The sequence below is a fragment of the Rana temporaria genome, chromosome 9, assembly GCF_905171775.1.
Source record: "Rana temporaria chromosome 9, aRanTem1.1, whole genome shotgun sequence".
In the NCBI taxonomy this organism is placed as follows: Eukaryota; Metazoa; Chordata; class Amphibia; order Anura; family Ranidae; genus Rana; species Rana temporaria.
The window spans coordinates 126,166,525-126,238,613 of record NC_053497.1 but is presented as its reverse complement, the minus strand read 5'-3'; the positions used below and the strand labels follow the sequence as shown (position 1 = coordinate 126,238,613).

The 72,089-nt window shown below is 45.5% G+C and overlaps 1 pseudogene; it reads right to left on the bottom strand.

Annotated features, from left to right (window-relative positions):
* Nucleotides 1–31,869: 31,869 nt before the first annotated feature.
* On the bottom strand, nt 31,870–65,768 carry LOC120914021 (annotated as a pseudogene).
* Nucleotides 65,769–72,089: the final 6,321 nt, after the last annotated feature.

The window sequence follows — 72,089 nt, the reverse complement described above, 5'->3', positions numbered from 1 at the left end:
AATACGTAGAAGAATATACATCGGCCTAAACTGAGGAAAAAACATTTTTTTGGGGGTTATGTATTAAAGCAAAAAGTAAAAAATATTGCTTTTTTTTTCAAAATTGTCACTTTTTTTTGTTTATAGTGCAAAAAAAACGCAGAGGTGATAAAATACCAACAAAAGAAAGCTCTATTTGTGGGGAAAAAAGGACATTGATTTTGTTTGGGTGCAACGTCGCACGCAATTGTCAGTTAAAGCGACACAGTGCCGAATCGCAAAAAATGCCCCGGTCATTGGACAGCCAAATCCTCCGGGGCTGAAGTGGTTAAGGAAAAAAAAATTGTGAGGGGTTTCAACCACTTTAGGTCACTATATGGGATACAGAATTTAGAGTCTCTTTCCCACCCAAAGTCTCTCAGATTCTCTGAATTCCAGATCCCATGTAAGGACTTACCAATTGTGGAAAATTGTAAATCTGTTTATCTTAATAGCCGGAATCCCTCACCCTTCATGGGTGCCAACTCCTGAGTACTCCAAACTGCACCTAAATTATCCCCCTTAAAAGGAGCCATAACCCAAACAGCGAGGACACATATCTCCCATCCAGGACCCATACCCAGGCATTCTGTACAGTGGAAAACTAGACTGCAGCTATACAACAGACCATAACCTATCAACAGCCAAGAAGAACAATGGTGTTAAAACCGTTGGCATAAAACAAACTACTTACATAGCACAAGTATATGATGCACAATAATACAAAAAATACAGGGATGGCAATCCAATCAGTCCAGTTGGTTGGCGGTTGACTTTCTATAACGATAAGAAGCATATATAGGATAATGGTCAGGGCAGCAGTAAAACACTATTCCGTTTTGAAAATCACAGTGATAAAACAGAGCAAAATATCTCTAAGGATTACCACAGGGATACAAGGCAGAGTTATGTGATCTCTATATATGAGATGATGTACTTTCCAAAATTGCAACTTTAATTTTTGAAATGTAATACCTCCCATAGACATGAGATGACAGTTGCACGTGTAGTACTACCCCCGAAGGAGCTGCTGGTTTATTTTGGGTGGTAGAGTTGAAAAGAGAAGGAGAGAAGCAAATTTAGGTGTAGCAATAGGGAAACAGTCCTACTCCCATGTGTAACACTTCTTGTGCCACTCCTGCTGGAACCTTTTTGGAAGAAGTCTCTGCCACAGACCCTCCTGGAATGGATTCAGAGAGAAACCTCTGCCACAGGCCCTCCTGATTGTGGTTACGGAGATGGACCTCCTTAGTAGAATTACACCTGGATCTCCTTCAAGTTACTTTCAAGTACCGACTGACAGGTGACCAGCCTCTCAGTGTCCGGATACCTCGATCCCCGGTGGTTTGTCGAGACCCTATGGGATCGCCAGCCTCTCATTGGCTCTCCTCAGATGGACTCCCCACCGAACAGCTATACCGCTTGGGATCTTCATGATTGGGAACCCAGTCGACCACTGGGTCCCTGCCACAGCTCAATTGTTCCGGACCAACATGGTCCCGGAACCAGGAACTCCGCGTGGCACGCACGCGCCGGCTTGGTAGGCCATAACGCCGGGGCGCCGTGGTGCAGACACCCTAAAGGTGGATGCCGCACTCCAAGAAGAAGGACTCAGAACTAATGGCGTCTGATTGGCTGCTGGGGAAGAGCACCCAAACCTTGACTCCACTGCTGCCACCTACTGTCCTGGGGTGGGAAGAGCACCCCAGCAACAACAGAATGAGCCCACAGCACAGCCAAGCTGAGACAGAGACCCAAGTTTGAACACATTAACAAGATCAGAGTTTAACCACTTAAGGACCGCTGCACGACGGCATATGTACGTTGCCCTTTAAGCCCAGCCGTGGGGTCGCAGGCGCGCCCACGGCGTGTGCCCACGACCCGGTCCGAAGCTTCGTTTTCGTGACCGCGGGACCTGCGGACCCGATCGCCACTGGAGTCCCGCGATCGGTCCCCGGAGCTGAAGAACGGGGAGAGCTGTATGTAAACACAGCTTCCCCGTTCTTCACTGTGGCGGCGTCATCGATCGTGTGATCCCTTTTATAGGGGGACACAATGATGTCACACCTACAGCCACACCCCCCTACAGTTGTAAACAGACTTCAGGTCACACATAACCCATCAGCGCCCCCTGTGGTTAACTCCCAAACTGCAACTGTCATTTCCACAGTAAACAATGCATTTTAAATGCATTTTTTGCTGTGAAAATGACAATGGTCCCAAAAATGTGTCAAAATTGTCCGAAGTGTCCGCCATAATGTCGCAGTCATGAAAAAAATCGCTGATCGCCACCATTAGTAGTAAAATAAATAAATAATAAAAATGCAATAATGCAATAAAACTATCCCCTATTTTGTAAACGCTATAAATTTTGCGCAAACCAATCGATAAACGCTTATTGCAATTTTTTTACCAAAAATAGGTAGAAGAATACGTATCGGCCTAAACTGAGGAAAAAAATGTTTTTTTTTTATATATATATTTTTGGGGGATATTTATTATAGCAAAAAGTTAAAAATATAGATTTTTTTTTTAAAATTGTCGCTCTATTTTTGTTTATAGCGCAAAAAAAAAAAAACGCAGAGGTGATCAAATACCTCCAAAAAAAGCTCTATTTGTGGGAAAAAAAGGACGCCAATTTTGTCTGGGAGCCACGTCGCACGACCGCGCAATTGTCAATAAAGTGACGCAGTCCCGATTTTCAAAAAGGGGCCTGGTCCTTTAGCTGCATTTTGCTGACATATAATGCTCATACATCTTGGGGGGGGGGGGCAATTAGGCATGTTCGCCTTGGGCTCTAGATGACCTTGTCCATGCACTGGGTTTGGATGATTTTTTTATTTTGGGAGAACCTTCTGACTTTATTATTTAGGTTCACGTGATCTTTTCCTTGCCCTGACATGCTCCCCCCCCCCTTTTTTTATCATTGTGGGGTGTGATATGCCTTGTGCCAATGCAGTCTTAGCTAATGGTGGATATGGTCAGGACCAGGTCCAGGTCTCTGTCTGTCTCTCTCTCTGTCTGTTTCTCTGTCTGTCTGTCTGTCTCTGTCTGTCTATCTCACTCTCTCTGTCTGTGTGTGTCTCTCTCTCTCTGTCTGTGTGTGTCTCTCTCTCTCTCTGTCCCTCTCTCTCTCTCTGTGTCCCTCTCTTTTCTCTATCTGTCTCTCTGTCTGTCTGTTTCTGTTTCTCTCTCTCTCTCTCTATCTCTCTCTCTCTATTTCTCTGTCTCTTTCTCTGTGTGTGTGTGTGTGTGTGTGTATCTCTCTCTTTTTCTCTCTCTGTGTCTCTCTCTCTCTGTCTCTCTCTCTGTCTCTCTCTGTCTCTGGCTATGTCTCTCTCTGGCTGTGTCTCTCTCTATCTGTCTCTCTCTATCTGTCTCTCTTTCTGTCTCTCTATGTCTGTCTGTCTGTCTCTCTCACTGTGCGTGTGTCTCTCTCAGCAGTTTAGTCATATCTCCCAACCGTCCTGGATTCCGCGGGATCCTCCCGCAATTTAAAGTGTGTCCCGGGGTCCCGCGGACTAGACTAGAGTCCCGGAAAACAGGGCCCCCGGGCGCGACATTCGGTGGTGCGACATCCCGTGCCTCCATGTTTGTTTTCAATTCCCGCCGCCATGTTTGAGTCCGGTGCCCTGTGATTGGGCGTATGGTGGTCATGTGCGGCGTGGGGCTGGCCTGTCAGCGATCATCTAGAAGTCCCGCCTCTGCACATGACCGCTACACGCCCAATCACAGTGCGCCGGTACAGTGCAGTCATACACCATGGAGCGGGACGCAGCAGGCGGATGGAGCAGACGGGGAGTCTGCTCCCCCCGCTCAACAACTTTGTTCCTCGACCCCCCCCCCCTCAACAACTTTGACCTTTGACCCCCCTGCTCAACAACTTTAACCTCTAAATGACTATAAATGACTGAGTGTACACATAGGATAACATAGAGGGGCTGCTAAAAAAAAAAAAACACCCAATTGCTCCTAAACGTCTGTTTATCAGCTGCAGTTACACGAAGACTTAGGCTGGGTACTAACGAGCAAACATGTACGGTGAAACCGGTCCGTCGGACCGTTTTCACCATACATGCCTGCCAGAGGGCTTCTGTACGATGGTTGTACTAACCATCGTACAGAAGTCCGCGCGTAAACATTACGCGGGGGGTGTCCGCGTCGTCACCGCGATGATGACGCGGCGATGACGCGGCGACGTGGGCGGGCCTGCCATTTAAAGGCTTCCACGCATGCGTTGAAGTCATTCGACGCATGCGAGGGACGGCGGGCGCTCGGACATGTACGGTAGGTCTGTACTGACGACCGTACATGTCCGAGCGGGCAGGATTCCAGCGGACTGTTTTAAAACACGTCCAGGAATATTTGTCTGCTGGGAAAAGGCCCGGCGGGCAAATGTTTGCTGGAATTCGGCCCGCTCGCGCCTACACACGACCGAACATGTATGCTGAAACTGGCCCGCGGACCAGTTTCAGCATACATGTTTGGTCGTGTGTACGGGGCCTTAGACGCTTAGATTGAGACTTCCGGTAATTATCATGTTTATAGGACAACGTGGTCTATTACAGGAAAGGTAATAGGTGATGACCCATCTTTTACAATTGGGACAAACAAACATCAGTGTGTTAATGCTAATAACAGATTGAATTATACATTCATTTTTTTTATATGTTGCCTGTATCCTCCACTTTAGCCAGAACATAAGCAATATATTACTGTAATAGGCAAAGCTTTGAGGACATCTAGTGGCAGACTAGAGAAATGTCACAAAAGTATAAAGTTTCCTGCAATTGACTGGATGCATTTGATCTAATCTTATGAGAAACATCACAGGCTGCAGGACCAATCACAAAGCGCAGAGCAGCTCCTACATGTGCAGTGCGAAGCTATCTGTGAAGCTGCAAGGATTCACAGCTGTCTTCCCAAAGTAAACATGAAGGATCCAGGGACCTGAAGACCAGCAAAGAACCGGCCTGGGTGAGGACAGCGCTGGATCCCTGGATAGGTAATTGTCCTTTTATTAAAAGTCAGCAGCTGCAGGATTTGGAGCTCCCGACTTAAAGTGAAACTTTAGGCTATACAATTAAAATTGTCAGACAGAGAGGATCTTTAATGCAGAAGAGACATGCTTTGTCTCTTCTGCATTAAAGCTACTTATCTGCCTGTCCGTCGCTGTACAGTCAGCCGCGCTCATGCATCATACAAGGACTGTGCGGTCTACATCTCCAAGCATGTCACATCATACAGGGACTGTGCTGTCACTGCAGGACTACATCTCCCAGCATGTCACATCATACAGGGACTGTGCTGTCACTGCAGGACTACATCTCCCAGCATGTCACATCATACAAGGACTGTGCAGTCACTGCAGGACTACATCTCCCAGCATGTCACATCATATAGGGACTGTGTGCTCACTGCAGGACTACATCTCCCAGCATGTCACATCATACAGGGACTGCGCGCTCACTGCAGGACTACATCTCCCAGCATGTCACATCATGCTGGGACTGTGCTGTCACTGCAGGACTACAACTCCCAGCATGTCACATCATACAGGGACTGCGCGCTCACTGCAGGACTACATTTCCCAGCATGTCATATCATACAGGGACTGTGCTGTCCCTGCAGGACTACATCTCCCAGCATGTCACATCATACAGGGACTGCGCGCTCACTGCAGGACTACATCTCCCAGCATGTCACATCATGCTGGGACTGTGCTGTCACTGCAGGACTACATCTCCCAGCATGTCACATCATACAGGGACTGTGCTGTCACTGCAGGACTACATCTCCCAGCATGTCACATCATACAGGGACTGTGCTGTCACTGCAGGACTACATCTCCCAGCATGTCACATCATACAGGGACTGTGCGCTCACTGCAGGACTACATCTCCCAGCATGTCACATCATATAGGGACTGTGCGCTCACTGCAGGACTACATCTTCCAGCATGTCACATCATACAGGGACTGCGCGCTTACTGCAGGACTACATCTCCCAGCATGTCACATCATACAGGGCAATAGGACAGAACACTGACACATTACCGGCCATGACCCCGCACACCAGCACTCCTTGCAGCACACACATCACCAGTAACGCCATGGTAGTAGTTTCAGGTTCCCGGAATCCTGACGTCACAAAGCTCCGCCCCCCACAGTATGGGAATCTCAGCAACTGGTGAAGTACACAGAACACAGCTGATCCCTCAATGTTTATTTTTACAGCCAGGGAAACATATAGGGGCCTTCTCTGTATGCAATTCTCAGTCTGATTGTATGGAAACTCCAACAAAACTTTCCTCTTATTTGCTCTCTTATGGTCAAATATATCATTGACAGTGTTTTATTATATCTGTTCAACAAGTGCAAATATTATGTCGCTGTTCCTCCAGCCAGAAATCTTGTGAGCTGATAAATTTCTGATAGCTCTGTAGCTCACTCCCTTAGGAGCCGCTAATTTAATGTTTTTATTGGAACTCAAATATTTTAAACACTCTGTCGTACCCTTAAGACAAATAAACCACACAAATTTAAATTGTCATTAAATATATTGAACAATATTTTAGACAATACAGTGCCTTGAAAAAGTATTCACACCCCTTGAAATTTTCCACATTTTGTCATGTTACAAACAAAAACGTAAATGTATTTTATTGAGATTTTATGTGATAGACCAAGACTAAGTGGCACATAATTGTGAAGTGGAAGGAAAACGATAAATGGTTTTCAACGTTTACAAATAAATATGTGAAAAGTGTGGGGTACATTCGTATTCAGCCCACTTTACTCGGATACCACTAACTAAAATTAAGTGGAACCAATTGCCTTCAAAATTCACCTAATTAGTAAATAGAGTCTACCTGTGTGTAAATTAAAGCAGGAGTTCACCCGAAAAGTTAATTTTTAACATTAGATTGAGGCTCATTTTGTCTAGGGGAATCGGCTAGTTTTTTTTAAATCGAAGCAGTACTTACCGTTTTAGAGATGCATCTTCTCCGCCGCTTCCGGGTATGGGCTGCGGGACTGGGCGCTCCTACTTGATTGACAGTCTTCCGACAGACTTCCGACGGTCGCATCCATCGCGTCACGATTTTCCAAAAGTAGCCGAACGTCGATGCGCAGGCGCCGTATAGAGCCGCACCGACGTTCGGCTTCTTTCGGCTACTCGTGATGCGATGTATGCGACCGTCGGAAGCCTGTCAATCAAATAGGAATGCCCAGTCCCGAAGACCATACCCGGAAGCGGCGGAGAAGATCGATCTCTAAAATGGTAAGTACTGCTTCGATTTAAAAAAAACTACCCGATTCCCCTTCACAAAATGAGCATGAATCTAATGTTAAACAAAAAATTTGGGTGAACTCCCGCTTTAACCTCCCTGGCGGTATGATTCTTTCTGAAAAAAGGTGCTGAAAGCGGTACCATTATTTTGCATGGAAATTTGGCGTTTTAGATTGCAGGCCTGCAATTCTTAGGAATAACTCACCTAAATCTGTCCAAACCAGAGTCTCTAATAGACTATGACAAAGTTTGAAACACAAAATCATAAATTATAATATAATAAATAATAACAAATAATAATTTAATAATAACAATAGTTTTTATTCAATAAATTTTAACAAATAATATATTCAGATACTCTGATTTTTTGGGGGGTCAAACAGGGGTGCAAAATGATAATTCAATAAATGTCTCGGGTGTGGAAATCCTTAAAGCACGGTATGGCGCAAAGTCCAACATCACAGTCGAGACAACAGTAGCGCGTTTCTTTGCGAATTTTCCTTCCGCTGGCGTCGCGCTTGGAGCAGCAAACCACACACATCCGTGTGGGTGCTGCTTTTTTTGGAGTGGGTGGTGCATATTCCAAAAAATGTCGACCAGTTAGTCGCTCTGGATTTACAACCCCAGAAGCCCGTCGTCCAGAACGGTTTACCACCGTTGGTTTTTGGTTTTTGAGGAAAATTTGTTCAGCCACCTTCCACATAAAGTCCGCATGGACGATAGACCTGACATTTTTTTTTTTGAGCAGGATGAAAGAGTTCCAAAGACATTGCTCCAAAAGATGTCGGAAAATCTTTTTATAATATTTTTTTTGCTGCTTTCTCATTGCAGGGTAAAAAGTCATGGCCTGGTCAGCCCTGTCCACACCTCCCATCGTGTGGTTGTAGTCCAACACCACCTGTGGCTTTAGAACGTCTTTCCCACCTTTGGTATGGACCATGGCGGTCGAGGTGTTGTGGACCGTGCTCAAAAGGGAAACGTCCTTTTTGTCCCGCCACTTCAGAGCCAACATTTTCCCCTTTTGCCATGCAGCTACTTGTCCTTTCCCGAGCTTTTTGTTTGGAAATCCTGACGGCATGTCACGCCGGTTAGGCCTCACAGTCCCATAAGCGTCTGTCCTATTCAGAAGTAGGAACTCGTATAGTTCTGGGGACGTATAGAAATTGTCCGTAGTGATACAGTAGCCCTGGTTGAGCAAGGGCTCTATCAATGAAAGCACTGACGCGGTTGCCATCCCAAAATCACTGAATCTCGGGGAGAATTTGGTCCCTTTGCCAGTATAAAGTACTGAGTTCCAAATATATCCCGAGCTGGACTCACATAACATAAAGGATTTTATCCCAAAGCGAGCGCGCTTAGACGCAATGAATTGAATCCAGCTTAGGCGACCTTTGTAGGCCATGAGACTTTCGTCTATTGAAATGTCCCTCTCCGGTATGTAGGTCCGCTGGAAATTCTGCAGGACCATTTGGTAAATATCCCAAATTTTTTTAAGCTTTGGAGCTGGATGAGACCGTTCGTCAAATTCCTCATTATTTGCAAAGTGCAAATATTTCATTATTAGTGAAAACCGATATTCGGACATTACTGTTCCAAAAAAAGGTGTGGCCAATAATTTATTTGTGGTCCAGTACCACTTTTGGAGTGGTTTTCCCACCACTCCCTGCAAAATTAGGAGGCCAAGGAATTTCCATATATCCTCGCTGGTCACAGGCTCCCATTTTCTGCGTCTTGAAAATAACTGCTGGGTAGCAGATTGCTGTTCTTCATACCGATTGGTCTCCAAAACAATTTTGTCGATCACCTCATCGGTCAAAAATAGTTGGAGGTATTCTAAGGGATTGTCATCCTCTATGTCCACTTTTATTCCAGGTGATCCTGTAAACGGAAACCTAGGGGGCGCTACGTGCTCCGTAGCGCAATCAATTGCGCACCAGGTCCGCACGTCGCTGGGCACAGGTGCAGGATCGTCAACCACATCACTTTCTGCATCCGACGATGAACTTTCCCACGCGTCGCTGTCGCTCAGCTCCTCCGCAATGGATTCGGCATCGCTGTCGCTGTTTGGCAGCAAGTCGCATAATAAGTTTGATGCAGAGGCGCGCTTTGCCATTATTGCTGTGCAATATACAGACACTGATACAGTAATTCTGCAGACAGGGCACTGGAAAGCACTGGGGGGGGGCAATCAAAGGTCACTGTATTTTTTTAAAATTTAATCCAATGATATCAGTGTGTTTTTACTGTGTTTTACTTTGTTTTACTTTTTATACGTTTGAATTTCCCGCCGCCCCCCCCCTCCTTCCGCCCCCTGCGTCGCGACGCTCGCAGGGAAGGGAATCAGGGGAACACACAGCATCGAGCGGACATCCGCCCGCCGTGCACTGCGAGGATTCAACGCTGGATCGCGGAGAAAATGTAAGAAAACCTTTTTTCTGCATCGAGCGAGGCAAGCCCGTGTGTGACTCGGGGTGACCATTCGCAGCCTGAAAATCTCACCCCGAGTCACACACGGGAAGACCGCCAGGCAGGTTAAAGTGATTGTAAAGACTTGTTTTAAAAATAAAATAAAAATAACAAACATGTTATACTTACCTGCTCTGTGCAGTGGACAGCGCAGCCTGGATCCTCCTCTTCTCAGGTCACTCTTTGCTGCTCCTGGACCCTCCCGTCTGTCAAGTGCCCCCACAGCAAGCAGCTTGCTATGGGGGCACCCCATTCAGACACAGAGCCTCGACCCGGCCCCTCTCTGCCCTGATTGGCTAACTGACTTTGATTGACCACCACTGCAGTGTCTCAGCCAATCAAGAGGAGAGTCCTGGATGGCTAAGACATTTGTGGACATCGCTGAAGAGAGATGGGGCTCAGGTAAGTATTACGTGGTGCTGGGGAGGCTGCTACACACAGAAGGTTTTTTATCTTAATGCATTAAAGTGGTTGTAAACCTAGTTACACTACTTTTACCAACAGGTAAGCCTATAATAAAGCGTACCTATAGGTACTGGAAATATCTCCTAAACCTGCACGGTTTAGGAGATATTTACCAAATACGCTTGCGCCAACGTCTTTGGCGCATGCAGACTCAAGAAAGGGCACAAACCTACCATTTCTGGGCTCGTGGGGTGACTGGCGGCTCCCATGCGCATGAGTGGGAGTGACGTTACGTGATTCCGGACAGTCACAGAGCCGGAGTCCACAGCCCCAGAAGGAAGAGGGGTGAAGATGGATGCGGCCACCAGCGGGGACATCGGGGGCTTCATTTGCAACAAACAGGATCATGAAGGCCAAGGAATACACCGGTCAGGGATGAAGTTGTAGAGAAGTTTAAAGCAGGGTTAGGTTATAAAAAAAATATCCCAAGCTTTGAACATCTCACGGAGCACTGTTCAATCCATCATCCAAAAATGGAAAGAGTATGGCACAACTGAAAACCTACCAAGACATGGACATCCACCTAAACTGACAGGCCGGGCAAGGAGAGCATTAAACAGAGAAGCAGCCAAGAGGCCCATGGTAACTCTGGAGGAGCTGCAGAGATCCACAGCTCAGGTGGGAGAATCTGTCCACAGGACAACTATAAGTTGTGCACTCCACAAATCTGCCCTTTATAGAAGAGTGGCAAGAAGAAAGCCTTTGTTGAAAGAAAGCCATTGCAGTTTGCGAGAAGCCATGGGGCGGACACAGCAAACATGTGAAAGAAGGTGCTCTGGTCAGTCAGATGAGACCAAAATTAAACTTTTGGCCTAAAACGCAAAACGCTTGTGTGGCAGAAAAACGAACACTGCACATCACCCTGAAAACACCATCCCCACCGTGAAACATGGTGGTGACAGCATCATGTTGTGGGGATTCTTTTCTTATGCAGGGACATGGAAGCTGGTCAGAGTTGATGGGAAGATGAATGAAGCCAAATACAGGGCAATCTTAGAAGAAAACCTGTTAAGCCCTGTACACACGATCAGTCAATCCGATGAGAACGGACTGAAGGACCGTTTCATCGGTTAACCGATGAAGCTGACTGATGGTCTGATGTGCCTACACACCATTGGTTCATTAACCGAACGTGTCAGAACGCGGACACGTAAACCACATACGTCATCACTATAAAGGGGAAGACCAAAGCCTTTGGCGCCACCCTTGCCTCTGCTTTTGCTAATTCCGTGTAACCGTGTGTTAGTGAAAGTTTGGTTAGAGCCGATTCGCGCTTTTCAGTCTCCGTGCTTTGCAGATCGTATTCTCAGGTTCAGTTTGTTCTTGTGGGTTCGTATTTGGCATTCAGTGCTTGCGGTCGGATCGTTTCTGTTTTGCAGAGCCTTCCTGTCCGCTCGTATCTGTTTTTCAAGTGCGTTCTTTACAGGTCTTGCTGGATTTGGTGTGCTTTCTGTTTCAAGTGCGTTCTGACCAACCGACCGGTTTGAAGCCATGTTTGAGGTGCGTTCTCATGCTCGAATTCGTGCTGCGTATGGGCTGTCTTCTGGAGTTCATATTGTTGCTCGATCTTTGGCTGGGAACAGGAGGAGGAGGAGATTATGGGCCAAGAATTAGTTGCGCCAGCGTGACCAATTATCTCATATGCCTCTGCTTAGGGAAATCCAGGAGAATAATCCTGATGACTTCAGGAACTTTCTCCGTATGACGAACCCCGTTTTCCACCATCTATTGGATCTTCTGTCCCCCTTTATAACGAGGCAGGACACTGTGATGCGCCAAGCAATCATGGCCGAGCAAAGGCTTATTGCCACGTTGCGGTACCTGGCGACTGGGAGGAGCCTGCAGGACCTCAAGTTCTCGACAGGCATCTCTCCCCAGGCGCTTGGGATCATCATACCGGAGACGTGTTCATCATACAAGTCATGCAGGAGGAGTATATTACAGTAAGGTAAGTTTCCTCCTTTAACATCACAATCTATGTCTTTAATGTATGCTAATGTCTTGTATTTTTAGCATTTTTCCCTAAATACCATGATTGTAATATGCTGTGAATGTCCCATTTGTCCCCATGCATGTTGTCAGCTTTCAATGCTCCTTTTTTGGCCTACATGCATCTTTCCCTTCACTATCCTGTCCAGCATGCTATCCTAGGCCCAAACACACCTAGCCTAGTCTGTTTACAACCTAATTTTTGTCTGCTCCATTGTAGTTCTCCCCCCCCCCCCCCCTTTAAAATGTGCCCCAATTTTTTTTTCTCCTTCAATTTAGGCAGACTACTACCTGTTTTTATTTTCAGGGCCTAAACTCAGCTAGAACCCCCCCCCCCCACCCCCCTAAAAAAGGTTTAATGGCCCATCAGAGGGGCGAGGAGTCTGATAAGTGGGCTTTTTTATTTTTGCCATGAAATACTCACTGCAATAATAAATGATGTTATACTGATGTTGCACAAGGAAGTTTTTTGTATTGTGATTGCAATTTTTATGTGCCAAAGTACTAATTGTATTTTTTGGTTTGTCCCCACAGTTTCCCTCCACGCCACAGGAATGGCAGACTGTGGCTTCCCAATTTGCCCAGCGGTGTGATTTTTCGAACTGCGGAGGGGCAATAGATGGGAAACACATCCGCATAGTGCCGCCACCCCGTTCGGGGTCGTACTATTACAACTACAAAGGTTTTCATAGTATCGTGTTGATGGCGGTGGTGTCGGCACAGTACGAATTTTTGTATGTGGACGCGGGGAAGAACGGCCGGCTGTCTGATGGGGGAGTGTTCGTGCAGATGGAGTTTGCCAAGCGTCTACAGTCTGGTGGTCTGGCACTGCCACGGGATAAAGACAATTTGGAGGGACTTCCGTTTGTTTTTCTCGCGGATGAAGCTTTCGGGCTTGGACCTCACCTCATGCGGCCTTTTCCCCAGAGGACCCTCACCCCGGAGAGGAGGGTTTTCAATTTTCGACTGGCCAGAGCCGGGAGGGTAGTCGAGAATGCCTTTGGGATACTCGCCAGCCGTTTCCGCCTGTTCCAGACAGCGATACACCTGGCGGAATATAAACTGAACTCCGTTGTCTTTGACTGTTGCATTTTGTACAATTTTTTACGCAGGCACTCCCAGTCGTACCTAACCAACATTGGTGCTGAGGCAGGACTACCCTCAGATACCTTTCCTTGCTTGGCCCCCCAATCTGCTCGTGAGGCACGCGACAAATATGTTGAGTACTTCATGGGTAGGGGGGCCATTGCTATGCCAGAACATATTTCTTTCTATTTCGGCCCCCAAAAGAAAGAAATATTATTTAATAAATAATTTGACCATTGGAATTACAGTTGTTTGTCATTCTTGCTTTGGTTTCTTTTATCTGTCTTCCTGGTTCTCCAACTAGTACACTTCTACTGCCAAATGTATTTCTCTGTTTTAGTAAATAACCACAATTGCACAGTAATCACTCACTTTTTTAAATCTACAAACTGGTATTGAGCATAAAGAAGAAGCCACTCAATTATTATTTTTATTTTTTTTATTCTGTGCACAACTTGTGCGTTTTGTAATATTTCAGGTAACATTTTTTTTTTATGTTGTACGAAAACCAGGCTTTTTAAAAAAAAAGGAAATATCTACAAACAATGGAACTTACAAAGTTCAAGCTTATTAGAACCACATGTGATGGGGTGATGTCACCCCGGAACAAGCCAAAATTTGAAGATGCACACATTTGGAGCGGAAAAATGGGGATTTCTATCCTGATCCCATGCCAAATGTCAACATGTGCTATTTGCCATCATGGGTGATCAATGGATGTGTTTTGTGGGTGCAAACCCTTCCTCTCACCTTATTCAGTAGCGAGGAAGGGGTTGCACCCACAAAGCACAGACAATCGATATCCTGTGATGGCAGATAGCACATGTTGACACACTGTATGCATCTTCAAATTTTGGCTTGTGGATTATCCAATGCAAATTGGTGTGCAAAACACAACATCTAAAATTGTTTGGGGGGGGGGTTAATCTACAATACGGCCCATCATGTCAAGGATGTTCTTATATTTTTGCTCAATGACATTCATCCTATTCCTCATAATGTCCATTTCAGTACTGCATTTCATTATTTCTTGGATGACGATTTGGGCACTAGCACTGGAGAAAGGTGTCCTAGCAGATGCTGTGATACCACCATGTTCATCCCCTAAAAAAATACAAAAGGGTTTATTAGAAATGTGCAGGCCTACCTACATCTCTTTTTCCCTGGGAAGCTGGGGTGACAGACACTGACCTGTTGTGCTGATAATCTCCACCTCTCCATCTTCCACCTCTCCATCTTCCACCTCTCCATCTTCCACCTCTCCATCTTCCACCTCTACTTCTTCCACCTCTCTTTCTTCCATCTCTCCTTCTTCCACAACTCCTTCTTCCACCTCTCTTTCTTCCATCTCTCCTTCTTTCACAACTCCTTCCACCTCTCTTTCTTCCACCTCTCTTTCTTCCACCTCTCTTTCTTCCACCTCTACTTCTTCCACATCCACCTCCTCCACATGCTGAGGTTGGTGGGTTTTTTTCTGTCTGTGGCTCCTTGTCTCCTCAGAATGGTGTCCTCTTCTTTGCCCTAATACAAGGAAACACAAGGTATACTCAGCACACAGATATTGGAGGGCAGAAATAGCAAATATTGCTTTGAAGTGGGGTACAATTGTCTGTTTGGGATCCTTCCTAAAAACATCACCTTTGTTTTTCTGAGTTACCCCAAGCTGGACTACTGACACTTTTTGGCAAAGTGATACACATGGATGTACCCCCAAAGTATCATTTGTGGGAGACCCTAATAAATATGGTAGATATTGGGGACACACAGGTGCTCCTGAGTCCAGATGTGTAACCAGCTGCTTATTATCACTGTGTGAATGAATCCGGTTTGCCTTTCACATTGTAGTAAGTTTGAACAAACACATCATCTTTACAACAATGTTTATAAACATTGTTTTACGCCAAATAGGCATGACCACGTGAGCTTTTCCTGGATCTGCGGAAAACCTCGGGTTTGGAGGAACGATGTTTACTACAAACCGAAACTACTATTCTTTGCCAGCTTGTAAACAGAAATTTGCCATCTTCAATAGTACAACCAGGCCAAACAAGCACATGGATAAAAACATGTCGAAAAATAATAAAGACAATTGCACCAAACACATGAAAATTACCTACTTTTGTCAATAATTTTCTTGATCTTCCTATATTGCTCTGGCTCCCGCAATTTCAAGTCAGACCACCTTTTTCGGAGCTGCTCCTTGGACCTCTGGACCTCAAAATACTCATAAAGTCTCCTCGACACTTTGTCCATTATATGGGCCTTCCTCCGATTAGGGGTGTTGTATGGGCCATGATCTCCATCATAATCTTTCCTCCGCAGTATCTCCACCATCTCTTCAAGTGACATATTTGTCGCTTTGTAGCATCTGGATCGTGACGTTCCCGCCTCCGGGCTTTCCTCCTTGGGGCGGGGGATACCACGCACCCGTGACACCGTCATATTGTCGTTTTACACTGATTAGGGGCGTGGAATAGAGGAAAAGGTCCGTCATGGGTGGGCGAAGAGGGCGGCGTTTCACGCATGTGCAGGGTATATAAGGAGAACGACGTGACTACGTTGGTTACGCGGAGTCTGGACGAGCGGAAGTGACGAGCGGCAGAAACAACGGTAAATCTGAAAATGGGCCCAGCAGAGGCCTAGAGACTTGAGTCATGGGATGGGGGGTTTATATGTTGATTGGATCCTTGAGCAATTTTGAATCTTGGGGCCCCCCATGCAATTTTGCTCTCCATCTGCTCGGAGACATCTCCAATATATATATATGTGAGACTGCAAAACATCTATATTTTATTGTGTATCAGATCAGGCAACGAATGTGGTTGTTGGACAGAGGTTATTAAGCAGTGTATCATCTCATCAATGCTGAGGGGCATGATATCTCCACATGAATGGTGCCTGGATGCATGCTCTCATTACTTTTGCATGTTATTATGCCACTTATTTAGGGAAATGTAAACACAGGGTCTGCAGGTAAATCATAATTTTACACAACAATGGGGCAGAGCTGGGCAGCATTTTAGTGGCAGCAGGAGACACTGTGTTTGAAGGTCAAAAAGAATTGATTCTGGCGATGGAAAAGCTGACCTAGTGTTTATATGTTTGTGTTTTTCTATTCTAGAATAAACTTGAAAATGCAACAACTAAACATAACTGACAACCTCATGAGGTTCATTGACAAATACAGGGAATCCCCCTGTTTATAGGACGCCAAAAATAAATATTATACAAATCTAAATGTGAGAAAGGCAACACTTGTCAAATTTGCCAAATATATGCAGACTTGGATACCTGAGGTCACTTCCACTGTGATCCAGAACAAGATCAACAACATCAGGAACACCTACAGGAAGAGATATCTTCAAGTGCAGGCCTCTCGGAAGTCAGGAGCAGCAGCAGATGATGTACAGGAGCCCAAGCTGTGGTACTACCAATACCTGCGGTTTCTGGAGGATCAGTTTGAGGCCCGGGAATCACTTTTAAGTCTTCCTCCCACCCTTCCTTCCAGCGTGCCTTCCAGCGTGCCTTCCACGGTTCCCCCCACCCCTGTAGAGTGTGCCGAGGAGCTGGCTGACCTAGAGGAGGCAGATCTGCGCATCTTCAGTGAGGTATAGTAGTTTACAACATATTTCTTGACTGCAAATTATTGTTGGTTTAACGAGATGATTTTGTAACCAAAAAGGAAAGCTTGGAAACACAAACAAAAGTTGTGGGCAGAAAGAATTGTGTCAGGGATGCCAACTGCAGGGGTCAGAATGAGAGTCTTTTTTAGAAAAATTGAACAAACAGTCAAGAGCCTGAAAATGCGTGTGATTGATTTTTCTCAAAATTAAACCATGTCCCTTTTTTCTACACAGGAAGAGATGAGCCAGGAGGAGGCAGCTCCTGAAGGTGTCAGCCAGGAGGAGGAAGGTGTGAGTGGCAGCCAGGAGGAGGCTGGGCCGAGTGGCAGTCAGCTGGTGCCCATGCCCAGCGCCAGGACTGTATCACAGGTGCCTCCCCTCCAGATGCACCCACCGAGAAGAAAGAGGTGCTGGAGCCAGCTGGAGCAGGAGTCCCTGCAGGTCATCAGAGGGGCATCTGCAATCATGCGGGCCCCCCTTAACCCAGTTGAGAGCTATGGCTCCTACCTTGCCCACGAGCTGCGAGCTTTGGGGGAGGAACAACGGAGCCTGGCCCAAGACATGATGGCAAATGTGATACAGTGGGCAAGAAGGGACCAGCTGACTATGACCACAATATTGTGGGACCCGGCCGCGGCTCCTCCTCCTCCTCCTGCTGCCACATTGTCACCACCCGCAAGGGGCCGTGGACGGGGCCGTGGAAGGAACGCTGCAAGGCAGCCTGCAAGGAAGGCTTAAATGAAGACCAAAAAGTGATTCCCTGGATTCAAACTGATTTGGCCCCAAACTGAGGTTGTTGTAGTACCACAGCTTGGGGTCATGTATGACATCTGCTGCTGCTTCTGATTTCTGGGAATTGGGGAGCACATTGTCCTGATGTTGTTGCTTTTGTTCTGGATCATGGTAGAATGTGCCTTTGAATACCAAAGTCTGCAGATATTTGGCAGAATGGGCAAGTGTTGCCCTTCATGTTTTTTTTTTTTTTTAATTGCCAGAATAAATGGAGATTTAATTTAAGTAAAATACTTGTCTATTGTGTTTTTCTGGGGAATAGCCATCAAACATTTCAGAAATACAATGTGTAATTAACAAAGGACAAAACCTCCTTGAGGCGGGGTGGAAAAAAAAACATTGGTGTGATAACTTGACAAAAAAAATAAAAAAGAAAACACCAAAAGGAAAAAGAAAAAAAAACATTGGTGTGATAACTTGACAAAAAAAATTACACCAAAAAAAAGAAATATGTGGAGTCCAAATAATTATTTTGGAGATCTGGCTTTCTAAAAAAGCATAATTAAAAATGAGATCACAAGCAAAAAAGAATAGAAGTCAGTATGAGAGAACTCTGTCTAAATAGCATCAGCAAAACAACGTGTTTATTCTAGCAAGAGAACGAAGAAAAAAATGTGCTGCAATAAACGAGACACTCATTTTAAAAATGTAGAATGTGTCATGTCAAAAACGAACGCGAGTTTTACAAGAACGAGCGCTCCCGTCCCCTCATTTAGTCTGAGCATGCGTGGACTTATAACCGATGGTCGTGCGTACTAATGTTTGGTTTTGACCTATCGGTCAGGCGTCCATCGGTTAAATTTTAAAGCAAGTTCTATTTTTTAGAGTCTGCAAAAGACTTGAGACTGGGGCGGAGGGTCACCTTCCAGCAGGGCAATGACCCTAAACATACAGCCAGAACTACAATTGAATGGTTTAGATCAAAGTATATTCATGTTTTAGAATGGCCCAGTCAAAGTACAGACCTAAATCCAATCGAAAATGTGTTGCAAGACTTGAAAATTGCTGTTCAGAGAAGCTCTTCATCCAATCAGACAGAGCTTGAGCTATTTTGAAAAGAAAAATGGGCAAAAAGTTCTCTCTCTAGATGTGCAAAGCTGGTAGAAACATCCCATAAAAGGCTTGCAGCTGTAATTGCAACAAAAGGTGGTTCTACAAAGGGGGGCTGAATACTCCACACTTTTCAGATATGTATTTGTAAAAAAAATGTGAAAACCATTTATCATTTTCCCTACACTTCACAAATCAATTATGTGCCACGTTGTGTTGGTCTATCACACAACATCCCAATAAAATACATTTACGTTTTTGGTTGTAACATGACAAAATGTGGAACATTTCAAAGGGTATGAATAATTTTTCAAGGCACTGTATTTTGTAAATGTATACAATGCTAATATTTCTTAACCCACAATACACTAAAACAAGGCAGAAGTCTGGGCCCAAATATACAAGAAATGTAATGTAAAATAAAACCACCAAGAATATAAAAAAAATTAAAAATAAAAAACGTTATTTTAAGTTTGTAATAAAGTAAAACAATTAAAATTAGCTGGATAAAGTAAAAATAACTCCATGGTGGTATGGTTGAATTGCCTGCAGGGCTTTATCAATAAAGAATACAATAATCCTGATGGATATATATATATATTCATATATGGGAAAAGATTAAATCGTTCTCAGCTAGCTTCGATGGGGCCCTTTTTTAATTCATTTTTTTCAATGGAGATGCTGTAAAAAAATGTGTGGGTCATGAAGCAATGGCCCAGCCTCTGGGGTCCCAGCAGAATTAATATAGTTTATCTCTGTTTTCCCTGCATACCTCACCCCCCGCTCTTCTTTTTTTCTCTTTGTTCTGTTCTTCCTACTGACTAATGTTTAGGCATATAATGTAGGACATGCTAATTGGTGTGTGTTGACAAATATCATGATAGTAATTCGAAGAGCTATTGTAGTGCTACCGACTTGTGTTATTTGTTGTCTTACAGTTAGGTTCTGTCCTGAAAAATACTAAGTACGTAAGCAAGGTCCTGTTTAAGAGGTATCAACATCTTATGTCTACACAGCATACTGCTACGGCATGCATTTACATTAAAGGGGTTTCTCCCCCCAATGGGTCTAGTTGCTACACTTGTATTGCATGCTAAATAAACTTTGTTCTCAAGCTCTCATTTATATTTTTTGTGCTTGCAGTATGCTGTTGTAGCACCCTTGTCCTAAACAGGGCTGGTAGTAAATTTAGTTGTGCTAGGTGATAACTAGCCTGGTCAATTTGTAGTCTTTGATCAAATGGGTTTCTCCTAAGCATGGGTTTAACTGTGGTTTATCCCTTTTTAGGTGGCACTGTTACCTTTGGCATTAGTATGGTGAATTACAGTGAATTCAGGTTATGAGTGAGTATACTTTTTTTAGTCAATCAGCAGGAGTTTCTTTGGCCACTAAGACTGCTGGGTAAAGGTATTTATTCTGAGAGAGTCAGGTAATCAGGGTTCTTTCCACCCAAGCTGCGGCCTGGGTGAGTGTGTGTGGAGTAGCAGCAGAGGTGTAGGCCTGAAGCCTGAGGCCTAACCACGTGTCAAGGGGCTCGGCCTGAGGGGGGTCTGATCGTTTCCGGGAGGCAAGGGAAAAGAAGTTGCCAGAGGGTCAACCACTCTTGTTGCCGGAGGCAGGTGTAAAGGGATGAAGTTTTGAAGGAGTACCAGAGGAGACACTTCATCAGACGGGGACTGTGAAGTAGCTGGAAAAGCTTCAGGAGAGAAATCATCCCAGAAGTACAGCGGGTAGCTGTGAGTAAAGCTTGAAGGAGTACAGCATGTAGCTGTAAGTAAAGCTTGAAGAAGTACAGCGGGTAGCTGTGAGCAAAGCTTGAGGAACACAATGGGTAACTGTGAGCTAAGCTTGAGGATCTACAGTGGGATACTGTGAGTAAAGTTGTTGCTATAGGAGACAGCAGTTGCTACGAAATACAGATTGTTGCATTCAGCTTAAAGGCCCTTTTTCTGTATTGCTGCCTGCCTAGTTCTATTTTTGTTAAAATATAAAGAGTCCTGTGAGTCTCCACTAATCCAAATCCTTAAAGGAGAAGTCCAGCCTGAGCTTTTTAGGCTGGGCTTCTCCTCTGGGTCACAGGAGTGCAATTCGTTTTGCACTCCTGTGACCCGTTTTCAGAAGAGAACGGTCTGAAGTCCGCTCTGTGCTGACGTCACTGCCATCAGTCGGGGCAGTGCGTCACCCCGGCTTCCAAGTCGGCATCCGCCAGCTGCACTGATTGATGGCAGTCTCAGCGTCTCAGCGAGCTGCTGAGACGCTGAAACATCCTCTCCCTGCCCCTCCACTGCTCGGCGTTCCAATGAGCGCTGAGAGGTAGAGCAGAAGCCATAATGACTGACAGTCAGTATGGCTCTGCTCGGGGAGGAGTGAGAACTAAGCCATCGGCGGTGTTCGGTGGCTCAGTTCTCAGTGCAGAGACGCCAGGGGACAGCGGCACCATCAGTATGGTGAGTATGAATAGCAAAAAAAACAACAACCCATACTTCTCTTTTAATTATCAAAGCGTTAAACATGCCTCATATATCATGCAAATGTGGATAAATAAATATATACGCTGTGCTTTCCAAAGTCTAATGCCCCGTACACACAATCACTTTATGTGATGAAAAAAAATGACATTTTCTGTGAAGTAAAAAATGACGTTTTTGAAACTTAAATTTTCAAAGACGAAGTTGCCTACACACCATCGTTTTTCTCACAATGTTCTAGCAAAGCGAGGTTACGTTCTCACCACTTTTTCCATTGAAGCTTGCTTCATAAGTAGCTTCTGGGCTACATATATATATATGTAGCGCGTTATTTGCTCTCATCAGGGTTGATCTGTTTAAATTTTGGCTGTCGCCAGCCCTGAACTGTCCTGTGGGTCATTCTGTACTCCAGAGATGTAGTTCCATCTCTGGATGGCAGGTGGAGCCAGAGGGGTCCAGGCGGAGCCGCTCTTCCTCAGCAGCTGATCAGAGGGGCTTTTCCCTCGTGGGGGAATGCTGGGGCGGGGTATTTCTGTGGCGGAAGCCGTGGTTCGGGATTCTTCGCGGGTTCATGGTTCCGGGTGCGGCACCCGCCTTTAGGGTGTGCGCACATCACGGGCCCCGGCGATATGGCCTACCAGGCCGGGACGCACGTGCTACGCAGAGTTCCTGACTCTGGGCCCTCATGGCTCAGAGCAACTGAAGCTACAAAGGGGCCCCAGTGACTTACTGGGTTCTCACACTTTGAGAGAAAGATCCCAAGCTGGCTGTGCTGTTCGGTGGGGAGTCGGTCTGAGGTGAGCCCGGAGGCAGGTGATCCAATAGGGTTTGGACGAACCATCGGGGATCTGGGTGACCAAATACTGGCAGGTTGTATGATGCAAACTGTCAGTCGGTGGCCCAAAATTATTGACTGGGAGGATTCGCTCTACTTTCATGTTCCTGAGCACTGGGTCTGTGGCAGAGACTCTTTACTAACTAAGAATCGAATAGAGTCAAGTCGGTGGCAGAGACTTGTTCCTTCCCAGCAGTTCCGAGTGACGCCCTGGCTGCCAGGTCTGTGAGAGGGACCTGTCCAGGGGCACTATACCCATTCCGGCTGGAGTGGCGACGAAACAAACATAATTATTGGAGGCAGGACTGCTTCTTCTATCCATAGCCTGAATCTGGACATTCCGTTACTGCTCTCATCATCACCATCAACCCTAGACACATCACAGAGGTAACATAATTATGCCGTCCCAAATCTAACCAGTGGCTCCTGAGGGGGTAGCGCTCCATACATATACATATATATATATATATATATATATATATATATATATATATATATATATATATATAAATAATTCTCCTCGAAATTACTTGGACTGTAAGTCAAGTTGCTATCCATTACCCCATGGAGATTTGCAACTTTCTCCAGGTCCTTGCATGTGTGCCCTGGCAGGCATGTGGCAGTACTCCCACAGTTCCCGGGGCAGATGCCCCCTGACGACCTGCATTCATATAGTATTGTGTGTTTAAGCTCGAGATGATATGTGATTTGTGACTAAGGTAGGGAGCCTATCTTCTTGATATGCTTGCTTCCCCCCCCCCCACTCCTTTTTTCAGCATTTGGGACCCTAACAACATTTATATATTATATATATCTTTTATAGATTTGCATCTGCTCCTGGGCAAGTGGAGCATACTCCACAAAACGTGTTAAGCCATAAGGATGCAATTCCTTTACCATCAATCATGCGTTTTACCGTTTTATTATATGCATAATTTTTGCTAATCATAAACTATGTTTGAATTGTGGGTTTAGATTTTTCAACACAATTAGCTCTTAACTCATTAATTTATGATTAATTTATAGTTCATTTATTAAATATTGTTTATTTCCTTATTTCTTCTTTCAAACGTTTAACTTCATGAGAATTATCTCAATAGAGAGTAGTGGCAGCTGGTGCTCAAATTTCCTGGGGAGCCATCCGACCACCACCAAACCCTCCTCCCATCCACCCCCCGTTGCTCGATCAATTGCCGCTACCCACCCTGCTGAGGGCCGTCACCCGCCAGCCCATGCCTTCATCCCTGCGTCTCTCCCCCCCGAGTCCCAGCCGACATGGTATGATAGATACTGCAGGTTTATTTATTACTGACCAAGGCTTCCTTCACACAGGCCTTTACCAGCCTACACTGGTTTCCAGAGGCAAGAATCAGCGGTTGCAATGAAGAGACTTGCACATATTTTACTTGCTACAATTTTAGGCACAATTGTTGGGACTGCACTGATAGCCAGATGTCCCTTTAACACAAGCTCTCACGCTCAACACACGCTGTCAGCATAAGGAAAGGAATGCTGATAACCGGCTTGTGTTTACATCACGATCAGCTGTCAATGGAAACAGCTGATCACTTGGTAAAGGGCTGCTGTAATTGACCCTTTACCTCGATCTATGATTAGCTGAGTGAGAAGGACTCAGCGATCACAGAGCGTGCCGCCAGGCAGCACGATAACGGGGGCATGTCATATGAAAGTAAGCCTGCGATGTCACTGTCTTTTGGTATAGGGCGGGAGGGAAGTGGTTAAAGTAAATATATTTTGACTTTAGAACCACATTAAAGTGCTAGTAAAGACTTCCATTATTTTTCGTAACAAACAGGTATATACTTATCTGTTCTGTGCAATGGAATTGCACAGAACTAGCCAAATCTCCACTTTTTGGGTCCCCCCTGGTGCCTTAGGCTCCTCTTCTCCAAGTGCCCCTATAGCAAGCAGCTTTCTGTGGGAGCACTTGTGCGGGTTCCTTCCCGAGCCCATCCATCGACACACATAGCCCGGCTCCCACTCTCTCATCAGGATTTGACTCTGTTCTCTGAGAGCTGGGGGAGAAGACAGAGCCACTGCAGATGGCCACAGTGCTGGATCGAGTGAGGACTAAGGGTAAGTATACGGAGAGGAAGGGGCGAAGAGGTGATACTGATGCCTAAACATTTTTATCTTAATGCACGGAATGCATTAAGGTAAAAAAAGTTCAGGCTTTAGAACCACTTCACATTGGAAGCCCCCCTTCACATTGGAGTCCCTCCGTCACTTTAGAGCTCCCATCGCATCAGAATACCCCCATGAGTCCCCCCATCACATTAGAAACTTCCAATCACATCAGAGTCCTCGATTACTACCATAGAATTCCCCCCTGGTCCTCTTACCATCTCTGATCCAGGGAAAACTGTATCTCATGCTCAAGGCACCCCAGAGAAACCAACAGGGCATCCCACATGATACCCAAATTAAGAAACAGTTAATCAAGTATTCTTTGCATATTCTTTCACTTCCTGTTTGAATGAAGCACTGGTGATGTAACCCTGGTATTACAGATGCATCCTGGGAAGTTGTTGTCACGTGGTCCAGGTAGGCTTGCCGCCTGTCCGGGATTCGCCCAATATAAGTAAAGTAAGCATTTTTTATGGGTACAAGAATGCTTTTGTTTTATTTATTCATGCCCCTTTAGGCCCCTCCCTCTGTTAACACAATATGGCCACACCCACTGTATGCCGTAGCATGTTTGGGTTTGGCTTGAAGAAAAGGTGGCAACCCTAGTTCAAGGTGGCAGACCCAGAGTTCTAGGCAGATTTCCAGGAAGTAAAGTGAGATGGATTCATTTGTCTCAGTGAAAATGGTCACCATTAGAATGGGGAGGAAAATCAATGTATATTACCCAAAAAATTTAATAAAAAGCCTTTTCTGTAATTTTTATGATAAAGGTGAAGTTTTTCTTTAAGGCCTAAAAAAAAGAAAACAGCTGAATTTTCTGGGTTGATTTTACATTTACTAATGTTGCTTTTAGAATCCCTGGAGATTCTACAATAAAAATATACAATAAGGCCCGGATTCAGAAAGCTTTTTCGCCGGCGTATCTATTGATACGCCGCGTAAGTTTAATGATGCGCCGTCGTATCTCTGCGCGGTATTCTTGAAGCTAGATACGTCTGAAATCTGGCTTCAGCCGACAGACGTAAGTCTTAGTACGCCATTGTATCTTGGGTGCATATGTACGTTGGCCGCTAGGGGCGCTTCCGTTGATTTACGCGTCGAATATGCAAATGACCTAGATATGCCGATTCACAAACGTAGTTCCGTCTGGCGCATCTATATACGCCGTTTACGTAAGGCATCGGTTGTGTAACTTTACCCCTCATAAAGCAGGGGTAAGTCATGTTAAGGTATGGACGTCGGAAACGTACGAACAGCGTCGTGTTTTACGTTGTTTGCGTAAGTTGTACGTGAATGGGGCTGAGCGTAGGTTACGTTCACGTCGACTAAGCATTGAGCCGACGTAGGGGGCGTGGCCGGGATGTGAAAGGGAGCAGACGTGCGTTAGCTGAGCTCCGCTCTTACCCTTATCCTGACTAACTTTCAGCGCAGATTCCTACACCCAGCACCCGTTCCGCAGGCACCCTGGGGCGGAAGAAGACACCCGGTACCCCGAGAGCCCCTCCGCTGTCGCCGGGCAAGCTCCGTTCGTCCTCGACGCCTGGAGCCCGGGCCGCGACGGCCATCTTGCCCACGAGGCTCTCAGCCCTGGAGATGTCCGTTGATTTTCCACCCCTGCCTAATCCGTCGGCATCCCAAGCCGCCTCTCATGCTGAACTCCTGGCAGCGATCAAGGAGGGAAGGGACTCAGTGATGGTGAAGATCGACCATCTAGTGGCGGATGTAAGCCTTATTAGGCATGATATGGACAAATTCAGGGCCCGGTTCGCTGAGGCGGAGGGCCGCATCTCTCAGCTTGAGGATTCTACCAGGGCCGACTCCAGGGATCTCCATGCCCTACAGATGCAGGTCAGAGCCCTGCAGGAGAAATCCATAGACACGGAGAATAGGCTCAGGAGGAACAACATCAGGATCCTGGGCCTCCCGGAGCGGGCGGAGGGCCCTAAGCCTGCGGAGTTCACTGAAACCTTCCTCATCTCCCTGCTGGGCCTACCAGCTATGCCACCCACGTTTGTGGTCGAGCGGGCACATAGGGTCCCTCCTAAACCTCCAATCCCAGGGGCCCCTCCGCGGCCTTTCCTGCTTCGCCTACTCAACTACCGGGACAGAGATCGCATCCTGGCGGCTGCCAGGGAAAAGAGGGATCTGATGTTTGAGGGAGCCAGGATCATGCTGTTCCCGGACTACTCCCCAGAGGTGCAACGCCAGCGTCGCTCTTTCACCGAGGTGCGCAGAAGTCTGAGAGACCAAGGCCTCAAATTCAGCCTGCTTTACCCTAGCAAGTTGCGGGTGATAGATGGGGATCGCACGCGCTTTTTCACAGATCCGGAGGCGGCTATGTCGTGGCTGGAGGCCCGCGGATGACGCATACCTCGTGGCAAGTATGGCGACCAGTTTCTTCTCTCCCCTGGGCAACCCCTTCCCCCCCCCCCCCCCGAAGTGGTGGGGATCTATCACTGGTTTTTTGGGGTAGCAGAATGTGGTCTCATGGATCTCGATAGAGATTGTTTTCCTCCCCTCCATCGTCCTCATGAACTGATATGTGTCCCTCCTGTGTTCCACTGTGTCACAAATATCTGATGTCTGTTGGATGATGCTCCCCTTGATCCCTGATCCTGTCGCTGCGGGGAGATGACATACATTTTATTTACATTTTGCATCTTATTTTTTTTTTTTTTTTTTTTTTTTTCCTTTTTTTTTTTCATCCTACGGTGCTGCCTTTGCTCCTTTACCGCGGCTTTTCTTTCCGGGTGCCACTACCCCCCGAGCTCTGGCCCTTATACCCTGTTCAGGCCGGGAATCTGCACATACTACTGCATGGAGTTTGGTTGCTCAGCGCGCCGACATGAAGGCGCATTACTCAGGACTCCAAGGACTGAGACACGCGAAGCCGCCAACTCCCCCCCCCCCCCCCCACCTGTACTTGTGTTCTGTCCAAGATCTATATCCTTTTTTTTTTTTTCTTTTTTTTTTTTGTTTTGGAATTTTTTGCTCTATTTTTGCGCCCAATTTTACTTGGGGTTTGTGTCCATGAACATTGACCGCAGGCCTCTGCTGTATGAGAGCAGCCTCGCGGATGTCGTGTAGAGCCCCAGTTTAAGGGCTAATCTACACCCTATGTTTTTGACTGTTCCTGTTTGGGGGAAAACTATTCCCACCCCTCCAGCAGTTGCTGGAGAGGTGGGACATAGTCGGATAGGCACCCGGTGCCTGGGAAGTTTGTTAATCTATGTGTTCACTGTTTATGTTAAGCTCAGTGTCTTTTGCTCTGTAAGGATGGTGCTCTGCACAAGTTTTGCTGTCATGATTTGTACTGTGCTCGAGGTCCTGCTGCTCCTGGGGTGTCTCGAGATGCTCCTAATTTGGTACCCTGCCCTCCCTCCACCCCCCCTGCCAGATGGCTGACCGCCCGCCTGACTCCTTCTCCATTCTCTCTTGGAATGTCAGGGGTCTTAATTCCAAGTTTAAACGGGCCACCCTATTCCAGTATTTGAAGTCCCGCCCTGTACAACTTATCTTACTCCAAGAGACTCACCTCATGGGCAGCAAGATCCTGACCCTTAAAAAACCCTGGGTTCAGCGAGCGATACATGCTACATATTCCACGTATGCTAGGGGGGTGACGGTCCTTATCCATAAGAATTTTCCCTGTGTAATTGAAGAAGTCCGTACAGACCCCCTAGGTAAATATGTGGTCCTCGTTTTTACATTATGGTCGCAGAGGTACATTGTTGTCAATTTGTACATTCCCCCCCCCTTCTCCTCTGCCCTATTGTATGATGTTTTAGATAAGATTGCACCGTTCTGCCCGGGGAAGGTCATAATGATGGGAGACTTTAATGCCATCCTGTCCCAAGAACTAGATAGACCCACTCCGCCAAAATCCCGGTCCTCCGACCTACTGGCCTGGGCTCAGGCGGTGGGCCTGGAGGAGATCTGGAGGTGGAAGCACCCGGATGTGCGTGCATATTCCTGCTACTCTGCTTCCTACAAGACCGCGTCCCGGATAGATCTGGCCTTCTCCAACCCCGCACTGTTAGCGGATGTGTTGGAGGCGGACTATCTCCCCAGCGGTCTGTCGGATCATAGCCCATTACTAGTAGTGCTTCGCTCTCCGGCCTCACGTTGTGCCGCACTCTGGAGGCTGGGCGCCCAATGGGTGAATCATCCAGACATAGCTGAAGTTGTATCCCCCCTGCTGACTGACTTTTGGGAGCGTAATGCTGGTACGGCCTCCCCGGACGTAGTTTGGGACACTTTCAAGGCGTATACAAGGGGACAGTACATCTCAGCTATAGCTAGTGTAAAAAAACAACACTCGGCGCAGTTGGTGGACTTGGAGCAGCGGGTCGCGGACCGCACTGACTCATATAATACTGACCCTTCCTCAGATCGTTTTGATCTGATGATGGCGGCCCAGCGCGACTTACACTTGCACATAACGGAAGCGACACGCCTGGAAATGCATAAGGGGAAACAGAGGGCATTTGAACAGGGTGACCGAAATGGCCGGTTCCTGGCCATGATGGCCCAACACGACCAACCTCTCACAACCATATCTCTCCTCCAGACCCCGGAAGGGGGGACTGTGTCCTCTCCTCAAGACATACTGCAGACCTTTAACGACTTCTACAGGACCCTCTACTCCTCTGGGTTACCCGCGGGCTTCCGGCCTGAGACACTTGACGACCTGCTTGACCCCCTGGCGCTGGGTTGGCTCTCTGACCAGGAGAGGGAGGCCCTAGTAAAACCATTTACGGCCCTTGAAGTTCAGGTTGCCATCCAGTCCTTCCCACCTGGCAAGGCGCCAGGACCTGATGGACTCCCACTCGATTTCTACAAAGCCCATGTGGGCCTCCTGGCCCCCATGTTGGCTCAGCTTTACACTACGTGTTTGGCTGAGGGCGGCCTCCCTGCCTCTATGTATCATGCCCACTTGACACTAATATATAAACCCCCCAAGGACCCTACTTCCTGTGCCTCCTACCGCCCTATTGCACTGCTAAACACCGACTTTAAGGTACTTACCAAACTACTCGCTCTGCGACTGTACCCCATGTTACCTACTGTAATAGACTCCGACCAGACAGGGTTTATGCCCAGGAGGTCTACAGATGTTAATCTCAGGCGACTCTTTACCAACATTCATACCCGACACGTAAATGCAGGAACAAGGACTGTGGCCTCACTGGATGTAGAAAAGGCCTTTGACACAGTCGAGTGGCCTTTCCTATGGGAGACTTTGAGACGAATGGGATTTCCCTTACTATTCATAAAGTGGCTGCAGGTCATATACAAGGCCCCCACCTCGTCGGTGCGCTTGGGCGGTACGGTTTCGGCCCCCTTTCAACTTTCCCGAGGCACTAGGCAGGGCTGTCCCCTTTCCCCGGCCCTCTTCGCCCTCGCCATTGAGCCAGTGGCGGAGGCGCTGCGTACATCTCGTCACGTCAAGGGGCTCAGAGTGGGTCTGCTGGAGGAGAGGGTGGCCCTATACGCCGACGATATGCTGCTTTTTCTGAATGATGCCGGCCCCTCCCTGCAGGGTGCCTTGTTGGTGCTAGACACATTTGCTCCGGTCACTGGACTCAGAGTGAACTGGTCCAAATCTCTCCTGTTCCCGATAGACCAGGCGGCCAAATCTACCTCCCCCCAGATAGCCCCCTCTGCTGGGTGGATACTTTCAAATATTTGGGGGTGCTTGTCTCAACTTCGGCCTCTGACTTTATTCCCCTGAATCTCTCCCCGGTTTTGGCAGACGCCCAATCAAAATTTAAGGCATGGGGTAATCTCCCTCTGTCGGTATGGGAGAGGGTGAATCTTCTCAAAATGAAAATAGTCCCCAAACTCCTTTATCTCTTCCGCCACTCGCCGCAGTGGATACCTAAGTCCTTTTTTGTTAAACTAAATAGACTTTTCTCCTCCTTTATCTGGGGGCACTCCCCACCGAGGTATAAGCTATCTACCCTAATGAGACCCCGAACGCAGGGTGGGATGGCATTTCCGGACTGTTACAAATATTATCTCGCCGCCCAGCTGGTCACGGCAGCTTGGTGGCTGCGGCCGGATGGTACGAACACCTCCACTGCCCTTGAGGCGTCGGTGGTGGGCTCGTTAGAGGCCCTTAGGTGTCTGCTGTTTCGAGGCCCCCGCGCGCCTTACCCTCTGACCCCCTCTATGCTCACCACCCTGCGGGCGTGGCGGACTGGCCTGGCCATTGAAAAATGTAAGCCCACCGAAATCTCACCAAATGCCCCGATCTGGAATAACCCTACCTTAGATCAAATATACAAACTGACGGATCCCCTTGCGTGGACAAAGTACGGCGTGAAATTAATCTCCCATATAGTTTCGCAAAATGCGCTGAGGCCCTTTACTGAGCTATCGTCCGACTTTAATCTGCCCGTTCACTATCATTTCAGGTACCACCAACTGTCCCATGCATTCTCGGCGCAGTTTCCTTTGTCCTCCTGTATTGTGGCCCAGTCGGAGTTGGAGAGGACACTCAGATTCCACTGTGATGTGAAACCCACTTCGCACTTATACTCTTACCTACTCTTTGTGTCCCTCCCTCCCCTTGACGGGCTGCGGGCCAGGTGGCAAATTGACATTCCCACACTAGACGCAGACGATTGGGATGACGTTTGGGACCTACCCTTCACTACGCTTGTGTCGGTTCGTGACAGACTGGTGCAATACAAAATAGTACACAGGGCATACTTCACCCCCTACAGGTTACACAAAATGAACCCCTCACATTCACAGGAGTGTTGGCGATGTGGCGACTCCCCGGGGGACTTTCCGCACATTTTCTGGCTATGCCCTGAGGTGATACACTACTGGGAGGCGGTCCTAGAACTGACTAACAGAATTGCGGGGACTCACTTGCCTCTAACTATGGAGATATGCCTTTTGGGCATAATTGAAAACCTGGTTCGGACCTCAGCAAAACGCACTTTAGTTAGCCTATTACTCTTCTACGCCCGCAAGAACGTGGCCATGCATTGGAAAAAACCCTCGCCCCCATCCCTGGTGCAGTGGCGACGCCTGGTGAATACCAGTCTTCCCCTATATAAAGACACATACGCCAACCGTGGGTGTCCGCAAAAATATGAAAAGGTTTGGCGGGTCTGGGTGGAGGAACCAGAAACCGCTGGTTAAAACACGGTCTCGGAGGTGACACCTCCCCATATCTTCCGGTCTCCCTCCCCCCCACTCTGCTTGTATATGTCAGTCACCGCAGATATTAACCAGACCTCGTATTTGCATTGCAGAAGTTGCTATCCTTGATGTATCAGCTTTTTCTCCTGAAGTGTTTAGGACGTTGAGCTGTTTTCTGTCTAGTTCTGTCTAATTGTACTATGTACTGTGTTTGGAAATTTTTTCAATAAAAATATTTTTCAAAAAAAAAAAAAAAAGCATTGAGCCGACGTATCTTGGGGAGTATTTGCGACGTGACTCTGAGCATGCGCGCGCATGCGCTGTTCGATAGTCAACTCATTTGCATGGGGTCACGGCTCATTTCAATACAACACGCCCACTGCCTGGATCATTTGAATTAGGCGGGCTTACGCCGGCCCATATACGCTACGCCGCCGTAACTTCGGGCGCAAGTTCTTTCTGAATACGCTACTGACTAAGTTACAGCAGCGTAGCGCATATGAGATGCGCTACGCCCGCCTAAAGATACGCAATTATTTCTGAATCCGGGACAATAAAAGTATAGAACACAAGCTGACAAAGTTACAAAAACAGCACAGGTTGAAAGACAGAAAATTATATAAGAAAAAGTACACAAGACAGACAAAAAAACAAAAACAAAGAATATGCTTGTCTATGTAAAAAGCATTACACCCGCCTAATTTTCATCTCAGAAGACTTGTAGGAATATTGGTGGCCTTTCCCAGATCCCCAGTTGATGCCATCTGAATCAGTATTGTGTACTCCAAGGTAATAATGCCCATTTAGGTTTGAGTCATGACATCCGGGTACCACCAAGCTCCTTTAAACTTCTCTGCACAGTGACTGGCATATGGATCATTATCTTGATCCTTAGTACTGAACTTATGACCATCGTGGTTCTTCATAGAGTCACCTGTCAATAAAACAAAGTATTCAACTTTCATGCCATTTAATGTTTGTTTTGCATTTTTGGATAATTGGACAGATTTCAGTCCCGGTAAAAGGTTTACAACACCTTGCTGGAGTGATATTTCCCCATTACTAAGGTAGCCGCAACAACTGCTAAACTTCTACCACTAACCAATTTGCGTTTTCCATATATTCCTGGGCATCCACTAGAGTGCAGGGGTTGAGGAAAGGTTTACCTTACCCTACAGTGCAGAGGTCTCCAAATTACAGTCCGCTACAGGATTGCATCTGGCCCATAACTAGGGTTAGGTTCCCCCCCATTGTTCTGCTTTATTTAAGTAATTTGTTTGCTAGGATTGCCAATGTCCTACCAACTGATTACAAGCTTGCCCAGCAGGACAGAATTTCCTCCATCCATACCTGCTCTGCCTCTGGGCTCCCACTTTGCTGCTGCACTGACTATATGCTGTAAACAATATAAGGATGAACCACTGATAGGGAATCTAAAGTAATAGGCCCGGAATCTGTGTGCCGGCGTATCGCATCTCATATGCGCTACACCAACGTAACATTGAGAGGCAAGCTGAGTATTCACAAAGCACTTGCTCCCATATTTACGCCGGCGTAACGTAAATAGGCCGGCGTAAGCCCACCTAATTCAAAGTAGGCAGGTAGTGGGCATGTTGTATTAAAATGAGTCGTGACCCCATGTAAATGCATGGCCGTACGAACGGCGCATGCGGGCGCATGCTCAGAATCACGTCGCATATACTCCCTAAGATACGCCGGCTCAATGCGTACGACGTGAACGTAACTTACGGCCAGCCCCATTCACGTACGACTTACGTAAACGACGTAAAATACAACGCTGTTCCCGCACCCATACCTTAACATGACTTACCCCTGCTTTATGAGGGGTAAACTTACGCCGGACGTACGCCTTACGTAAACGGCGTAGCTTACTGCGACGGGCGCAAGTACGTTCGTGAATCGGCGTATCTAGGTCATTTACATATTCGACGCGTAAATCAACGGAAGCGCCCCTAGCGGCCAGCGTAAATATGCACCCAAGATACGACGGCGTAGGAGACTTACGTCGGTCGCAGGAAGCCAAAATTCAGGCGTATCTTGTACTGTGAATACGGCACATAGATACGACGGTGCATCCTAGAACTTACGCAGCGTATCAACAGATACGTTGGCGTAAGTTCTCTCTGAATCCGGGCCATAGGGTTTCAGATGGGAATCTTGAGATGGGGGGCTTTAACCACTTCGTTACCGAGCCTGTTTTTCAGATTCAGTGTTTACGAGACTAAAACTGTTTTTTTTGCTAGAATATTACTTAAAACCCCCAAACATTATATATATTTTTTTTTCTAACACCCTAGAGAATAAAATGGCAGTCATTGCAATACTTTTTGTCACACCGTATTTGCGCAGCGGTCTTACAAGCGCACTTTTTTTGGAAAAAATTCACTTTTTTAAATTAAAAAATAACACAACAATAAATTTGGCCCAATTTTTTTATATATTGTGAAAGATAATGTTACGCCGAGTAAAATGATACCCAACATGTCACGCTTAAAAATTGCGCCCGCTCGTGGCATGGCGTCAAACTTTTACCCTTAAAAATCTCGATAGGCGACGTTTAAAAAATTCTACAGGTTGCATTTTTTGAGTTACAGAGTAGGCCAAAGGCTAAAATTATTGCTCTCGCTCTAACGATCGCGGCGATACCTCACTTGTGTGGTTTGAATACCGTTTTCATATTTCGGCGCTACTCGCGTATACGTTCGCTTCTACGCGCGAGCTCGTCGGGACGGGGCGCTTTAAAAAAAAATTTTTTTGCTTTTCGCATTTATTTTTAGTTATTTTACAATTTTTAACACTGAAATAAAAAAAAATTAAAAAATTATCACTTTTATTCCTATTACAAGGAATGTAAACATCCCTTGTAATAGAAAAAAGTATGACAGGTCCTCTTAAATATGAGATCTGGGGTCAAAAAGACCTCAGATCTCATATTTGGGCTTAAATGCAAAAAAAAAAAAAAATTTTGGAAATGTCATTTTTTCAAATGACAAAAAAAAAAAATGTCTCTTTAAGAGGCTGGGCGGGACTGACGTTTTGACGTCACTTCCGCCCAGCAGAGCTATGGGGGACGGGCGAAGGAGATTTTTCCTTCAGTCTCGTCCCCGCTCAGCTGCCGGATGGCCGCGATCTCCTCCGCCGCTACCGACGGCTCCGGTAAGCGGCGGAGGGCGCGGGACAGCGGCCGGAGGGGGGCCCCTCTCCCGCCACCGATAACGGCGATCTCGCGGCGAATCCGCCGCGGAGACCGCCGTTATCGTGTACAGGACCGTCGGCACTAAAGATGGATACCTCAGTTGTGACAGCAGCTGCTGCCGTTACTGAGATATCCATCTTTAAAAACAGGACGTCTTTTGACTATGGGCCAGTAAGCAAGTGGTTAATGGGGACTTTAATGCAAGGGGGGATTCCTAAGGGAGACTCTGATGTAAGGGAGGCTCTGGTGGAGACCATAATGAAAGGAAGAGCTCCCAAGGAGGAATCTGATGGGGACCGTGAACTAAGGAGGGACTCTGATGTGAGAGTGGACTTCTATAGTGGACTCTGATGTACAGGGGCTCTGATGGGTACCCTGATAAAGAGGGGCTCTGATGTGCACCCTGTTGAAAAGGAGGCTGTGATGGAGACCTGGATGTTAGGGGGGCGTGATTTTAAGAAAGAACTTTGTTTTACTAGAGTTATTTTTCTTTCCTGAATGATATCATGTGGATTCCAAAAAAAAGTAAAAAAGTATTTTTTTTTTTGATTATTTATTTATTTATAAAACTGTTTTTTTTTTTTGGACTGTGTAGCACTACCCCCGGATGAGCTGCTGGTTGTTTTGGGTGGCACGATTACCTCATGGCTCCCCCGAATTCCTAGGGGTGAATGATGCATATTGCATTTGGTAGAAGTAAAGGAATGTCCGCAACAGGTGCTCTTTGTTGTGCTCTTTATTACCCAGCCGGGTAAAAACAATAAACTTGTGGTGAGGAAAGTAAAGTTGAAGAAGAAAGGAGAACAGCAGATTCAGGTGTGATAATAGGAAACAGTCCTGCTCCCAAGCGTAACACTTCTCTGCGCCACTCCTGCCTGAGTGGGTTTGGTGTACCCGGACAGGCCTCTCTCACTGACCTGGCAGCCAGAGTATCACTCGAACATTTGTAGGATAAAGTCCCTGCCACAGACCCTCCTTAGTGAACTTGAACTTCGGGGGGACACCTCTGCCACAGGCCCTCTCTGACTTGTAGTTACGGAGGCAATCCTCCTTAGATAAATTACGCCTGGATCTCCTTCAACTTGTCGCTCAGGTACCGAATGACAGGTGATCAATCCTTCAGTGTCCGGCTACCTCGATCCCCGGTGGTTTGTCGAGGCCCTTTTGGATCGCCATCCTCTCAATGGTGCTCCTCAGACAGACTGCCCACCGAACAGCAATAACCGCTTGGGATCCTTAAAGGTGGGAACCCAGTCGCTCACTGGGTTCCCGTCGCTGTTCAGATGCTCCGGGCCAACATGGTCCCGGAACCAGGAACACTGCGTGGCACGCACGCCCCGGCCAGGTAGGCCATAACGCTGGGGCGCTGTGATGTGATCACCCTAAAGGTGGGTTCCACACTCGAAGGAGAAGACCCAGAACCAATGGCATCTGCCTCATAAATACCCCTCCCTAGCATGCACAGCAAGGCCAAGCCCTCCTGATTGGCTCCTGGGAAAGAGCACCCAAACCTTGACTCCACTGCTGCCACCTGCAGCACGGAAGTTGGAAGAACACCCCAATGCAACAGAAAAGCCTACAGCACAGCCAAGTTGAGACATAGACCCTGTTTTGCACTTAACAATTTGGATCAGAGTTTAACTACACTCTAATCTCCCTCTAAATTTAACTAGCACTGGTACTATAAAGTAACCAGGTGCTACACCTGTAATACTTGTAAAATTATATAGACCTCACGCTGAAAAGTTTGGAGACTCCTCCTGGTGCATTCTCCTTAAGAAACATGGAGCCTATTCTTCTTCAACGGTGATGAAACCCTAAATTCTCTTCTGCACGTTGCTTTAGGGTTGATATCCTCTCTGGGGTCTACAGTAACTCAGTGGGGGGATGTGTTATGCTTTACGTCATCCAATGCCTGAAAAGCATTTTGTGTGAAGTTTGCACAAATGTATAGCTACCACATGACCATAATTTGCTAATACCACTTCGGAAGAATGGGCCAATTGGAAAGTCCTGCTCAACTTCTAACAAACTAGCTAACAAAAATAGAGAGGTTACCAATGAACCAATGGGCCATCTACACTGATTATGTGATTCCTATGTATCCTATGTATGTATGCTCTATTTGGCATTTAGCCTGGTCATTGCACTCACTACAAAGGCAGCAATAACCGGCAGATTCTCCAAGCTTCTTCTGGATGATGCTGCTTAAACTGGAAGTCAATGCAATGTTTTCCCCATCAGTAGCAATATTTTAACCTTGACCAATGGGATTTGCCTTTTATGTCAATACATTGCAGTAATACCTCCCTTTATCTTTTGCAATTGGAAGCAGGGCATTCATGTCACGTGACCTTTTTTTTTACAAGATAATTTAATGGTACTTTTGCAATTTAGTTATTTACTTGACGTTGTATAACAAATACGTCAAGAGTTTTTTTTTACTGAATGGATACTGTGTTTACTCTGATGCCTTTACCTATGCTTTTAATCTGCAATGATCATAGGGGCAATAGTCTTGCAGGCCAGCCTAACCTTCCTATATCAAGTCAGAGACTGAAAGCTCAACTCCATGGAAAGTAAATATCCTCCCTTGCTGTTGGGTTACTCACTAAATTCCCATTTAGGCCCAGGGTACAGGAAAAGCAGTTTAACTTTATCCCCAGCTCACGTATGATCCAGCAGTGGACTGTTCTTTTGTGTCCTCACATCTAAGGCCCCGTACACACGAGAGGATTATCCGCTTGAAACGGTCCTCCGGACCGTTCCCGCGGATAAATCCTCTGGCGGATTTTGATCTGATGGTTGTACTAACCATCAGATCGAAATCCGCGTGGAATCCATCCGCGGTGACGTGTCGCACCGTTGCCGCGATGATGACGCGGCGACGTGCGCGACGCTGTAAGATAAAGACTTCCACGCATGCGTCGAATCATTACGACGCATGCGAGGGAGAGGAGCGGACGGATTGATCCGGTGAGTCTGTACAGACAACCGGATCAATCCGCTGGACAGGATTCCAGCGGATAGATTTCTTAGCATGCTAAGAAATTTTTATCCGCTGGAAATCCATCGGCCGGAAAAATATCCGCTCGGACGTACACACCACCGGATCTATCCGCTGGAACTGATCTGCGGATAAATCCCAGCGGATAGATCCGGTGGTGTGTACGAGGCCTAATGCAGGGCCATTGGTTGAAGCCAGATGACTTGTGCCACTGGAGCATAGGGGAGAAGAGGCTACGGAGACCAGTCCAGCAGTATGGAGAAGCCTGTGAGAGCTGAGGTTCAGTAAAAGTGCTTTTCTTGTTCCCCTAGACCACAGGTGTCAAACACAAGGCCCGTGGGCCAAATCCGGCCCTCCACGTCATTTCATGTGGCCCTCGCACCTCTCCTGCAGCTGCAGGAGAGCTCCATCCCTCCTCTGGTCCTACTCCAGACCCTTACTTTCTGCTTTCAATGCAATGCATCCAGCTTCTTCTAAGCAGCAGCACGGGGAAAGGGGGTGCAGTGTGATGTAAGGGAGAGTGGGGGACTCAACTTCTGATGGTGGGGTGGCTCTTGACATCTAATGTAAGGTGAGAGGATCATCTAACCTTACAGATACAGCCGGCCCTTTTGAGGGCAATCCTAATGCTGATGCGGCCCATGAGGAAATTGAGTTTGACACCCCTGCCCTAGATCTAATAACCTTTAAACCTTTTAGCAGGAATGTTGGTGTTCCCATTTTACACAGAAGACATGGGATAATCCCTTTACATACCCTGAATTTTTATTCTGGGGACCTCTCCCAGTTTGACACGCAAGAACAACTTCAGCAAAAGTCTTTCAGTGAGCATAAACATGAGATGACAAAACCACAATAACTGCCATTTCATGGATTCAGCGATCGATCTTCTGCAAGAAGTTCATTGATTGTCCCACTCTCTCATGTACAGAAAACCAAATGGTACTCTACTTTTATTCTTTACCTAGGGCTCAGTTCTAGGTTCAGAGTTCATACGCAAACCCAGCAGTGGGAATTGGACGCCATGCTTTGGAGGTGCACATGGTTAGGTACAGTTCTAAGTAGGGTTGTCCCGATACCGATACTATTATCGGTATCGGTACAGATACCGAGCATTTGCCTGAGTACCCCGGCAGTCAGTGTGATCGGTGCGGTGGGGGAGTTACAAGCACTGATCATCCTGTATAGATTTAAAAGTCTGACAGCCAGTCCTCTCTCTCAAACGCCCCCACGTGATCGGTGCTTCTCTCCCACACACGATCACCGCTGACTGTCCCCTATCCTCCTCCAGTCCCCCTCAGTTCTCTTTCGTGTCCCCCTCCATGCTGCTCCGTGTCCTCCTCCGTGCATCTGTCCCCCTCTCTCTTCTCCTGGTCCCCCTCCGTGCATCTGTCTCCCTCTCTCCTCCGTGTCCCCCTCCGTGCATCTGTCGCCCTATCTTCTTCTCTGTGCATCTGTCCCCCTCTCTTCTCCATGCATCTGTCCCCATCTCTTCTCCTCCACTGTGCTGCTAACCCCCCTCGGTATCTCAGGATGGGGAGCGGAGGTAGGAGCCGGTAAACCCGGCTCCTTTGTTTTCTGAATGGACAGAGCCAGTGATCACTTACTCTGTCCATTCACATAACTGAAACATCGTAACCTCCTGTGATTACGATGTCTCAGTTAATGAATGAAGAGAAGACGCTGTCTCCTCTCCATTCATTTTCAGTGCAGCGGAGGCTGCTGAGAAAGAGACTGGGGAATATGTGTCCTTAGTCCCTTTCCCTGTCTCAAAGGGGAGATGTCAGGGATCTGTTAAGACCCCTGATATCTCACCATAGCCCCCCAACAGGGCTGATAAAAAATAAATAAAAAATTGCAATCAATATTACATTTAAAAAAAAAAGTAATAATAAAAAATAAAAACACACTGATGCTGTCCCCACCCCCACCCTCTTAAAAAAAGAAAGCATTGTAAAAAAATAAAAAAAATAGTAAAAAATAACCAAACTAATTGTAAAAAAATAAAAATAAAATAAAAATAAAAAATACTGATACATGTGCCACTGTCACATGAGATTAAATAAAAGTATCGGTAATCGGTATTGACGAGTACTTAAAAAAGTATCGTTACTTGTACTCGCTATTAAAAAAGTGGTATCGAGACAACACTAGTTATAAGCTATCATTCAGAAACGTTTGCCTTATTTTTTTTTTAACAGAGATGTTTTATTGAAAGACAAAACAGCATTACAGCAGCACATGAACATGAGAGCGCAATGAGGGAAAAACAGCAATCACCGTAATACACAGCACCAATCGAAATCCCTAGCCACAACATACATTTAAATGAAGAGACACAAGCAGTCAATACCCATCTTGAGCCATAATGAACTAGCATCAGTTATACAGGTGCGTTACCCCCTTCAGGGATTCTGCATAGAGTGAGAGAACGGAGTACCTAAAAAGGGGGGGGGGGGTAGGCAGAAGCAGCTGTTATGTGATCACGAGCAGTGCACTAATAGGCCCCCTGGCCACAATCAGCCCCTAGCATCAATCCATCCAGACTAAACCTTATCAAACTTTGCAGGGCACTGTCTGCTCTCATAGGTGAGTCTGTAGAGAGGTAATACAGTATTTACAGAGAGGGTCCAGGACTCCACAGTAGGTGGTACCGCCGATTTCCATTTAAGAAGAATTTCTCTCCTGGCATAGAACACTCCTCCCACGTCTCATCGTCCAGGTTAGGTACGTCAGCCTTCCATTTCTCAAAATTGCGAGTCCACTTAGAGTCGTGAGCTACCGTCAGATAGAGGTAAAGGGAGGAGAGAGGTCGCCCCATAGTATTAGAAGTCAAGAGCCGCTCTACCGAGTCCGACTCCAGTGTAAGCCTGTTCGGAAACTGGGCCCCAAAGGCATGCCGAAGCTGCCAGTACCGGAAAGTCCATTTCGCTGGCAATGAGTATTGGGCCCTCATATCCTGGAAAGTCATAAGTCCACCATTTCTGACTATGTGTTTAAGGGTAGTTATCCCCCTACCAGCCCACACTGAGGGGTCAGACAGGGAGTGAAAATGAGGCAGTAGAGGATTGCCCCACAGTGGCATATGAGGGGAGATGTGGGAGGGCCTTTTATATATATCCCTAGCGTCCCTCCAGGCCCTAATCGTGGTCTTCATTGGGATTGTAACCGAGGGAGCAGCCTGCGGACCTCTAAATGCTACTGCGGGCGGCGTACAAACCCAAAATAGCCGCCTCCAGCGTGACCACCGGGTTCTGTCTAGGTTGGGCGAACCACCACCGGACAGTGACCAAAACGGCCGCCCAGTAATACACTTGGAAATTGGGGAGCGCCAAACCACCGCTGGAGAGGGGCAAATAAAACCACTTAAGCCCCGGACCAATATGCTGCCTAAAGACCCAAGGGGTTTTTACAGTTCGGGACTGCGTCGCTTTAACAGACAATTGCGCGGTCGTGCGACGTGGCTCCCAAACAAAATTGGCGTCCTTTTTTCCCCACAAATAGAGCTTTCTTTTGGTGGTATTTGATCACCTCTGCGGTTTTTATTTTTTGCGCTATAAACAAAAATAGAGCGACAATTTTGAAAAAAATGCAATATTTTTTACTTTTTGCTATAATAAATATCCCCCAAAAACATATATAAAAAAAAAAATTCCTCAGTTTAGGCCGATACGTATTCTTCTACCTATTTTTGGTAAAAAAAATCGCAATAATCGTTTATCGGTTGGTTTGCACAAAATTTATAGCGTTTACAAAATAGGGGATAGTTTTATGTGCATTTTTTTTTTTCTACTAATGGCGGCGATCAGCGATTTTTTTTCGTGACTGCGACATTATGGCGGACACTTCGGACAATTTTGACACATTTTTGGGACCATTGTCATTTTCACAGCAAAAAATGTATTTAAATTGCATTCTTTATTGTGAAAATGACAGTTGCAGTTTGGGAGTTAACCACAGGGGGCTCTGTAACATTTAGGGTTCACTGTGTGTGTTTACAACTGTAGGGGGGTGTGGCTGTAGGACTGACATCATCGATCGAGTCTCCCTAATAAAAGGAATTGCCGCGACGTCGTCCCGGATCGCTCCCAGAGGCTTAAGGACCGTCGCATGTACCGGGGGGTCCCGATCGGACCCCCGACCCAAGTCACGCAGAGGAAGTATAGGTACGTGCATGTGCCTGTCCGTGCCATTCTGCTGACGTATATTTACATGAGGTGGTCCTTAAGTGGATAATGTTTTCTTCGCAATCCTGGGAGACCTCCCGGCCCAAACAAAGGTCCCCAGCTGACCCTCTAGCTTCTTGAAAAAATCCCTGGGGAGATGAACAGGGGTATTTCTAAAAAAAGTACAAACATTTGGGCAAGAGCACCATCTCTAGCAGGTTAATCCTACCTACCGGTGTCAGTGAGAGCGAGCGCCACTCCGCACATTTGGTGGTGACCTGCCGCATGAGAGGCTGGAGGCAGGGCCGGACATACCATTGGGCTTGACTGGGCTCAAGCCCATGGGCCCCGCCCAATAGGGGGCCCCCTTTTAAAAAAAAAAAAAAAAATTTTTTTAGGGGTCCGGAGGTCCCCAGAGGCCCGGAGGCCCCCCGGGCCCCGGACGGCAACCCCCCTTTTTTTATTTATTTTTTATTAAAAAAAATGTTTTTTTTAATATATTTTTTATATATATAAAAATATATATATATATATATTTTTATATATATATATATATTTTATTATTATTATTATTATTAAAGGGCCCAGAGGTCTCCAGGGTCCCCGAATGGCAACCCCCTTTTTCTTTTAGGGGTCCGGAGGTCCCCAGGGGCCCCGGAAAAAAATGTTTTATATATATATATATATATAAAATATATATAAATAAATATATATATATATATATTTTATTATTATTATTATTATTAAAGGGCCCAGAGGTCTCCAGGGCCCCCGGATGGCAACCCCCCTTTTTTTATATATATATATATATTTTTTTTATTAAAGCGGAGTTCCAACCACAATTAGCATTTTTTAACTGTATGTCCCTTCATCCTGCATTTTTATAATATAAATCCGGTCACTTACTATTTTACAATCCGCCGCTGATCCGCATAGATATTCAAAAAAGATAGTTTATAAAACTATGTCTACACCGTTGTCATTTTGCTTGTGGCCATTGTGAAGCCTACAAGCATTTACTTCCTGGAAGTCTTGGATGGGGAGTGATAATTGGGTAACTGCATCCTGGGAAATTATGACACACATTTCCCAGGAGCATTAGAGGGAGATGATGTCAGAATCATAGGTGATTTCGTGGGACCGCATAGCAACAGGCATTTCCAAATGAGTTTTTTTTTTTAACTTTTTTAGGTCTAATGAGCACAATAATGAAAAAAAAATTGGGATGGAAACTGCACTTTAAAGGGCTCAGAGGTCCCCAGGGCCCCATGTGGCAACCCCCCCCCTTTTTTATTTATTTTTATAAATGTTTATTTTTTTATTTTTGTTTATATATATTTTTTTATTATTAAAGGGCCCCAGGGCCCCAGATGGCAACCTCCCTTTTTTTATGTATTTTTTATAAATGTTTATTTATTTTTTTATTTTTATTTTTTTTATTAAAGGGCCCAGAGGTTTCTTTTTTATTTTTATTAAAGGGTCCAGAGGTCCCCAGGGCCCCGGATGGCTACCCCCTTTTTTATATATATACAGTTCAGACCAAAAGTTTGGACACACCTTCTCATTCAAAGATTTTTCTTTATTTTCATGACTATGAAAATTGTAGATTCACACTGAAGGCATCAAAACTATGAATTATAACACATGTGGAATTATACATAACAAAAAAGTGTGTAACAAGTGAAAATATATTTCATATTCTAGGTTCTTCAAAGTAGCCACCTTTTGCTTTGATTACTGCTTGGTACACTCTTGGCATTCTCTTGATGAGCTTCAAGAGGTAGTCACCTGGCGCAGCACCCCATCACTCTCCTTCTTGGTCAAATAGCCCTTACACAGCCTGGAGGTGTGTTTGGGGTCATTGTCCTGTTGAAAAATAAATGATGGTCCAACTAAACGCAAACCGGATGGAATAGCATGCCGCTGCAAGATGCTGTGGTAGCCATGCTGGTTCAGTATGCCTTCAATTTTGATTAAATCCCCAACAGTGTCACCAGCAAAGCACCCCCACACCATCACACCTCCTCCTCCATGCTTCACGGTGGGAACCAGGCATGTAGAGTCCATCCGTTCACCTTTTCTGCATCACATGTCCATTCCTTGTGTTCTTTAGCCCAAACAAGTCTCTTCTGCTTGTTGCCTTTCTTTAGCAGTGGTTTCCTAGCAGATATTCTACCATGAAGGCCTGATTCACACAGTCTCCTCTTACCAGTTCTAGAGATGTGTCTGCTGCAAAAGGTGGAAGAACCTAGAATATGAAATCTATTTTCAGTTGTTTCATACTTTTTTGTTATGTATAATTCCACATGTGTTACTTCATCATTTTGATGCCTTCAGTGTGAATCTACAATTTTCATAGTCATGAAAATAAAGAAAACTCTTTAAATGAGAAGGTGTGTCCAAACTTTTGGTCTGTACTGTATATATATTTTTCTTTATTTCTTATTTTTTTGTAAAGGCCCCCCCCCCCGCTTCTCAATTTGCGGCAGCCCCCCGCTTCTCAATTTCAGAGGGCAGCACGCCCACCCCGGTTCTCTGCTCCAGGGGGTCAATGCCTTAAGCTGTGTAAGGGGTAGAGTTGCCACCTTTTCTTCAAGCCAAACACGAACACTTTAGCACATTTTTTTCCATAGTATACACAATAGAATTATAAAAGACCTGGGGCACCTTTGGGTGCCTCAAGGAGAGTGGTAATGCAGCGCGCTGTGGCAAACAGTGGGTGTGGCCAAACTGCTCTTGCTGACATTATGGCTCCCCCTCAGTGATGCCAAACCTGCCCCCAGACAGCGGCCCGCATCTCCCGAATGGCAACAGATTTTTGTGTGACTACCTCAGTTACTTGAGGAGCCACAGCCCAGTCTAAATAATGTGTCCGGGTTTCAGGCAGACTGAAACCCGGACACAAGATCCCAAACCCAAACTGTCCGGGTGATTCCTGGACAGGTGGCAACCCTAGTAAGGGGCCCTAAAATTCCTGATGGCGGCCCTGCGCATACCTCCCAACACGCATAGATTCTGCGGGACTTTCCCGCACAGACAGCTTCTTCCCGCAGTCCTGTGAAAGGCTTAATTTTCCCGCACTGCAAGAGGAGGCAGCACGGAAGCAGGAGGAACCGGAGCGGTGTGTGGAGGACTGTGGCTGCTGAAGGGAAGAAAGCCAACAGCCGGGCTAATGACAGTCTGTGGCCCCCGCTGTCGGCACAGGTGAGAGGCACTCCCCCCGCTCAACAACTGCAAAACCCCCCCAGGAGGAACCGGAGTGGTGTGTGGATGTCTGCTGAAGGGAAGAGAGCCGACACATTCCGTGCACAGGTGAGAGGCACCCCCCCCTCAACAACTTCCATTGGCCCCCCCCCGCTCAACAACTATGCCCCCCCCCCCTCGCTCAACATCTTCGACCCCCCCCCCCCAATTCTCGGCTCCAGGGGGCCCCTTCAACACTTAAGCCCAGGGGCCCCCACCACCCTAAGTCCTGCCCTGGCTGGAGGTTCCGAGCCACAAAGTCCCCCAAAGTCGCAGTGATCCTGATCCCTAGATATTTGATTTCCTCCACCCATTTAAGCTGCGTCTGGGAGTTAGAATTAGCAGGGGAGGGATGGAGTGAAAAGAGTTCCGATTTGTCCCAATTAATGCGCACTCCAGAGAATCCGCCAAAGCGGTCAAATTGGGCCAGATCTCTGCTGAGGGAGGTGGACGAATTAGCCAGGTAGAGTAGGGCATCGTCTGCATGAAGAGAATTTTTTTTGTGGATAGCGCCAACCCGTATTCCCTGTATTTCCCCGTCCACTCTAATAAGGGCGGCCAGGGGCTCTATGGCCAGGGCGAACAGGCCCGGAGAGAGGGGACAGCCCTGCCTCGTGTCACGGCCCAGTGGGAACGGTTCCGAGAGGCAAGCATTGGTGCAGACCCTTGCCTGGGGGGCCGCGTAAAGTAGTTTTACCCATGAAATTAATCTGGTGCCAAAACCAAATTTAGCAAGGACCGCCCACAAGTACCTCCACTCAACAGAGTCGAAGGCCTTTTCGGGAGGGAGGGAGGCCACCAGAGTCTGTCCCGCAGCGTCCGCCCTGGCTATGTGGGTAAAGAGTCTCCTGAGGTTTACGTCGGTGCCTCTGCCTGGCATGAAACCCGTTTGATCAGGGTGCACCAATTCCGAAATGACCGTGTTCAGTCTATTGGCCAGGACCTTAGCCAGCAGTTTAGCATCGACGTTCAGTAATGAAATAGGCCTATAGGAGGGGCACAGGGAGGGGTCCTTACCCGGCTTTGGAATTACAACGATAACTGCATCACCCATGGAGAGAGGGAGGGAATGCAAGCGCCCAGCAGCAGCCAGCATCTCCTGCAGCCTAACGACTAAGATGTCCGGGTATTGCTTATAAAGCTCTACAGGCAGACCGTCAGGTCCAGGGGTCTTGCCCGGTTGCATGACTTTAAGTGCTTTAAGTATCTCGTCCAGAGAGATAGACCTGTCGAGGCCATCCCTGTATTTGTCGGTCAGGACAGGAACATCAACCTCATCAAGGAAGGTAGCTAATTCGTCATCCCTGAAGGTCACATGCAATGTATATAGCCTTTGATAGTACGTGGCAAAGCAGCGGTTGATCTCCTCTGAAGTGTAGAGGAGATCCCCGTCCGGTCCAAGGATATGGGGGATGGCAATGCCACCCGACCGCTCTCTAGAGAACCAAGCGAGGAGCCTACCCGACCGCTTCCCCTGCTCAAATATACATTGGGACTGAGCAAGCAGCTTTTTTTGAGTCAGGGAAGTGCGAAGAGACAGAACCTCTCTGGTCAGAGACTGCAGTCTGATGTAGTGTTGGGGGTCCCGTGAGCGAACATAGAGTGCCTCCTGCGCAGTGGCAGCATCTTCAGCTGCAACAAAAGCAGAACGCCTCTCCCTTCTGACCCTAGCTATAATGGCCTGATACTGACCTCTTGTAAAGGCTTTGAAAGCCTCCCAAACTACCATCAGGGAGGCCGTGCCCGGATTAGTAGCCCAAAACCTCTCCAGCACCCCTGTGAATTGGGATTCCACATCCTGATCCGAGATCCAAAACCTCGAGAGTCTCCAAAGCCTGCTCGGGGATCCCTAGTCACCAAGCTCACTAACAGGGGAGCATGGTCTGAGATGCCTCTAGGCAGTATCCTGACCTCCCTGACCCTGGACAGAACCGAGTGTCCAGCAAACACCAGATCTATGTGGGAGAAGGAGGCATATGAGGCAGAATGGCAGGTGAAGGCCCGCGCCTGAGGGTGTCTCCACCGCCAGACGTCAGTCAAGCCGTAGGCCTCAGCCCAGGCGGTCAAACCTGGGGAGGAGGGACCCGCACCCGCCATCCTGTCAATGCTCGGATCAGGGGCCATGTTAAAATCACCCAGCAGAATCATGTGATCTGAGGCAAAATCCGCCAAAATGGCCGTTATCTTGTTCAGATACAAACCCACAATAGACCAGGTCTGAGATAGGATTCTGGCATTAATAACAATGTATCTACCGTCCGGGTCCAGCGCCAAACGTTTGCCTTATTTAATACATACCTGCATTACCGCTCTTGAAGTTTCCCAGCTCCAGCTTGTATTTTTCATCCTCTCCCAAAACTTTGAATGACTTGTACGTGGCATGTTGTTTTGTGTTCTCAAAATCCTGCAGATCAACACGAAGCTCCCAAGTGCCTGTAGTGTGAAGTAACAGACAAATTATGTAATGTTGCCCAGAGAGAGTTATTATAAAGTCAGTTCATCTAAAACTGACGGTACAGTGGTTGGTAGATGCTGGAGTGTTAAAGTGACAACCCATATCCTTATCCACTTCCAGGTCGGTCAATGGACAAATGACGTCCGGGAAGTGGCTGTGAAATCCTGACTGGACGTCTATTGATGTCCTGCAGGATTTCATGCCGGCGCGCGCCCGTGGGGGCGCGCAGTGCGGCGATCGATGATGCGGGGTGTCAGTCTGACACCCTGCATCTCCGATCTCGGTAAAGAGCCTCCGGCGGAGGCTCTTTACCACGTGAACAGCCGTGTTCAATCACGGCTGATCACGATGTAAACAGGAAGAGCCGTTGATGGCTCTTCCTCACTCGCGTCTGACAGACGCGAGTAGAGAAGAGACGATCGGCGGCTCTTCTGACAGGGGGGGTTTGCGCTGATTGTTTATCAGCGCAGCCCCCCTCTGGATGCCCACACTGGACCACCAGGGAAGCCCACACTGGACCACCAGGGAAGGGCAAAAAAAAAAAGAATAGATGCCAATCAGTGCCCAAATGGGCACTGACTGGCAACATGGACCCCTCAGTGTCAATCAGTGCCACCCCTCAGTGTCCATCAGTGCCATCCTCAGTGTCCATCAGTGCCACCCCACAGTGTCCATCAGTGCCCCCCCACAGTGCCCATCCATGCCCAGTGCCCACCTATCAGTGCCCATCTGTGCCACCCATAAGTACCCATCAGTGCCACCCATAAGTGCCGCCCATGAGTGCTCATCTGTGCCGCCTATGAGTGCCCATCAGTGCAGCATACCAGCGCTGCCTATCAGTGCCCATCAGTGCCTCCTCATCGGTGCCCATCAATGACGCCTCACCGGTGCCCATCAGTGCCACCTCATCGGTGCCCATCAGTGCCACCTCATCGGTGCCCGTAATCGAAGTAGAAAACATACTTATTTACCCAAAAAATTTACAGAAAAAATAAAAACATATTTTTTTCAACAATTTCTGTCTTTTTTTAGTTGTTGCGCAAAAAATAAAAATAGCAGAGGTGATCAAATACCACCAAAAGAAAGCTTTATTTGTGGGAACAAAATGATAAAAAAATAGTTTGGGTACAATGTAGCATGACCGCGCAATTGTCATTCAAAGTGCGACAGCGCTGAAAGCTGAAAATTGGCTTGGGCAGGAAGGTGCGTAAGTGCCTAGTATGGAAATGGTTAATCTCCAAAAAGAATCCATACACATCCACTATATAGCCCTATAATTTTTTCATTAACCGTTTAGCGACCAGCGCACGCATCTTTACGTCTACACAATGGCACAGGCAGGTAAATGGGCGTACCTGTACGTCCCTTTGAATTTGCCGCCCACCGCATGCCCTGTGAGTGCGCTTGCGGGTCCCAGGGACTCGATGTTCCCGGGCGGAAGAATACGTATCGGCCTAAACTGAGAAAAAATAGTTTTTTTAAATTGGGGATATTTATTATAGCAAAAAATACAAAATATTGTTTTTTTTTCAAAATTGTCGCTCTATTTTTGTTTATAGAGCAAAAAATTAAAACCGCAGAGGTGATCAAGTACCACAAAAAAAAACAGCTCTATTTGTGGAGAAAAAAAGGACATCAATGATCGGAAGCGTCCTCCCAATCTTTACTAGATACTGGAAGCTGTCTATGGTCACTGTGCTAGCAGTGCGTAGTGAACGTGCTCTTTGCACAAAGCCATGCATGGATACTTATGTGTGGCATATTGGCATTAAATCCCACCCTCTTTGCTACTGCACAATTTCATTAAATACACCTTTAATTCCTAATCTTTATGATAGAAATCATGACATGAAAATAATCACAGGCATATTACTAAGCCTTTGTAAGATAACATTTTCTAAGGGTGTAAATAAGGACTAATAAATATAAACTATATTACCTAAAGATGTTATTTTATGGAGATTGTCATTTCCCAGCCAAAACTCATTCAAGCGACTGCCAAACCCTTCCTTGTAGGCATGCCAGTCCCGAAAGAAGCTGACTGATCCATCCCAACGACGCTGGAACACCTGCATAGATAATCATACAGATTGGGTGCTGCATGTATTTATTTATTACTTTGGGGCATAAACTAAACACACTTTAGTTACAGCAGACTCATATTTAACTACTTCTAGTCTGGACCAATTCTGAAGGGAAACCCCAAATAAAGGTGGTGGTGGGAGGGGGGTGGTACTCCCTTCCCCACCTAAAAAAGTAATCCAGCAGCTTTTTATGTGCTAGGACTACTTTTACTTTGTAGGGAATTGGTGGCACATTATTTTCTGCAATGATGACCAGGCTATCAGCCTTCCTGCCCAAGGACATTTATATATGTTCGGCAGATGGGAAGCGGTTAAAATGCACACCAAGCAAGAATCAGTAGAGCACTAAATTAAAAAATCATTTGGTGGGTTTACAGGAAAGTGAGAACCCAAGGTGCTCATCTCCAATGCAGCAATGTTTTTCTAGCAGTCAGGAGGCAGGGCAATGACACATAGCTAGATTCAGGTAGGCAGGCGTATCGTTGCGGCGGCGTAGTGTATCGTGTTTACACTACGCCGCCGTAAGTTAGCGAGGCAAGTACATGATTCACAAAGTACTTGCCTGCTAAGTTACGGCGGCGTAGCGTAAATCGGGCGCCTAATTCAAATTTAGCTGAGGGAGCATGTTTTATGGTAATGGGGGGTGACCTTACGTGATTGACGTATTTTACAAACGGCGCATGCGCCGTCCGCCCACATATCCCAGTGTGCATTGCGGCAAAGTACGCCGCACGGTCCTATTGGTTTCGACGTGGACGTAAATGACGTAAAATATTCGAATTTTGACGCGGGAACGACGGCCATACTTAACATTACTATTCCAGCTATTTAATGGAATAACTTTAGGCCTGATAATGCGTTACGTAAATGGCATATCTTTACTGCGTCGGCTGGGCGTACGTTAGTGAATAGGCGTATCTAGTGATTTACATATTCTACGCCGACCGCAATGGAAGCGCCACCTAGCGGTCAGCCTAAAAATTACACTTTAGGATACGACGGTGTAAGACACTTACGCTGCTCGTATCTGAGCCTAATTTAAGCGTATCTGGTTTCCAGAATATGTTTAAATTAGCGCCCGCGCAAATTCAGACTTAGGCCGGCGTAAGTCTTTCTGAATCCACCTAACAGTCTGTATAATTACACCTGGCATGCAGACAGTGTGCAGCGAGGGGTGAAAAGGCTATGGGGGTACCTGAATCACTTTCCAAAACTTTGGCAGGTAAAACAGTTCCAGTGCACCTGATCTGTTTTAATGGTGTATTTAGCTATTCGGCTGTAGTCACCTTTAGCGACAAATTATTTAAATATATATTCAATATATGGCCCACTACTGTATATCCAAAGGTTACAGTCTCAATGCATTTCGTGGCCATTAATGCTGCTTCCTCCGTAGCCTAATATGAAGGGGTCTATAGTGAACAAAGAATAGTAAAAACTGCAAATATATACATTTATTCAATAAAATTATTCAATAAATATATATACTGTAGATGGAGTTTTTACAATTCCAAGAGATCCTATACTAAGCTCTGAGGAAGCGGCATTAATGACTGCGAAACACGTTGATACTGCAAACTTTGGATATTGGAGACCATACGTTGAAGATCTACATGCTCAGTCTGCAACTATAATTGTTTTCTATGATAACAGGAGTGTGACATACAATATGGAGTGGTGAACAAAATTCTCACAATATGTGTTTTCCCATATTTTTATGCTTCTGGGTAAAAAACATTTTGGATGTTCTAATACATTTTGTTATACTTTTTTTTATATACAAATGGGTTTTGTTTCTTGGTGTGGTGCCTTAAAAGGTCATGTCTGTATAACTTTGTTATTTGAACCAAATGTTGGGATGTGGCACCCACTGACCACCTATAGTACCTCTAAATATAAATGATATATGGTTATACTCACTATCCATCCGCCTCCATCTGTATGCATATCACAGAGGACTTTCAGCGGCTGCTTGCCATCTGGGTATATGGTGTACCAGTCACTCAGCACTTCTCCATGATTCTGAAGTTCTTTGCAATTTCTGGCAACTGAGCGAGAAAATTCAAACTTAAACTGTACAGCATGGTGAGAAAATAGTTTTAGTGGTTTTAATTGCTGGTTTTGCCTATAGAAATGCATTGTGTGGTCATTATAGAAGGAGAGCTACTCTTTCCGTATTCTTCATCGTAATCCATGCAGCTACAAATGCGTAGCAACATGGTGACAACTACACCGCAAGAGGAAAAAGCTGCTTCCTTCCAATCCCATTTAGGCAAACCTGGCATATTGTAACATGGGCTGTCAAAACAGCTGACCCTCCACTGCCCTGGTTGTTGAGAGTAAAATACCTTTGTTTATTCCTTATTTAGGGCATGTCTTAATACATATATGCATGTACATACATACAGAGGACAGAAGAGGCACATACCTCCCTACTGTCCCTGATTTTGAGGGACTGTCCCTGATTTGGAACAAAGTCCCTCTGTCCTCCTCATTTGTCCCTCATTTTGGTCTCAGGTCTCAGTTAAATATTTGTATATAAAATAAACGTTTTAGCTTAAAATCAGGGGAAATCGTGGGTGCGCGATATACGCCGATCCTCCTCAGAGACAGCCGATCCTCGCTGTCTCTGAGCGCCGCTGACAAAGCCCGACAAAGACCGAGCCGAGTGTACTGCGCACTCGGCTAGGCTCGGCCACGCTCTGCTCCGCCCGCAGCCACGCGAGAGGAGCCGAGAGAACCCTAGAGAAGCCGAGAGGAGCCGAACACACCGGAAATCTGGCTCTGCACAGCTCGACCGAGGCGCCAAAATCAACGCTGCAAACCCCGGCAGACGGACAATGACAAGGCTGGACGGACCAGCAGACGGACGCGATGGACACCGACAAGGCTGGACAGACCCCGCGCAAGGCCGCAGACGGACGCCGGACAAGGCCGCCGATGGACGCCTGGCAAGACAGCAGACGGACACTGACAAGGCTGGACGGACCCCGCGCAAGGCCGCAGACGAACGCCGGACAAGGCCGCAGACGGACGCCGGACAAGGCCACCGATGGATGCCGACAGCAGACAGACACCGACAAGGCTGAGCATCCAAAAAGTAATTTTTTTCCCTAAACTTCCCTTCTCAGGTTGGGGTGCGCGCTATACGCCGGCATGCGGTAAATGCCGATAAATACAGTATTTCCCAGTTCTAAACCTTGCATCCAATTTCTAAAAGTAAAAAAACACTTGTGGGTTTAACTAATCTTTTTTTTTTGTTTAATTCTCCTTTAAGAGGGTGTGGTTGGGGTGTGTCCTATGCCTACATACTTTTGCTAATAGGTGTCCCTCTCAAATAGTTGGGAGTTATGGAAGCATAATAATATGACACAAGATTAAAAGTCCCAAATACAGAAAATGCACCTTTAAAGTGGACTTTTACCCATTTGAATATCAATTTCACTTCTGCCTCCTTCCCCTATCACAGGCCTGAGTATTTTATGGTGTACTATTGGCACCGGGTTCCTCCTGCAGGGGGCAACAGCCCACATACTGCTATTGCATCTGGATCTTACTAATTACTGCAAGGATTTATGTTTATTTTACTTTATTTTATTGATTCTTCCATTATATATATGTGCAATTCAGTCTGATTTACCTCTGTAGGTGCCGGACCTAGATACTTGTTCTGTACATTTGTCTTTTTTCCACAGAGGGCAATCGCCTAGGCACCAGCCTTACTTCTCATTTATTCTGTAATTGCATATTGTTATGGTTGTTGTATAGAGGCATAAGCCTCCCCTTTTTGACATCTACGTATATTACTGCCATCTAGGGTACTACACACACCCATACTGAGTAGCACTATACTGCTTCATATAGTGTACAGTTTTGCATGTATGCGTACACATGTTATAACATCATTAGAGCACTTTAAGTGTAGCTGCTAGCCCACAGAGCCCGCGTACACTATTCCCCTTGGACATTGGGGCCCACACCCACTTACGGCCCTACCAGCCCACTAGGGACCACAGCACCCACGTTGGGGCCATCTGACACCTGTTTCTGCCCCAGGTAGACTACCCATAGGGCATATAGGAGGCAGGGGTCTACTTAGGCAGCGCCACCACCCTATCCATACACCTACCACATCTGACCCTTTAGCTGTCCCTGTCCAGCCCACGTGAGGTCAATGAAAAACTAGAAATTCCTGGAACCAGGCCAGTCAGTCAACAAGCTGGCAGCCACGCTTCTACCCTCATTGGTCCATTGGTTGCCATGATGGCGAAGGTTGCAATTATGCAATTTTGGATCAGCTTCTGCCTTATAGGATGTGAAGCGTCGTCCCTCTAGAGATATGATGCGGGTGAGGACATGTGGAGAGGTGTTGCCAGATCCCGCTCTCCACTCCACCGGTAAGGGACCCCCACTAGTTGGTCTTAGCCTATGTTCATGTTTGCATGTGTGTATCCACAAAAAAATCTGGGGAAAAAAGTCCTCAACTTTTTTTTTTGAAAGACCCGCATGGTACAGCATGGTGCTGCAGCACTACACAGTTTTGCACATGGAAACACGCCATGTTTTATGATGTGTGGGAATGCCATTTAGGGATTATTGGTACCTCGTGGATCTGCTAAAGAGCAGCATTTTGGGAACACACATGATAATGCACGCATTCCCAAACCACATACCTATATATGTGAACCTACACATAACTTGTTTTGCTGCAGGAGTGATGTCACACGCCAGGGGAGTGTATAACATCAAAGAAAATATATAAATACTGGTTGGGCCGTCCACAACAGTCCCAGTATCTCATGTGGCCCCTTGGGAAAATTAATTGCCCACCCTTGCTCTAACGTAATTGTATAATTTTAGATTTTTAGGCCTGTGTTTTAAACTATTCTTTTATATCTGTGTTTTACTGTCTATACACAATTTGTGTTACACAAATAAACTATTAAAGTATATGCAAACTCAACTAAAATCTCCTGTAAGACATTATAACATGCTAATGTAATTTCGACTTTCACTTTCATCATATTTAAATTTGCCCTTTTTAGTAAAATAGCACCTGGTAGCCCTGCCATGAAGGCGCCTTCTATTATAGGGTGACAACCCTCAGTCCCTGTCTCCTTATTGTGTTCCTTTGTTGTCACCATTTCACACACAGTTCTGATGGAGTCTACAAGTAGTTGTTTCAGCACACAGACAAGGCTCGCTGTTACCACCAACAGGAGAACTACCCTGGGAATTGTCATGCTGCCATCACTGGGATGCATGTGGATTGAAAGTGGCTACAAATAGAGTACAGCTGATCAGCAGCATTGAGATGAAGGATGAAAACATATTTTTTTAATAAAAAAATTGTCAGTGGTTTGTTATATTCAGTGTCGTTCAATTAGGTTTTATATCTACATTACTACATGGGGACTCATTACACAGAATTCAGCAAGCAATGGGTTTTGTAGGAAAATAACACATCACAATTTGCTCGCTTTCAGACTGTGTTTCTCTGATTGAAACTTCCGACTGCAGACTCTCATAAGTGAGTAAGCTGGAGGAGGGAAGGTGGAAAAGTCACTGCTCTGACTCACTTAGTTGTAGATGTAAATCTCAGCCTGAGCTGTTGAACACTTATGCCTAGTACACACGACCGGGATTCCCGACGGGAAAAGCTCTCCTCGCAATTTTCCCGTTAGAAAACCGGGTCGTGTGTACGGGGCATTACAGTTTTTTTCTTAAGGCATGCAGGTAAGAAGAAAAAAAAAAAGCCCTAAATGCTGGCTTAAAATTAGAAAACGAAAAATGTATATGCAATAACGCCTCTTTCACCTTAACCTGGTTGTTGACTCCAATGGGTCCATGGATTTGATTGCATTGGTGTTGTTCCATGGTCTTTTCACCTCTATGGGGATGGGTGGCAGGTGGCATCGCTCTATTTTTTTTTTCTTTTTTTGCTGCCCTGTGAAAGGGCCCTAAAATGTGTATGGAGCTGTCCAGCAGCCATGTTCTGGTCTTGACAGGCGGCTAAAGCAAGTTAAAGATGCAACTAAACCTCCTGCTTTTGCCACCCAACAGTGCCCATTTGAAAGGGGCCTAAACTGGCTAAAAAAATTACATTTCATTTTTAGTCTTGATCAAAATAAACAAAGAATATATATACAAAAACACTATTCATTGCCTTTAATATTACTGAACGTCAATGTATTACCTACCATATAATGGACCAGGTTCACTCCTCTCTCCTTTCTCCCCTAATAATAAAGAGAAAATTTCTTACATAAACAGTCCAGAATTTTTTAAAAAAGAGGGAAAAAAGAGTTCTAAACACGCATAAAGAAATTAAAAACTTCTCACCTAGTGTAGTAAAAAAAAAAAAAAAAAATCTGGTAAACAGATTATGGCCTCTTTCACACTTGTACGACTTGGGACTGCAAAGTCGTATGACAAGTGGTCCCCCATGATTTCCAATGACTACCATTAATTTAAGTATGACCTCAAGTGGTGCCGACTTCAAAGCAGTCTGACTTTGATGCGAGTTACACAAGCATTTCCTGAAATTACTTCAAAATCGCAGCCGCGAAATCCAGTAAAATCGCTGCAAAATTGCATGACTTTGAAGTCATGGTAGTGTGAAAGGAGCCTAAGACCCCAGGGTTTAAACTCACAGCAGGTCCTAAACCCCCAGCAGTTATACCCAACTAAGTATGTACAGTGGAGAAGGACTCACAAGATAAGTTCTTTAGGGCTTGTTTACACTAGCGGTTGAGAAGTGGAAAAAGTTGAGCAACGTTTTATTTGCCGCAACTTCATTGTTTATATTTTTATCAAAACAATTGGGTAATATATTGCATTTGTGTGACCGTCACCTAAGATTAACTTCAATGTATTTTTTACCAAAATGTTGTCCTTGATAAACCGTTCCATAAATATTGCGTGGCGTAACAAATTGTAGATACCACTATTTTCTTCACCAGGGTGTCTGCTTTCAGAAAATTTAAAATGTTTGGGGCTTTTAACTAATCTTCAGACCTGATTTTTTAAACGTGTGTGCAAAGTCGCTTTTGGCAGTGAAAGCTTTTAAGGTCCACATTAAATGGTTGACCACTGGAGGGTTGCTGGCAGGAATTTATTGCTGATACACAGCATTGGGGAGGATGTGTATTTTTTTTCCCTTACATTTCTTCAGTTACTACCTGGTTTCCAAGCCTACATCCCAAGGGTCTTCAGGAGGGAGGGAGGGATTTGCTGAGCTAAGCACACCCTTCGGCCTGCATGACTGAGCTAAGGGCAGATAGATTCCAGGAACTAAATGCTACACGAATCCCCTGCCCTTACTCAAGATGGCAGCACTCAAATGCTAGGGATTGTTTTTCAAAGTGATTTCTCAGCAAAATAAAGCATGGGGACGTGGATGGATGCGTTTGCTTTGAATAACAAAAATGAATTGAACAAAGTTTTTGGGGTGTGGTGCACAAATACAGTGTAGTTCCACTTTTAGAAGAATTTAAGATTTTCCTCTAACCACATTTACTCTTGTTTATAAATGATCGATTTGACACAAACCTTTCTGCCCTGGTGGACCAGGAATTCCTGGCTCTCCAATTTGTCCTGATAGTCATGTTGGTAAGCCAAACAAAAAAGTAGAAAGAGAAAAAAAGATATCAGCAGTGGAATATAAACAATAATCACAGAATGTTAAATTGGTACTAAATGTTTTAAAGTTCAGCAGGGACCAGCTAAATTTGGAACCATGTGTGGCCACTTGGAAATTCCGACAACAAAACCGTGGATTTTTTTCCAACGGATGTTGGCTCAAACTTGTCTTGCATACACACGGTCGCACAAATGTTGCCGGAAATTCCGAGCTCCAAGAACGCGGTGACGTACAAGACGTACGACGGCACTATTAAAGGAAAGTTCAATACCAGTTGTGTTAGTAGAAGTTAGGTGCTTTTCAGTCCGTTACAGCGTGATGAATGTGCTATCTCTATTACGAACGCTAATTTTACCAGACCAAGCACTTACGTCTCGAACTTGATTCAGAGTATGCATGGAATTTAGTGCGTCAGAATTGTCCATACACGATCGGGATCGGAATTTCCGAGAACTGATTTTGTTGTTGGAAAATTTGAGAACAAGCTCTCAAATTTTTGTTGTCGGAAATTCCGACAGCAAATGTCCGATGGAGCCTACAGACGGTCGGAATTTCTGACAACAAGCTCCCATGGAAAATTTGTTGTCAGAAATTCCGACCGTGTGTACACGGCATTACAGTCACTTTCTGTTGAATGGGCTTGCTGGAATGTTCTTTCTCAATTACAGTTGAACCTCGGATTACGAGCATAATCCGTTCCAGGAGTATGCTCGTAATCCAAAGTACTCGCATATCAAAGCAAGTTTTCCCATTGAAGTCAATGGAAATGAAAATAATTTGTTCCGCATTGACTTCAATGGGATGCAAAACCGAATGCGGCCAGAGAGTGCCGAAAATGTCCGAAAAGGCCCGAGGACACTTTGGCTTGTTTCCTGCGCCCCGTACCTTAGGCCAAATGAGGTACTGCAGGCCAATGTTCGGCTTTTGTTGGCTCCTGCACCCCGTACCTCAGGCCAAATGAGGTACTGCAGGCCTATTTTCGGCTCTGCTTGGCTTCTGCGCCCCCGTACCTCAGACCAAATGAGGTAATGCAGGCCTATTTAGCTTGTATTCTGCTCGTCTTGCGAGTCAACACTCGCAAACCAAGTCAGAATTAAAAAAAAAAGTTGCTTGCAAATCAAAACACTCTCAAACCAAGCTACTTTTAAACCAAGGTTTCACTGTAATTTTCTCTATAAGCAATGGAAGACTTCGTATTGCTCTAATGCAGCAGTATATATATAGTGCTGCAACCCAGGGGCTTCAAATATAACATCATATAATGTGTACACCGTGGAACTTGTTTTGTTTTTTTCAGTTCACTTCTTTTCATAGTCTTATAAAAAGGAGAATAGCAGCTAAAAACACCCATGCTGGGTCCACAAAAAATGAAACAAAGTTAGGTATAAAGGTAAAAAAAATGTAAATTAAATCAACAATATAACAACATTCAAGAATGGTGGTCCCCAGAGTTGTGACCACTGTACATGCTACTATATGTTGTAGGGTAGCTCCTACTGGAACCAGTAAAGGCATGAGAGAAAGAGCTTTGACATAGAGGTAGAAGTAAAGAAAGCGAAGCAGGAGGAGAGTGAGTCGAAGGGAAGGTCTGATTTGTTTTTTCATTTATCTTTCACACAACCTTCTGCTGGACCCTCTTTATTTGCAATTATACAAACCTTTCTGCCCATCTGGTCCAGGCTCTCCCTTGTTTCCAACTGGACCTGGAAGACCAGGACATCCTCTGAGAATGGTCAGCTTGTCTGATTCTCCAACCCCAACAACTTTTACGTCTACAAAGATCACAAAAGATAAAACAAGGATAAGTGTTAACTTGTATTAAAGTGTCATGACCATAAAGATGGGTACCGTATTTTCCGGCATATAAGACGACTTTTTAACCCCTGAAATTCTTCTTAAAAGTTGGGGGTCGTCTTATACGTCGGTAACCTAACATGCAGACCGTGGCCGTCCATTTTTTAAAAGCCGTGCCTCCTCCTTCTGCTGTTCCCAGCAGAGCCTCTGTTCAGTGTTCCACCTATCGAGGATGCCCGCTCGTCCTTGGTCTCGGATGAGAGGGCATCCGTGATAGGTGGAACACTGAACACAGTGTCTCCAGGGAAGCTGAGTGTTCCGCCTATCACGGAACAGCACGAGGATGAGGCGCAGCTTTTGAAAAATGGACGGCCGCGGTCTGACAGATTCTGCATGTCAGGGATAAGGTAAGGGATCGTCGAGACATGCAGTGACACAGTGAGGCATGTAATGGAGGCACAGTGAGGCATGTAATGGAGGCACAGTGAGGCATGTAATGGAGGCACAGTGAGGCATGTAATGGTGGCACAGTGAGGCATGTAATGGTGACGCAGTCTGGCATGTAATGGCACAGTGAGGCATGTAATAGTGGCACAGTCTGGCATGTAATGGTGGCACAGTCTGGCATGTAATGGCACAGTGAGGCATGTAATGGCACAGTGAGGCATGTAATGGCACAGTGAGGCATGTAATGGCACAGTGAGGTGGGGCTAGGCATGACTAGTAGGAAGGGGGTCGTCTTATAAGGTGAGTATATCCCAAAACCAACATTTTAGATAGAAAATTAGGGGGTCGTCTTATACGCCCAGTCGTCTTATACGCCGGCAAATACGGTACACGCCAAAAGAAAATCAAAAGAAAAATTGTGTACGAGGCACGATCATTTGATTTTCGTATAGTGCGTACACAACTTTTGACATCCGATTCAGACTTTCCAAACGAAAATTTCCGATTGAACAAATTCCAAAAATGTTCTCGTAGGTGAACAGAACTAACGATTTCTGTTTAATGTATACTGTTTTTATACGAGAAAATCAGATACAAAAGATTGCAAGTGATCAGAAACGCCTTTGTCGTAGGAGAATTTTCATACAATTAGTTCCAACCTCAGTTTTGACTTGCCGTGAAACATGGAGGAAACCCAGAGTTTCCCATTACAAAAATGAAAGTTATAAATGGCTACATTTCTTATATTTAAGATGGATTGCTTGAAGAGGCTGCTCCTACAGAACAACAATACTTGGTTTTCAATTTTGTTTTTACAAATAAATATCTGAAAAGTGTGGCGTGCATTTGTATTCAGCCCCCTTTATTCTGATACCCCTAACTAAAATCTAGTGGAACCAAATGCATTCAGAAATCACCTACTTCAGGGTTTGACAAATTTGCTTGGAATCTAGAAGCAAGCTAAAAAAGTTAGGAGCCAGAAAACATCCCGCTGAGCTCGCGCGCAGAAGCCAGCGCATACATGAGTAGCGCCCGCATATGTAAATGGTGTTCAAACCACACATGTAAGGTATCATCGCGATTGGTAGAGCGGGAGCAATAATTCTAGCCCTAGACCTCCTCTGTAACTCAAAACATGCAACCTGTAGAATTTTTTAAACGTCGCCTATGGAGATTTTAAAGGGTAAAAGTTTGTCGCCATTCCATGAGCGGACGCAATTTTGAAGCGTGACATGATGGGTATCAATTTACTTGCCGTAACATTATCTTTCACAATATAAAAAAAAAATTGGGCTAACTTTACTGTTGTGTTATTTTTTAATTTAAAAAAAGTGTATTTTTTCCCAAAAAAGTGCGCTTGTAAGACCGCTGCACAAATACGGTGTGACAGAAAGTATTGTAACGACCGCGATTTTATTCTTTAGGGTGTTAGAATACAAAATAGATATAATGTTTGGGGGCTCTAATTAGAGGGAAGGAGATGGCAGTGAAAACACTGGGGAAGCTCCATTAGAATTGCTAGCTTACTTGTCATGCCAACGGCCACCATAAGATGGCGCCAGATCACAGAAGGAAGCAGAGGCCTGCAGAAGGCAACAAAGCCGCGGCCTCAATTAACGGCCGGTGCGGCCCGACGCAATTGCGTGGCAGGGGAGGTGGGGGCACACGAAGAGACAGGATTAGGGTATCCTGTGTCTCCATGCGCCCCCACCTCCCCCGCCGCGTGATCGCGTCGGGCCGTGCCAGCTGGTAAATGAGGCCGCGGCTTTGCGGCCTTCTGCAGGCCTAAGCTTCCTTCCCCGGGTGCCAGGTCGCTAATTTTAGTCGCACACTGACCTACTTAGTAAACAGAGTCCACCTTTGTGTAATTTAATCTCAGTCTAAATACGGCTGTTCTGTGAAGCCCTCAGAGATTTGAGAACCTTAAGGCCAAGATCATGAAGGCCAAGGAACACACCAGACAGGTCAGGTATAAAGTTGTAGAGAAATGTAATTCAGGGTTAGAAAATAAAAAAAAATCCCAAACTTTGAACATCTCACAGAGCACTGTTCAATCCATCATCTGAAATTGGAAAGAGTATGGCACAACTGCAAACCTATCAAGACATAGCGGTCCATCTTAACTGACAGGCAAGGAGAGCATGACATTAATCATAGAAGCAGCCAAGAGGTGGTAACTCTGGAGGAGCTGCAGAGATCCACAGCTCAGGTGGGAGAATCTATCTACAGATTATTAGTTAGTTATCATTAGTTGTGCACTTAACAAATCTGGCCTTTATAGAAGAGTGGCAAGAAGAAAGCCATTGTTGAAAGAAAGCCATAAGAAGTCCTATTTGCAGTTTGTTAGAAGCCATGTGGGGGACACAGCAAACATGGAAGAATGTGCTCTGGTCAGATGAGACCAAAATTTAACTTTTTGGCCCAAAAGCAAAACGCTATGTGTGGCGGAAAACGAACACTGCACATCACCCTGAACACACCATCCCCACCGTGAAACATGGTGGTGGCAGCATCATGTTGTGGGGATTCGTTTTTTCAGCAGGGACAGGCAAGCTGGTCAGAGTTGATGGGAAGATGGATGGAGCCAAATACAGAGCAATCTTATGCCGCGTACACACCATCACTTTATGTGATGAAAAAAAAACAACGTTTTGAAAAACGTCAATTAAAATGACCGTGTGTGGGGGAAAACGTCATTTTATGTTTTGTGAAAAACGACAAAAAAAAATTGAAGCATGCTTCAATTTTTTCAGTCGTTTTTCAAAATGTCGTTTTTTGTGTCAATTAAAATGATAGTGTGTGGGCAAAACGACATTTAAAACAACGTTTTTAAACCCGCGCATGCTCAGAAGCAAGTTATGAAGCTAGCTTCAATGGAAAAGAGTGCTGAACGTAACCGCGCTTTGCTAGAGCATTTTGAAAAAACGATGGTGTGTAGGCAATGTCGTTTTTGAAAATGAAGTTTCAAAAACGTTGTTTTATTTCATGATTTAAAACGGCGTTTTTTTTCATCACATAAAGTGATGGTGTGTACGCGGCATTAGAAGAAAACCTGTTAGCGAGTCTGCAAAAGACTTGAGACTGGGGTGGAGGTTCACCCTCCAGCAGGACAACGACCCTAAACATAAAGCCAGAGCTACAACGGAAGGGTCCAGATAAAAGCATAATAATGTGTTATAATGTATAAATAAATGTTAACTTTTTTAGCAATATATCTGATTATTCCATGGTGTCTCGTGGGTTTGGCAAAGGTATCTGTTATTCACTTGATTTAGTTCCAACATACCCTTCTGCATCAATAAAGTCCCATATCTTACCCCAATTCGGGGTTTCTGTCTAAATATAATTCCTACAGGGATGCAGATGCATTTGGACACTACTATCTAGGAGTGCTTGCTCTTTATTTTGACCTAAATCTGTTATAATGGTCTAGTCAAAGTCCAGACCTAAATCCAATTGAGAATCTGTGGCAAGACTTGAAAACTGCTCACTCTCCATCCAATCCGACAGAGCTTTGCAAAGAAGAATGGGCAAAAATGTGACTCTCTAGATGTGCAAAGCTGGTAGAGACATCCCCAAAAAGACTTGCAGCTGTAATCGCAGAGAAAGTTGGTTCTACAAAGTATTGACTCGGGGGGGGGGGCTGAATACAAATACATGCCACACTTTTCACATATTTATTTGTAAAAAATTGAAAACTATTTATCGATTTCCCTCCACTTCACAATTATGTGCCTATCACTTAAAATCCCAATAAAATACATTTAAATTTTTTGTTGTAACATGCCAAAATGTGGGAAATTTCAAGGGGTATGAATACTTTTTCAAGGCACTGTATATTACTAAAGTCTGTGGTTATCCTGAAATTTTTTATTCAACCATAACCGTGCAGTTAGTCATACATGATGAGCATTAGATTTAAAAAAGCTTTGCAGTGCCAGGACCACCGCATAGTTTGGTAAATCTAATGCCGCGTACACAGTTGAGTTGTAAAAAACAAAGTTTTTCAGGCTCTACGAAAAACAAAGTTTTTTTCAACTTCATCATTAAAACGGCCTTGCCTACACACGATCGTGAAAAAAAAATGCTCTAGCAAAGCGCGGTGACGTACAACATGTACGACGGCACTATAAAGGGGAAGTTCCATGCAGATGACGCCACCCTTGGAGCTGCTTTTGCTGATTTTGTGTTAGTAAAAGACAATTCACGCTTTTCTGTCTGTTACAGAACGAGCGCTCCCATCTCATAACTTGCTTCTGAGCATGCGCAGGTTTTTCGCGTCGTTAAAGCTCACACACGACCATTTTTTACAACCCGAAAAACGACAACGCTTAAAACGTCGTAAAAAAAATAGAGCATATTCGAAAAAAAAATTGCCCATTTTTCAGAACCTGAAAAATGCTCTGAAGCCCACACACGATTGCTTTAAATTACATTTTAAAAAAAAATCGTTTTTTTACAACCCGAAAAATGATCGTGTGTACGCGGCATAAGTGTCAAGGGAATTTTTTTAACAGAACTATGCCACGGAACTTATCAAGCGACTATATAAAGAAGAAAATTACATTGCGATTTTGTACAGATCACACATAATTATTTTGAGTACTGTATACGTATGTATGTATGTATGTATAAAGTGTATATACAGTACAGACCAAAAGTTTGGACACACCTTCTCCTTCAAAGAGTTTTCTTTATTTTCATGACTATGAAAATTGTAGATTCACACTGAAGGCATCAAAACTATGAATGGACACATGTGGAATTATACATAACAAAAAAGTGTGAAACAACTGAAAACATATTTCAAATTCTAGGTTCTTCAAAGTAGCCACCTTTTGCAGCAGACACATCTCTAGAACTGTTAAGAGGAGACTGTGTGAATCAGGCCTTCATGGTAGAATATCTGCTAGGAAACCACTGCTAAAGAAAGGCAACAAGCAGAAGAGACTTGTTTGGGCTAAAGAACACAAGGAATGGACATTAGACCAGTGGAAATCTGTGCTTTGGTCTGATGAGTCCAAACTTGAGATCTTTGGTTCCAACCCCCGTGTCTTTGTGCGACGCAGAAAAGGTGAACGGATGGACTCTACATGCCTGGTTCCCACCGTGAAGCATGGAGGAGGAGGTGTGATGGTGTGGGGGTGCTTTGCTGGTGACACTGTTGGGGATTTCTTCAAAATTGAAGGCATACTGAACCAGCATGGCTACCACAGCATCTTGCAGCGGCATGCTATTCCATCCGGTTTGCGTTTAGTTGGACCATCATTTATTTTTCAACAGGACAATGACCCCAAACACACCTCCAGGCTGTGTAAGGGCTATTTGACCAAGAAGGAGAGTGATGGGGTGCTGCGCCAGGTGACTACCTCTTGAAGCTCATCAAGAGAATGCCAAGAGTGTGCCAAGCAGTAATCAAAGCAAAAGGTGGCTTCTTTGAAGAAGCTAGAATATGAAATATATTTTCAGTTGTTTCACACTTTTTTGTTATGTATAATTCCACATGTGTTAATTCATAGTTTTGATGCCTTCAGTGTGAATCTACAATTTTCATAGTCATGAAAATAAAGAAAACTCTTTGAATGAGAAGGTGTGTCCAAACTTTTGGTCTGTACTGTGTGTGTATATATATATATATATATATATTCACTATTTTTTTATGTCATATATTGCACCGGCACTTTATATGTTTTTTGAAGCGTTATAACATTTATTGTGATTTTGCACATATTACACATGATCAATGTTGAGTATTGACTGAGTGATTTTAGAGGTGGTTAGCCCATCAATAGGAATATCGCTGTCCATTTTCTATATGTCATTTTGGAAATCTAAAAGTGTGACATGTATGAACAGCTGTAGGCTAGCCACAGATAGCAAATGCATGCCAGGCATCCTTGTGCCACTGCAGTTTCATATCTAATAGATTACAGTGCCACATACTATACAATTAACTCCTGTTTGTCACTGAATTGAGAAATATCATTCTGGTACTACAGAGTTTTCTAACAAATTGGAATTTTTGTTGAGCAATAATGAATGCTTACTGTAGTTAGAAGAGCTCATTGTCAATCCCCAAGGTAGCTGTAAATGCATAAACACCACTCAAGCATCATGCTGTGTCAGATTTAAGGTGACACTGGGCCTTTTAAAGCCACCCGTAGTGACTTACCTGGACATGAGTCCTCTGCATTGCTGAGATAGTTCAACATGAAGATCAATGGAAGCAGTGAAACCCACATTATATCAGTCAGATATCAGATGTCTTTGTCTGTCCTCCACATCAGAGCTCAGATTCTAACTGTCTGTAGGTGTGTTTTCACTTCTCTGTTTTATACGTTTTAAGGTCATGATTATGCATTGAAGGCAACTTCTGAAAAGTGTTATTTCCTTTATGCCTGTATTTTTCCCCGGAAGAACTGGACTGCGACCCCTTGTAACTGTCTTTTCAACACTTGCTTATGGAGCTGGACGAAAACAAGGAGCACTTTGGAAGAGTTATTTCTCCTTTGCAAATCAGAAAATGAAAAAAAAAATGGGAAAAATAAGCTTATCCTTCAATAATTCCAAATTACATATATGTAACGTGTTTTTCTTCATATTGTTGTTGTTTAGACATGTGTACAACAAAAATGTTCGTATTTTTTTGTTCCGTTACGTCTGGACAACAAAAATTTTCGTATTCCTTTGTTCCGTTTCGTCTCGTTCAGTAGATTCGTAAAGTTTGGTAATTTCGTAAGACTCAAGTTTTCCTATTCGGACCCGTTCTTTTTTTCGTAACAGTTTTATTTTCGTTTATACTGAATGATTCGTAATTCTGTCTAATTTATTTTTGTTGATTCGAAATTCGTAATTTTGTTAGATAATAATTTTCGTTTAATGGATTCGTAATTTAGTACTTTCGTAAATACATAGCAACACATGGCTAGTCCATATTAAGATATACTTTCTCTTAAGCCCCAAATGTCAAAATGAGCGTTTTCCAAAAAATCCGACCGTGTGTACGCTCTATCGGACAAACTTTTTCAGTTTTAAAAGTCAGGCCAACTCCTTTCAGTCAAAAATCCACGGAAAAGTTTGTTTGAAGTCCGATCGTGTGTACGAGGCTTTACACTGTACAATGTGACTCAGAACAAAAGAGATAAGCTGATTGGCTAAGATATTAAGTAATCACTCACTAACTACACTGCCCAGTGCCCATTCGAAAGAACGATACAAGTACACAAATTTAAGAAACAGACAAAGAAACGGATTTACAGAACACACAAATGAAAATACGAACAGACAAAGGATTTAAAATACGGAATGCAAATCGTTCGTTATCCACTTAAGGACCAGCCCATGTACATATACGTCCACAATATGGCACGTACAGGCACATGGGCGTATGGGTACGTCCTCGCCTATTAGCGGGTGGGGGGTCCGATCGGGACCCCCCCCGCTACATGCGGCGGTCGGGTCCGCTCGGGGAGCGATCCGGGACCACGGCGCGGCTATTTGTTTATAGCCGCTCCGTCGCGATCGCTCCCCGGAGCTGAAGAACGAGGAGAGCCGTGTGTAAACACGGCTTCCCCGTCCTTCACTATGGCGGCGCATCGATCGCGTCATTCCCTTTATAGGGAAGACACGATCGATGACGTCATTCCTACAGCCACACCCCCAAACAGTTGTAAACACATACTAGGTGCACCCTAACTCCTACAGCGCCACCTGTGGTTAACTCCCAAACTGCAACTGTCATTTTCACAATAAAGAATGCAATTTAAATGCATTTTTTGCTGTGAAAATGACAATGGTCCCAAAAATGTGTCAAAATTGTCCGAAGTGTCCGCCATAATGTCGCAGTCACGAAAAAAATTGCTGATCGCCGCCATTAGTAGTAAAAAAAAAATAAAAAATAAAAATGCAATAAAACTATCCCCTATTTTGTAAACACTATAAATTTTGCGCAAACCAATCGATAAACGCTTATTGCGATTTTTTTTACTAAAAATAGGTAGAAGAATACGTATCGGCCTAAACTGAGGAAAAAAAATGTTTTTATATATGTTTTTGGGGGATATTTATTACAGCAAAAAGTAAAAAATATTGCTTTTTTTTCAAAATTGTCGCTCTATTTTTGTTTATAGCGCAAAAACTAAAAACCGCAGATGTCATCAAATACCACCAAAAGAAAGCTCTATTTGTGGGGAAAAAAGGACGCCAATTTTGTTTGGGAGCCACGTCGCACGACCGCGCAATTGTCTGTTAAAGCGACGCAGTCCCGAACTGTAAAAACACCTTGGGTCTTTAGGCTGCATATTGGTCCGGGGCTTAAGTGGTTATAGATGTCATTTTCGTTCTTTTGCTTTTTCGGTGTTTCGTAATGTAGTAAGATTGTCCAATCATACGTTCATATTTTCGCTTGTTTGTTATTTTGCTTATTTGTAATTCCGTAATTTTCGTATTTTGGTTCTTTCAGCTTTTCGGATGTTCGAATTGATACGAATGTACAAAAACTAACAAATTAGTTTGTTACGAACAGGAACGCACATGTCTATTGTTGTTGTTAAGTCGTTTAGTCGTGTCCGACTCTTTGTGACCTCATGGATCATAGTGCACCAGGCTTTTCTGTCCTCCACTGCCTCCCGGAGATTGCTTATTTTCATGTTCATTGTTTTGATGATACTATCTATCTATCTTGTTTTATGTCATCCTCTTCTCCTTTTTCTTCCATCTTTCCCAGCATCAGGGTCTTTTGGGGTTTGGTTAGATGGTGTCAAGAGCAGGGGAGACATTGGGGGTCTAATGTCTCCCCTGCCCTAATGTCTTCAAAAAGAGCAGTAGTCACCCACCCAATGCTATCATATTGTGATAGCGATCACTTGAAAAAAAAAAAGAAAAAAAAAAAGTAAAAAAGATAATAAAATATATTAAAATAGAAAAAATGCCAAAACTCCCGTTGTCCCGCACACCTGCGCAAATGCTTATGCACGCCCAGGGTGCGTACGTTTATGTAAACCGTGGTTGCACCACACATACCAGACATATTGGTATTGCAGAGTATTGTGCAGGGGTATTGCAGAGTATTGCGCAGGGGGTATTGCAGAGTATTGCACAGGGGGTATTGCAGAGTATTGCGCGGGGGTATTGCAGAGTATTGTGCGGGGGTATTGCAGAGTATTGCGCAGGGGGTATTGCAGAGTATTGCGCAGGGGGTATTGCAGAGTATTGCGCAGGGGGTATTGCAGAGTATTGTGCAGGGGGTATTGCAGAGTACTGCGCAGGGGGTATTGCAGAGAATTGCGCAGGGGGTATTGCAGAGTATTGTGCAGGGGGTATTGCAGAGTACTGCGCAGGGGGTATTGCAGAGTATTGCGCAGGGGGTATTGCAGAGTATTGTGCGGGGGTATTGCAGAGTATTATGCGGGGGTATTGCAGAGTATTGTGCAGGGTTATTTCAGAGTATTTCGCAGGGGGTATTGAAGAGTATTGTGCAGGGGGTATTGCAGAGTATTGTGCAGGGGGTATTGCAGAGTATTGCACGGGGGTATTGCAGAGTATTGCAGAGTATTGCGCAGGGGGTATTGCAGAGTATTGTGCAGGGGGTATTGCAGAGTACTGCGCAGGGGGTATTGCAGAGAATTGCGCAGGGGGTATTGCAGAGTATTGTGCAGGGGGTATTGCAGAGTACTGCGCAGGGGGTATTGCAGAGTATTGCGCAGGGGGTATTGCAGAGTATTGTGCGGGGGTATTGCAGAGTATTGTGCGGGGGTATTGCAGAGTATTGTGCAGGGTTATTGCAGAGTATTTCGCAGGGGGTATTGCAGAGTATTGTGCAGGGGGTATTGCAGAGTATTGCACGGGGGTATTGCAGAGTATTGCGCAGGGGGTATTGCAGAGTATTGCGCAGGGGGTATTGCAGAGTATTGTGCAGGGGGTATTGCAGAGTACTGCGCAGGGGGTATTGCAGAGAATTGCGCAGGGGGTATTGCAGAGTATTGTGCAGGGGGTATTGCAGAGTACTGCGCAGGGGGTATTGCAGAGTATTGCGCAGGGGGTATTGCAGAGTATTGTGCGGGGGTATTGCAGAGTATTGTGCGGGGGTATTGCAGAGTATTGTGCAGGGTTATTGCAGAGTATTTCGCAGGGGGTATTGAAGAGTATTGTGCAGGGGGTATTGCAGAGTACTTCGCAGGGGGTATTGCAGAGTATTGTGCAGGGGGTATTGCAGAGTATTGCACAGGGGGTATTGCAGAGTATTGCACAGGGGGTATTGCACAGGGGGTATTGCAGAGTATTGCACGGGGGGGATTGCAGAGTATTGCACAGGGGGTATTGCAGAGTATTGCGCAGGGGGTATTGCAGAGTATTGTGCGGGGGTATTGCAGAGTATTATGCGGGGGTATTGCAGAGTATTGTGCAGGGTTATTGCAGAGTATTTCGCAGGGGGTATTGCAGAGTATTGTGCAGGGGGTATTGCAGAGTATTGCACGGGGGTATTGCAGAGTATTGCGCAGGGGGTATTGCAGAGTATTGCACAGGGGGTATTGCAGAGTATTGTGCAGGGGGTATTGCAGAGTACTGCGCAGGGGGTATTGCAGAGAATTGCGCAGGGGGTATTGCAGAGTATTGTGCAGGGGGTATTGCAGAGTACTGCGCAGGGGGTATTGCAGAGTATTGCGCAGGGGGGGATTGCAGAGTATTGCACAGGGGGTATTGCAGAGTATTGCGCAGGGGGTATTGCAGAGTATTGCGTGGGGGTATTGCAGAGTATTGCGCCGGGGTTATTGCAGAGTGCAGGGTGCAGGGTGTTACTGCGCAATACCCCGTCATTCGACGGAGTGATCACGTGTTAAATGGCCGCTATCAGCGTCAATTTACCGCGATCCGTGATGGACCCGGCGGTCACAGACACTCCCGTGTGCGTGCCCCAGGGGGCGCGAGGGAGCGTTATTCGGCTATGGGGCTGTGATTAAGTGGTTAATAGCTTTCTTTACCTTAATGCAGTGCTGTTTTCATGTCCTCATTGTTCGAAAGTTTTCTTCCCAGATCCAGAAGCCTATTTAGCCCTTGGTATAATCCACCCTCAATATTAATAAAAATAACCACATGAGGATTCTAAACATGGGAGATATCTACTAAAAATCTTCCACATATCCTCTTCCTCTGACACTGCTTCCACTGCCACTACTACTGGTAATTAGGGATGAGCTGAACACCCCCCCGTTCGGTTCGCAGCAGAACCTTCCAACGGACCGACCATCCGCGCAAACATTTAGAACCCCATTGACGTCTATGGGACTCAAACGTTCGAATTCAAAAGTGCTAATTTTAAAGTCCAATATGCAAGTTATTGTCGTAAAACGTCTTTGAGAACCCGGGTCTTGCCCCAGGGAACATGTATCAATGGAAAAAAAGTTTTAAAAACAATCGTTTTTTCTGGAGCAGTGATTTTAATGATGCTAAAAGTGAAAAAAAAATAATGAAAAATTCCTTTAAATATCGTACCTGCTGGGTGTCTATAGTATGCCTGTGAAGTGGCATGTGTTTAGAACTGTCCCTGCACAAAATGAGATTACTATAAGAAAAAAGTAATTTAAAACTGCTTGCGGCTTTAATGTAATGTCTGGTCCCTGCAATATGGATGAAAATCATTGAGAAAAATAGCACAGACAGTACACACACCACGTAGCTTTAGGTGAACACTGCAGAGGACACAGGCAGTGCACACCACGTAGCTTTAGGTGCACACTGCAGAGGACACAGGCAGTACACACCACGTAACTTTAGGTGCACACTGCAGAGGACACAGGCAGTACACACCACGTAACTTTAGGTGCACACTGCAGAGGACACGGGCAGTACACACACCACGTAGCTTTAGGTGCACACTGCAGAGGACACGGGCAGTACACACACCATGTAGCTTTAGGTGCACACTGCAGAGGACACAGGCAGTACACACCATGTAGCTTTAGGTGCACACTGCAGAGGACACAGGCAGTACACACCACATAGCTTTAGGTGCACACTGCAGAGGACACAGGCAGTACACACCACATAGCTTTAGGTGCACACTGCAGAGGACACAGGCAGTACACCACGTGAGAATACTGCAGCTAGCACAATCACCTGCCTGCCAGTAAATTAGGAAATGCAGATCTAGCTAAAATATACAGTGTATAAATATATATACAACACCTGGGATGCATATATATCCTCTACACACTGTAACTTTAACTGACTAGCCTGCCTGCCTGCTCTATCTACCTACTAAAAATGACTCTCTCTCTCTCTCTCTCTCTCTCTCTCTGTCTTATCTCTTTTAACCACCGCAACACACTACACAAGGCCGACCTGCAGGCGGCCTTTTATAGTGTGGGACGTGTACTAAACCTCCTGAGCCATAATTGGCCAAAGCCACCCTGGCTTTGGCCAATTATGGCTCTCCGTTTATTGCAAGCTGTGATTGGCCAAGCATGCGGGTCATAGTGCATGCTTGGCCAATCATCAGCCAGAAATGCACTGTGATGCCGCAGTGAATTATGGGCCGTGAAACACAACTCGAATTTGGCGTGAACGACCCAAAACGTTCAGGATTCGACGAACGATCAAACATACGATGTTCGAGTCGAACATGAGTTTGACTCGAATACGAAGCTCA